Source organism: Lacerta agilis, chromosome 16 (genome assembly GCF_009819535.1).
Source record: "Lacerta agilis isolate rLacAgi1 chromosome 16, rLacAgi1.pri, whole genome shotgun sequence".
NCBI lineage: Eukaryota > Metazoa > Chordata > Lepidosauria > Squamata > Lacertidae > Lacerta > Lacerta agilis.
In genome coordinates, this window is record NC_046327.1 from 5,953,100 (window position 1) to 6,008,853 (window position 55,754).

Consider the following 55,754-nt stretch of genomic DNA (forward strand, 5'->3'; position numbering starts at 1 on the left):
TCTAAAGTAACAGAATGATTTTCAATCTGGAAAAAAAAGTGCTAATGTAGCATTTTTTCAATTTTTCCCAAAAATTTCTGTTTTTAAAAAAAGAAAAAACTGGGGTTTTTTCCGAGCTTCAAAATTTCCAGAAATTTTACATCTGTACATCAAACTGCTTGCAGCAGCAACCTATTGCCCCGCAGATGTTGGGCTCCCAACTTCCCATCAGCCCCAGCTGGTATAGTTAATTGTCAGGTTGATGCGAGTTGTACTCAATATTTAGAGGGGACTGCATCGAGTACCTTGGGGTTAAAGGATTCTACAACTGAGGACAGCAACCAGTTTGACATTATTCTAAGATGGAAGCTGCTTAGGGTTATTACCTCCATTTTAAAGTTTATGTTGACGAAAGAGTTTAAACTCACCAGTTTTGACATAACAAGCCACAGCTGGTTGAAAGTAACAAATTCCTCTCTCCTTGTGGCTGTGCTGGTAGGCCATACATTTAGGTAAAGGTAAAGGTACCCCTGACGTCGGGTCCAGTCGCGGATGAGACTGGGGTTGCGGCGCTCATCTTGCTCTATAGGCTGAGGGAGCCAGCATTTGTCCGCAGACAGCTTCCGGGTCATGTGGCCAGCAGGACTAAGCCACTTCTGGTGAACCAGAGCAACACACGGAAACGCTGTTTACCTTCCCGCCAGAGCGGTACCTATTTATCTACTTGTATTTTTGACGTGCTTTCGAACTGCTAGGTGGGCAGGAGCTGGGATCAAGCAACGGGAGCTCACCCCGTCGTGGGGATTCGAACTGCCAACCTTCTGATCGGCAATACATTTAACAACCATTAAACCAGGACTTAAATGAGCTGCTTTGCATATAAACACTAACTGCAAGGTACCGTATTTTTCAGACTACAAGACACTCCATGTTTTTAAAGGAGAAAAACAAGGGAAAAAATATTCTTTTCTAGCAAGAGCCACGCAGAGTGAGCTGGGAGGAGGGGCGGAAGGGGCTCCCATCTGTCCCTCCTCTGGCCTCACTGTAAAGCAAGCAGACCTTGAGGAGGGAGGGAGGGAAGAGAGAAGGAAGGAAGGGGTGAGAGAGGGAAAGTGAGAGAGGAAGGGAGGGGAGAGAGAAGGAAGGAGTGGGTGAGAGAGAGAAGGAAGCCTGCTCTTGCGAGAGGTGGCAGCAGAATGAGCGCCCCAAAAGGCACTCATCCCACTGCTGCCTCTCGCAGGGGCAACCACGGCTACCACCCTGCTCCGCGGCGGAGGGGGGAACAGCCCGATTTCGGGCTGCTAGCCCCTCCCCCGCCGCTGGATGCCATGGCTCTGGTGGCAGAGGCACCCCTGCGCTCAAAGGATCCAGCTGCCGCCCAGTGCCTTCGCTCCATAAGACGCACAGACACTTTCCCTTTGGGAAAAAGTGTGTCTTATGGAGTGAGAAATACGGTAATACTCAGATTTAACATTAGCAAGAGTTTTTTAAATTTATTTAAATCAACATATGAAGACTGGTTTTTAATGAAATCTGTTTTATATGCCTTTAAGCCTTACTTAAGTTTTTCTGTGTGAAGAAGCGAGAAATTTGGGGTACACTGCCTTCCATGGAACCAGAATGCAGTGTTAGTCACTGTCTCCTGTATTTTCAGTTAAATAAGAGACTTGGGTTCCCCCCACAAGTCTTACAGATTTATGCAGTACTTGACTTGTATTTCCATACCTTAATCAGCACTGAATATGTGACCATACAAGTTAACAGCCGTAGTAATTGAAGATGCAAGGCAACTCTTGCAAATTATTAAAAATAGTGTTTGATAATCTTTAATTTTGACAACTGAACTTGATAAATAACTGAATTAGCATGTGTGCTGTTATCTGAGTATCAGGATTCTACTTATCAAACCTTTATTAGGCATTTACATGTAAAATCGCGAGAGCAAGAATCACATACAGGAACTTTAAAATATATATACACAAAGAAACAACATTTATACTCATAGGCTGATTATATGTGTGTGTTAGTAAAATCTAGAATTTCCTCCTGTTAAAGTACTCCTTGAAGCACTGCTGCCAAAAACTCGGCTACCCCCGCAGTCACCCCTTGGTCAATGTAGAGAGACAGAATCCAACACTTCCACCATGCTGTGGTTTCAAGCCGTCCAAAAGGGGGGGAAACACACGTTCACGCAGTGTATTGTGTAGTGGACAATAAAAGAGAATATGCTCTACAGTGTCCGGGACATTCAGGGGACATCTGCAGTATCTCTTGTTTCTGGGAATATTCTGATATCTACCCCTGACAAATGCCGAGGGAAAGATATTCAGTCGGGCCAACATAAATGCCCTACGTTGGGCTGGTATTATTAGTTTAGTAACATAATTGACCCTGCTATCGAGGATATTTAAATCATAGAATATAGGAGAGCAAATTTTGTTTACTGCTGCCGCAATATTTTGTCTCTCAACATCCTTTAGTCTAATTAAGACATTGTGATAGATATGTTGCTCGCTTGAGTTGTACAAGGGCTCCAGCTCAATGCCTATCGATCTGATTTTATTTTCTAGGAGTTGGTACCATCTAGATTTATAGGAGTCCTTAAGCAGGTCAGAGAGCAAGCTTGATGGTGGACAGCGTATACAGAGTGGCTGGGGAGACCCGGCCAGATGGGCGGGGTATAAATAATAAATTATTATTATTATTATTATTATTATTATTATTTATTATTATTATACAGAGTATACTTTTTGACTGATGCTTATGTACAAGTTTGGTGAAAATAGTAATTTTGGGGTTTCCGTGTAGACCAAGAATAGACTTGAGGCAACTCCTTACTGGTCCCTGTGTTCCTGAAAACTCAATGGAAAATGAAACAGTAGTTTTGCATTTTTAGTCTGTTATACGTGGAATTTTCTTCGACGTGTCCATTTTACGGTGCTAAAAGATAAAGCAGTCATGAGTAAGCGACAAATTATTAAATATTAAACAATTTTAATAGGTTTTTTTGCACGTTAGGAATGCTAAATACCAGGCATAGTTTCACAAGGGGTTTAGGTACGGGATTGGGTAGCCACATAAGCACTTCAAAAGTTAAAAGTCAGCCTCACTTTAGGTCATCAAATAATTTGGCTTGTGCTTCATGGCTGGGCTAGCCCACGACTTTCGCTGCCCAAGGCAGATGGCAAGATGATGCCACTTGGGCTGGCAGCTAAATCTTACTTTGACACCAGTAGGGGAAAAAAGGACTTGTTGTGGCACATGCCCAAATGAGTCCCTGCTGCCGGTTTGCCACTGGAAATGGCAGGGACAATCCCTACAATTGTACTGGGCTTCTGTGACCACCTAATAAGAACTGCCTGTTTGCCCCTTCAGCTCTAAACATGGAACTGCAGTAAGCTGGAGTTGGTCTCCGACCACAATAATAGAAAAGGCACAGGATTAGGGACCAACAGCCTGAACCTGTGCATGCTTGCAGTGTTCAATGGACCTTAAAGGTAAAGGTAAAAGGACCCCTGACCATTAGGTCCAATCACAGATGACTCTGGGGTTGCAGCGCTCATCTCGCTCTATAGGCCAAGGGAGGCGGCGTTTGTCCGCAGGCAGCTTCTGGGTCATGTGGCCAGCATAACAAAGCCGCTTCTGGCAAACCAGAGTAGCGCACGGAAATGCCAGAAATTCCCGCCAGAGCGGTCTCTATTTATCTACTTGCACTTTGATGTGCTTTTGAACTGCTAGGTGGGCAGGAGCTGGGACCGAGCAACGGGAGCTCACCCCGCCGCAGGGATTCGAACCGCCGACCTTCTGATCGGCAAGCCCTAGACTCTGTGGTTTAACCCACAATGCCACCTGGGTCCCTTCAATGGACCTTACTCCCAGGTAAATTATTTTTGCTAGGCAAATTGCCCTGGTTGCTTTGTTATGGACAAGCCCATTAATACATTAAAATAGATAGATGTACCTAGGAAGAAGCATAATTGAAAATAGGATTGCCTCAAATGGACAAGGTGCTGGCGAGTACAGTGAATGATAGGGATAAGGCCCTCACAAACAAACTTCTGGCTTGGTTAGGAAAGCCAGGCCAAATCTGTAGAAGCCTGACTTTAGAACTGCACAGAGAAAGATGGAATTCTCTCAACAGCTGATCCAATGCATTTTTTTTTTAAAAAAAAAAAGCCTTGAAACTACCCAAAAATATGGTTTTGCCATGGAACAAAGAGTACACATGAACTAGATGTATGGCTCTTTGCATTCTGGCTGCTGTCCAAGCTAAATATATAAAACTCCATATTCAGGAAAAAAACCAATAAGGGATTCACTAAGAATGAACGAACTATAGCAAAGCTAGTATATATAGAAGTTCAGGTACTGATCGCATGGATGAGATAAAAACTCAATACACTGCTCTCAACACTAAGTTTTAAAGGCAGAAGAACTTGCCACATTTGTTCCCTACCTCTCTTCCAAGATGTGCACAGTAGTGTTATCCCCTTTTCTCCCCCCCCCCCGCCCGTCACACTGTGGCTCAATCTGAGGGAAGTGACTCGCCCAGCCCATCGATTTGAGTTTTTGCCTGAGTGGGCACTTGAAATCGGGTCCGGCCAGCCGAAATCAAACGAAAAAGGCATACAGTACCTCCCGGCCCCCCTCACGATCCGAAAGACGAAGCATCTCCCTGACCCAGTCTCGGTATTTTGTTAATACTTCACCTCCCCGGCCCCCCCCCTGCCCCACGTGTGCGCCTTTAAACGCCCCAACAGCTTCCAACCATCCCTCTTCTTCTTCTTCCTCCTCCTCCTCCTCCTCATTTCAGGCTCCCCGTTCCGTATCATCTGCCAGCGGCCACCCTTCCCAACCTCCCTCCCTCCCTCCCACAACTCGCACCTTCCTTCGCTGCTGCTTCCAGCGCAGAAACATGAAATGGCGCCGCTGCTTGTTTTTGATTTCCTAGATGCTGAAAGACGGCGGGAACAGGACCTGGCCCTGCTCGGGGGCGCTGCCTCGTCCCCCCCCCCTCAGGGCCAAGCCCTTCGCTCGTTCTCTCAGCATCGTTGCTGCTCCTTCTGCCGCTTCTTCCCTTTCCCCGGGATGCCGGCCATGCTGTCTCCCTCAGCCGCTGACCTTTCACCCCGCTCTTTCCACTTCCTCTTCCGGGCTCACCCAGCGACAGGGTCGCGTGAGTGCGCGTGCGCGAGCGGGCAACCGCCGCATCGATTTTCAAATTTTTAACGTACCTGAGTCACGGCGTTCTATGCGCGCGACTCCCCTCGTCTCTGCTATAACAGGAGGGTGAGGCGGGGGCGAATTCTGCGCCTGCGCATTACGCGAAGGCTGAGGCAAAGTTGTTTTTCGTGGGGGAGCGCGACTAAAATGGGAGATTATCAGGAGGACTGTGTGTGCTTTACCGCAACGTTCCGAAATCGTTACATTTAAAACTGTCAGGGGTGGGGGGAGGGAAAGTAAAAAAGTAGGGTCGAGGTCACTAGACGCATGCTCAGAGCAGTCAAGCCTCGCCCGTCAGCCGACGAGTTTGGCGTGGAAGACACTTTGCGCATGCGCAAAATGACGCCGAGGGGAATCCTTAGAGATAGAAAAAATGCAGAATGTGTCTTAAGCCAGTGTTTTTCAACCACTGTTCCGCGGCACACTAGTGTGCCGCGAGATGTTGCCTGGTGTGCCGTGGCAAAAATTGAAAAATTACTTTATATATCAGTGGTGGCGAACCTATGGCACGCGTGCCAGATTTGGCACGCAGAGCCCTCACTGCTAGCACGCGCACCATCGGCCCATCTGTGCTGCTGTTGTTGTTTTTTCCCCAGGCTTGCGTCCACTGTTGCCTGCCTGCAATCGCTGGGGCTGCTGGCCATGCAGAGCCGCCTCTCCCGGCGGAGCTGCTCCCAGGGTGCGAAGGCAGCGGCGGCTTGCCTCGCTGCCGGCGCGCTTGGCAAGGCGAGCAGCGCCAAATCAACCCTCTCGAGCAAGAAGGCAGCCCGGGCCCCGGATCAAGCAGGCGCCAAGGCCGGCGGGAGGCAGCCCGGTGGCGAGCCAAGCAAAGGCAGGAAGGGCAAGCGATGCGCCTCCTTGGCCCCGCCGGGTTCCCTGGCACCGGCCGCTGGGCTGGGCAGCGGATCCGGCGCCAGGATCAGCCACATGGACAGCAGCTCCGACCTGTCCGACTGCCCGTCTGAGCCGCTCTCCGACGAGCAGAGGCTGGCTCAGGCCGCCAGCAGCGATGCGGAATCCAGCACCGGCTCCAGCGATCGGGAACGCGAGCAGCCGCAGCCAGCGCCCGCTCTGCCCCCGGGGCCAGGCGTCGCCCCTCAGCCTGCCTCGCCTTCTTCGAGCGCCACCAGCAAAGGGCCGGCAGCGTACCGCCCCCCATAGCGACGCCCCTGTGGGTGGGCTCCCGCCTGCGGGGACTGCGGCTTGCTGGAGAGGCTGGGGAATTTGGGGGGCACCGGCGGGGGCTTGGCAGAAGCTGCCCGGGCGTGGAGGTCTTTGAGGAAAGGTTTGGCTGGGGAAGGAGCTCGGTGGAGCCCCTTCTTCTCGGCGAAGGAGTGGTGCAGGCTCTGCGGCGACTTCAGAGGCTCGCCGAGGCTGGTGCCATTCAAAGTCTCCATAGTCCCGGCTGCCTAAGAAGACGCCAGGGAGGGGCGGACACTTGAGGCTCCTCGAGCCCTTCCCGAGCGCAGGAGTGTGAGTCGCGAAGGCGACGGTCCTCCCGGCAGAGCCCCGCAGCAACAGCGCCTTCCTCTAGTTTTCGCCTTTGCTCTCTCATCACTCCTGCTTCCTCCTTGCCCGCCACAAAGCTCACACTTTTTCCTCGGTCTGATTCACAAGACGGGCTCTCCTCCACCCCTCGGTCAGAAAACACAAACACACACAAAGCACAATCGGTGGCAATCTTCTCCCCCCCCCCCAGATCTTTCCAATCCGCTCGATGCAGCTCACGGTAACGTTGCACCCTGCAACATCAACTCCCTTCCCCCCCAAAAAAAGCTCAGCAGCTTTGGGGCGCCCCCCCAAAAGCAAAGCAACTTTTGTGCACCCCCCAAAAAAACTCCAAAACTTTGGTCGGCAGCTCCCCCCCAAAAAGCTCAACAAGTTTGAGCACTTTGTGATAAATAAGTGGTTTTTGGTTTACAGTTTGGGCACTCGGTCTCTAAAAGGTTCGCCACCACTGTTATATATAGTCAATATAGGCACAGAGTTAAATTTTTTAACATTTTCTAATGGTGGTGTGCCTTGTGATTTTTTTCATGAAACAAGTGTGCCTTTGCCCAAAAAAGGTTGAAAAACATTGTCTTAAGCACATATGGTTTACAGCAGTGATGGCCAAACTTGACCCTCCAGCTGTTTTGGGACTACAATTCCCATCATCCCTGACCACTGGTCCTGTTAGCTAGGGATTATGGGAGTTGTAGTCCCAAAACAGCTGGAGGGCCACGTTTTTGCACATTTATACAACATGAGCTTCTGATGAGAGCCTCACACCATGAACACCCCAAGAAGGACTTGCTTCTCCCATAGGCACAGCAGAAATCGTGGATGCTTTAAGTTGAAATTTCTGCATTGTAGGGCGTTCGACTAGATGACCCTTGGTGTCCCTTCCAACTCAACAATTCTATGATTCTATATCCATCAGAGGCTTCAGCCCTCTGCTCACATACACATCTCACTCTGATTATTGTCCTTCTAGCAACCAAGAAGCTGGCCTGGTTATTCCAATAATTCAGGCTTCCTCAACAGCAGCGCACTCCGTCGTCGGACCGCCACTTCCACGGCCCCCTTTTGAGCCGCAGAGCGAAAAGGCGGCTCGTGGGGCTGCCGTGTGCGAGTGGCAGGGAGCTGCCGATAGTGCTCGGCAGCCCCACGAGCCGCCTTTTTGCTCTGCGGCTTAAGAGGGGGCTGTGGAAGCAGCGGCGGCGGCCCGCCGATGGAGTGCACCTGCGCGGCAATGTGACATCATGATGCCCCGCCCCCTGGGGGCGTTTCCTTTCGCCGCCCTGGGTAGCGCAGAGCCTTCCTCCGCCACTGCCCCTGGGTCTAGAAACCCACCAACATTTCCTGAGCTGTGGAGACTCAGGTCTGAGAGAAGGAGAGACCTGAGTACTCGCAGGAGGAGTGCTCGCCTTTGGGCCAGACAGGGTGGTGAACCGTCGGGGGATCGGGACCGGCCATTACCTCGTCAGAGATAAAAGGCTGTTGGGCCCCGCCCCAGGTTGCGGGAGCAACATTGCTGTTTGCCGCATCCTGCCCATGTTCCTGTACCTGACCTTGCCCTGTTTCCTGCCTTGACTCCTTTGGACTGACTTTTCGCAGACTCTTCGAACTCCGGACCGGACTTGGACCTCACTTCCCAGATACCCTCGGGCCAGCACAAGTCCAGAGCAATGCATTATTTTGTAATATGAGCTACACAGCAACTACACAATTTCCTATGTGTTGCCAACCTGGATAATGTCAGGCAGATGCTGAGGAAATTTGTGCTGCTGCATAAATGTAGCAAAATTTACACTATCTAGTGAGCACTGATCCTTAGCATGAATCTTACTTACATATTGTGTTGAAAAATAGCAGCTGATGAAGACAAACAGTAGTAATCCTTTTGAGGCTTTTGAGACATCTTCCATTGAAACTTTTGAAAGACTATTGAGAGACTGTCCTTAGACATCTGTTCTGAACACACAGCTTGACGGTCCTCGCTACCACTCTGTTATATTGTATATATGAACTTTGATTGGCTTACTCCAATAATTTGAATGATATCATTATTCTGTTATATATTTTCTACTAACTATTAGCTTATGTGCTGTGTTTGTATTGTTGTAAATGTAGCAAGAGAGATCCCCTTGCCACAGATGCCTAGAACTGGCAGTGACTTGCAGTAGATGTGTTTGGTTCACACAATTGCAGAGATGATAAAAGCTGATAGAGTGTCATGTGTATAAACATAAGTAAGTGCCACATGGGAAAAGTTTATTAGGAATTTCACACTGTAGGCTCCCTTATGTTTCTGCACATATAAAAGTTGATAAACCAACAGAGATCACATGTATGAAAAGTTGTTACTAATGATGACTAACAATAGCATATCTGCAACGTTTCCCAAACCTTTCGATTTCCAGACAATCAGTTCATATTATTGCTGTTAACATTTAGCCGTTGTGAAAGATCCAGCAAATGTGTTGTGTAGATGTTGCACTTTCCTAGCACTTAAAAACAGGAGTTTTGCTTCTAGGAAAAAGTGACTTTCTCCATTCAACTGAGCATTCCCATAGCAATACTGAGCATTGTGTGGAAGACAGCTGTGACCATCAGGGGTACCCAGTGCATAATAATTTCTAATGTAATAAGCAACACAGTTCTAACATAATAAGCAACACATTTCACATCAACCCTGCATTAAATTATTACAGCAATAAAAATAAAACATCAGTGTTCCCACGTCACTCACACCTTTCCCATCAGATTCAGTCAACGTGGCCAATAGCTAGAGATCATGGGGAAGTTAATCCAATAGCATTTGGAGGGCTACACTTTTCATTTATCTGTTGCCCTTTTCTTTACAGTCAAACCTCCAGCCCAATCGCCTTCTCAATCCGGCCTGTGGACAGTCCGGGAATCAGTGTGCTTTTACATGATTAGAATGTGTCCTTTTATTTAAAATGCATCTCTGGGTTATTTGTGGGGCATAGGAATTAGTTCATTTTCTCTCTCTCTCTCTCTCTCTTCAAAATATAGTCCAGCCCCCCCCCCCCACAAGGTCTGAGGGACAGTGGACCGGCCCCCTGCTGAAAAAGTTTGCTGGCCCCTGCCTCAGAGCTTTGTGGTCTATTAGGGAGAGGATCGTTTTAAAGCGCTTCAGTGCTCTTGGCAATTGTATCTCCTTGTAATAAAACGTTCTTATATTCAAACAGGTAAAACGGTGCAGACTGGAACATTTTGGGATGTTGTTGTAGTAACAGCAGTTGACAAGAAACAAGAAATTGTGATCTTTAAACGCATTGGTATTTTTGTTTTAAATGTTGGTGCTTTGATTTTTTAAAAATTGGGAAGTTGTACAAGAAAAAAGAAATGAGCTGCATTCCCCTTTCTGCCACAGTTCTTTTGTCAGGAAGCAAGTTGCACTTCCTGAAACAGACGGCATTCCTGCTCTTGTTGCCAGTAAAAGGGATTTGCTTCAGTGATGTCTTTGAAACCATTTTCTTTTGCTGGCAACAAAAGACTAGGAATGCCGTGTCTGTTTCAGGAAGCGCAACTTGCTTCCTAACAAGATTTACATCCAATAGAAAGAATTTGTATTACCTAAGTATTGCATACAGACTGTGTGTTGGTTGAATGCAATGTGTGGACACCCCTGTTGCATTGTGTTAATTATGAACCCATTACAAATTGGTTTTTAGAAAAGGCAGAGAAGAAAACGAACAGTTCAGGGCAATCTTCTCGAGCCAAGTAGAGTGGAGAACTTCAGCTTCGCAGCTTCTGCAGAATTTGGCAGTACTGACTTGCAGTGTTGCAGAGGAACAGCAGGCGGCAACCCAGAGTATATAAATGCTTGCATACACACAAATACCTCTCCAAACTCAGTAGTGTACCAGAAGCAAAGCTGCTTTTCTTGGCTGCAAGGCAGACTTGTCAAACGGTCACACAGGTTAGTACTGTAATTGATAGCAGGGATCGAAGAGGGGGCGGAATGAGCAGTTGGAACCGAGGTGTCGCAGTATGCAGAACATTTAAATCTTACACTTTCTTACACCATCACCCAGTGTTAGTCCAAAGTTCAGGTTTTGTAATGCGAAAAGCAGGCTTGGTTTGACGGCTTTCTGGGATGACGAATTGCTGACATTCTCAAAGTTATCCGTTTCTGTTTGGTGTTTTGGAACTGTTAGTATGTTGTTGTTTTTTTCTGGGCCTTCTCTGTAAAGCAGAAAGAGAGAATCTTTTTGACCCATTCATCCAATTTTATTTTTATTTTTGTAGGGGGGGGGGAGGAGTGTTAATGACATCTGTCAGTCAAGCACAGTCCTTCCTTAACTATTGACAACTATTGGGTTAATTGATCCATCGCTATAACGCTTTCCTGGTTTCTTTTGCAGCTTATCTTTCCCCCGTCTTTGATTCGGTGATCCATTCAGGCAGAACATAAAAAGTACTGGGCACTAGTTCACATTTTAAAATGTTGGTCTTAAGTAATTCTTGAGCAGATCAAAATGAATGTGCATTTTTCTTTTAAGTCTAAAACTGAACTATTGTGTCTCCCTTTGAAGGGACTAGGGGGAATCGGATGCCTGTCTTGTTAATTTTTTAACTGGCCAGGCAATTTAAAATCCAGAGCATGGAAGGGGGTCTGATACTTTGCAAGGACAGTACAAAACCTGGTAAAACTACTTTGCAGCACTCGTGCTTGCAAATAGATGGCTGTTATTTTTAGGGTTCCTTGCTATTCCTTGCTAACTTAACCCAAACACACAGACATACCAATCCTATATTTGTTTACTCAGAAGTAACTTCTGCTGAGGTTAGTAAGATTTCTCTTTATTACATAACTATGCATAAACTTTTTCTATATAGTCATACCTTGGTTTCCGAACAGCTTAGTTCTTGAATGTTTTGGCTCCCGAACACTGCAAACTCAGAAGTGAATGTTCTGGTTTGTGAATGATTTTCGGAACCTAAAAGCCTGGCAAACTTGGCAAAGGAGGAAGAGGAAGGAGCAGCCCAAAGAGCTGCTTTCGGGCTGCTCGTTCGTCCTCCTCCTCCACAGCAGCAAAGGTGAATCGGCTTATACTTGAGTCAATAAGCTTTCCCAGGTTTTTGTAGGAAAATTAGGTGCCTCGGTTTATATTTGGGTCGGCTTATACTCGGGTATATACGGTATATAAAAATCTCTCAACAGTTATTGCTATGGCACTAGTCTAATCCAGAGGCAGGGAACCTGTTGCCCTCCAGTTGTTGGGCTTTCAACATCCCTGACTATTGGCCATGCTGGCTAGGCTTTAAGGGAGTCCTAACAATATCCTGAGGGATGTGGGTGGCGCTGTGGGTTAAACCACAGAGCCTAGGGCTTGCTGATCAGAAGGTCGGCGGTTCGAATCCCCGTGACAGGGCAAGCTCCCATTGCTCGGTCCCAGCTCCTGCCCACCTAGCAGTTCAAAAGCATATCAAAGCACATGTAGATAAATAGGTACCGCTCTGGCGGGAAGGTAAAGAGCGTTTCCTTGCGCTGCTCTGGTTCGCCAGAAGCTGCTTAGTCATGCTGGCCACATGACCTGGAAGCTGTACGCTGGCTCCCTTGGCCAGTAATGCGAGATGTGCGCCACAACCCCAGAGTCAGGGGTCCCTTTACCTTTACCAATATCCTAAAGGGCTCTGGTTCCCGATCCCTGGCCAAATCTATCACATCTTCTTAAGTTTTCCCTGTAAGATGCATCTAATACATTAACGTCTAGGATGTCAGTAGCTTTGACATAATGCAAGAGAAAACTTGCAAAACGTAACGTTCCGTTTAGCAATGAATCACCAGGAGAATGTATGATTGATCTTTCGTTGCTCATGTTCTTTCACCCCGAGGGAGTGGTGGTTTCATAATTCTTCTGATTACAAAGCAAAGCAACCTCTTGGCAGTACGACAGAAGATAACCTAGAGAGATTAACAAATTGCAGTGGGCAACACCTGCCTTTGTCCAGGGTTTAAGGCACGCCCTCATTGAGGATTCTGGGAGATGAACTTGGGACCTTTTTCATACAAAACAGATGCCAAGCTGCAGCCCTTTGCCCATATCCTGTGCATTCATACCTTTTATCTAACAAGGAAATTAGCTTTCATACCTGGCCATTTGCTGGCTGAGGCTTATTAGTTGAGGGAGAATATATATATATATATATATATATATATATATATATATATAACCCGAGCAAACCAAGCTCAGTTGGTTAGAACGTGCTGCTGATAAAGCCAAGGTTGCAGGTTTGAGCTCTGTAATGGGAGAGCTGGATATTCCTGCATTAGACTAGTCACTAGAAGATCCCGAGGGTCGCTTCCCTTAGGGTTCCCCTACATCCAGGAAAACCTGGACATTGTCCTCTTTTGGGGAGCCCTAACATGCACATACGGGTAGATTTTTTTTTAACAATTTAAAGGAAATGTTGGGGGGCGCACACATGCTTGGGAGGGCGCTGTGCCGCAGATGCAGCGCAGCAGAGCAAGGCCGTTGCAGCGAACATCAGGAGCCGGAGTCCTATCTCTGCTCGGGCTGATCTGCATGCTGCTGCCAGCCCGAGCTGGGGAAAGAGGCACACGGGCATTGCTGTGGCAGCCCCACATGCCTCTTTTCCTGACTTGGGCTGACAGCGGCTTGGGCTGCCCTTTTTTCCTCTTCGATATATGGCAACCCTACTTCCATCTCTACAATTCTATGATTGTATGATAATTATTGCTATAGCACTAGTCTAGTCCAGAGATGGGGAACTTGTGGTCTTCCAGATGTTGGATTTTTCACCATCTGGGGGACCTGTGTTCCTCCAGATGTTGGATTTTCACCATCCCTGTCCGTTGGCCATGCTGGCTCTAGGACTCATGGGACTCCCAGCAACATCTGGAAGACCAGATTCCCCATCTCTGTCCGAAATTAATCTACCACATCTTGTTGCAGTTTCCCGCAAGTTTCAATATGCTAACGTTCAGGGTGTGTCAGCAGCCTTGGCAATAATACAAAAGAAAACGTGCAAAGGGTAATGTTCCCGTTTAGGAGCGAATGGCCAGGAGAAGGCACGAAGCTTGTGTTGATCGTTCACAGTGAAACGCCCTTTCACACCGAGAGAGTGGTGGTTTCGTAACCGTTCCGATTACAGAGCAATCTCCTTGCAGTATGACAGAAGAAAAGGGCAGAAAGATTGGCAAATCATTGTGTGCAAAGCTACCCTTTAGTTACACATTTCAGTGCCTTGAAAAGAGGACGTGTTTAAATCTTTAAAAGGGAGTGACTTGGATGGAGAAGAGGGGCTGACTAAGGAGACTTTAAGCAGATAATATGGAACAAAATCCAGTGGCAGCGATTTGAAACCAAGGTTGTATTCGCATGGCAATTTGTTGCAATTTCCGGATTGAGAAGGCAATTGGGCCGGATCCAGCCCACAGGCCTTAGGTTGCCTACCCCTGATCTAGAGCAAGGATTAGCGCTCGTTTCTGTGCTGTTGCTTCAAAAAACACCCATTTGCAACCGACACAGAAAGGTATGCTAACTTTGTTCCAGATTCTGCTATATTTCTGGAAGTGGAAAGCTCAAGTATAATGCGGAAATTAACCATTAGGGAAATGTTGGGGAAATTGACTAATCTGCCATGTGAATGCAGCTCTCTTCCACACTCCTTTGCCCAAAAGAGAGGAAGGGTGCAGTGGAAGGTGTGCTGTACAGCTGATAGGCATGATGAAATCTCAAAAAATGTAATGCTTTCATGAAAAGGAAAGAAGAGAGAAGGTTGCAGGAAGATGTTAATTGGGCTATCCTGGAATTGCAAGGAGGATACCCACCAGCCTGTTCAGGGAGCCGATTAAGAAAATAAATCACAGAAGTGTGTTCCCAGTTTTAATCTGGGGCTGGGGAGACACACAAACCTTTGCTTCAGCAATCAAAGAGTGTGGAGACCAGCGCGTTGGTAATTCCTCTAATGGTTTATAACTTTGTATAATCTTATTTGATCACTCAGGACGTGAAAGATGGTGCGTGCGAAGATTTGGATCTTGAAGAAGCACTTTGAGGGATTTCCTAAGCACAGTGATTTTGAACTGAAAGAGGTGGAACTACCGCCACTGAAGGATGGAGGTAAGAGGAATTTTTGCCTTCGTACTCAAAAGCTTTATGTGAATAAACTGAAGGGGCGAATCCAGTGACTCGTCGTTTTGGCCCACCATCAGAACATGAATCTCCATAGGATGCATGTGGAACATTTGCTAAGAAGAAATGATTTTCATTGCATTTGATTCCAAGGGAGATGGAGCAAGCTTGTATTCTGCTGCTCCAGAGAATAGGACAGGTAAAGAGCTGTTTGATAATGGAATGAACTGTCTCAGAAGGTGGTAGACTCTCATTCACTGGAGGTTTTTAAACAGAGGTTGGATAGGGACAGTGGTGTAGCTTGGGTTGACAGCGCCCGGGGCCACATGGATGGGATAGGAGGGAAGGAAGTGGATGGAGTACACATGCACATTCAACTGCCTAATGGCATCCACGTCCAGTGACAGAAGCGTGCAGCTGTATTCAGGCAGCACCGTGTGTTGAAATTTTGCACCCCTAACCATTTTGCAACCGGGGCGACTGCCCCTGTGGCCCCCTCATGCTACGCCACTGGATAGGGTTTCTTTCACTGTGATTCCTGCATTGCAGAGGGTTGGACTGGATGACCGCTTGGTCCCCTTCCAACTCTACGATTCGAACTTAGTAAGACTTACTACTGAGTAAACATGTCTTGGATTCCAGTCTGATGCCTTTCAAATGCCCCAACCCTATCTGGTTCTCCCTTCCCATGGTGACTATTTTTAAAAGAATTCAAGAGACTGAGTTTGTCTCGCAAGTCCCCAGTCTATGGTCAAGTTTGCTCTTAATCTACTTTATCATATTCTGTATTTCAGAAGTGCTGCTCGAAACTGTGTTCCTCAGTATTGACCCATATATGAGGTATTGTTCATTTTGTTGGACTTACCCATTGAAGTATAACCCTGAAAGTGCAGTACAGCCTGACTATACCTCTTGCCTAGATTTCCCTACTACAGTGGTACCTCGGGTTGCGTACGTAATTGGTTCCGGGTTACAGTTCGTAACCTGAAAAGTACGCAACCCAAACAAGCACGCGAAAAACCCGGAAGTAGCGGTTTACCGGAGTTTGTAACCCGAAAAGTACGTAACCCGGAGCGTACGTAACCCGAGGTACGACTGTAAATGTTAACTCTGGGCCAGTTTGGATGCAAGACAAAAACCATAGTTTAGCATTATGTGAATGAGCCCACAGCAAACCTTAGGCTCTCGCACGCTCCTTTGTCGCTGTGGCCACCAAGAAGAGTTCAGAATTGAAAACAAAGACCACCACAGCCAACCACAAATGAACAACTATACCTTAGGCCAACCCCAACCTCTCACAACCAAAGGAACACAAGCAAACAACAAAGAACCTGCACAAGCAACGCTGACACCAAACCCTACATACGGTATATTAAGTAAAATAGAATGATCGTCACCCTACCCCACTCCACCTATATTCCGCCCCATCCACCTCTTCCCCCCTTTTCTTCCTAATATCTCAACAAATAAAACTGATTTGTAAAAAAGTTACATGGAAAAAATACAAAAGAGAGACATTGCACATACTTTTGTAAATCAAGAAAATCTTTAATAAGAAACACAATTAAAAAAAAAAATCAGAATCTTTCACTTCGGTTTTGAAAGTTAGCAAAACTTGCTGTGTTTCCCCAAACCCAACAAGATGTAGCTACGTAGTCTTAGTTATAGTTAGCGGAACCGAGCCAACTCCAAACCATAGTTAACAAATCTGGCTCGTTTCCACTAACCATACATAACAAATAACTACCGGTGCAGACAAGGTTTCAGGCATCGCAGCAAACCACAGTTATTCGAAAGCAGAAGTTTCTAATTTCTTCACGGCCGTGAGGCAAGTGGAAACGGACAGCGTGAGCCCAAGAGTAGCTGAATCTGTGGTTGAGCATTGTGTCGAAGCCCAGCTTTCACCTTCCCTTGAGAGCTTATTCTGTAGTAGAGTTTTAACGGTAAATTGGTGTAAGCTTCCAGAGGATAAGTCTGCCAACAGAGCCTACGATTTCCTCTTTACATGGGGATATTCTTCCCCAAAGATTTGAAATCCCTGTACGGAATTCTCCTATGAGCAATTTATTATAAAAATATATATAAGATAAGATAAAAATATACTTTCAAATGCTGAGATAAGGCACCCCATGACCAGGAAGTAGCTGAACCTACTTCACTATATCATGACACATTTTTTAAGAACGTCAACAGGCAATTTTATGAAATTTCAAACACTGTAGAAAAAGTTCCTCGTGAAAAATTATAGACTGGCCGCCCATTGTTAACAACTTATTCTGTCCCCTGTGTGGTCTTGATCACGCATGCATTATATTGCCATTAGTATTTCATTTCTGTTGCTTTTGCCATAAGTAAATGCCATAAGTAGGGTTGTTAATTCTTACCAATCTCTACTCCTGTGCCTTTAATAGCACGTTCTCTCTGCAGATGCTGGTAGTTTAGAAAGCTTATATGCAGACTGTGTAAAATTCACCTATGAGTTGTTCTGTAGTTCTGCTCTCCAGGTGGTTGTTGACTGCACAGGAACAGGCCAGAACATTGCTCTGGTCAGTTTGAAAACTCCGAGCTATACACCATAACGATAAGATTGACTTGGATAGCACGCCTCTTGTTGCATGCTCTTGTGTTTTGAAGCGGTCATGGTTATCAAAAGTTTATAAAGGCAAAAAACAAGAAGCATAGTAAAAAGGCTGGTTCTGGGTTCGAATCCCAGTTGCCGGTGCAAATTGCTCCCATTCCTGCAAAGGCATGCTCTGACAAGCCTGTCTTGTTGGTGTGTTTTGTTTTGTTCTCTGCAGACCATACAGCAGGATTCATCTGAAGGAAGGGGATACAATGTTGGGATCCCAAGTTGCAAAGTAAGACCCTCCATCGATCTCTCTCTCTCTGTGTGTGTGTGTTTGTGAAAAGATTTTGCCAGCTGTGTTGTTGTTGTTGCTGCTGCTGCTATTATCATTGATTCTTAGTTAATATAAAGTAGTTTTAGCATATCTCTTGCACTTTGCAAATGTTTAAGGTGGAGTTCTTTAAACAAGCATACGTGCGTGTGAGAGAGGAGGAGAAGTAGACTGGAAACAGAATTAAGATTTCAGGGAACAGATTATATTTTAGCAGTGCTTTTTTCTGGGGGGGATGCATACCCCTAAACATTTTGTGAATCTTTGTACTTTTGTCCATTTGCTGTATTTATTTTCACAGATTTGAACTATGAAATGGTGATTTTCTCGAGTCAAAATGAGAGTACCCCTAAACGTTTTTAAATAGAAAAAAGCACTGTATTTTAGTAGATTTGTGGTGATCGATATTAGAAATGTAGGCAGCTTCCTGCCTGAAACCAATGATTCCTGGATCTGAGTACAGTCAACACCCATTAGTGGCAGCTTTCCAAAACCTTAGATAGCCCTGCCTTTCTCAGTCATAGCTGGAGATGGGAGGATTTGAACCTGGGCATAGGGCAACCAAACTATCTGCTCTCCTGTTGAGCTACAGCCAACTACTGGAGTGTCAGGCTCCCTTTCTGTATTGTATGTGACTTCCCCTAAAGATTTTTGGGAAGAGGAAGTGATGGTTAAACCTCTCTGGGAATTGTAGCTCTGCGGAGGGAAGAACTCTCAGCTAATAACCCTCAGCACTCTTAACTAACTACAGTTCCCATGATTCTTTGGCAGAAGCTGTTAACTATGGCAGTGTTTTTCAACCACTATTCCGCGGCACACTAGTGTGCCGCGAGATGTTGCCTGGTGTGCCGTGGGAAAAATTGAAAAATTACTTTATATATAGTCAATATAGGCACAGAGTTAATTTTTTTAACATTTTCTAATGGTGGTGTGCCTCGTGATTTTTTTCATGAAACAAGTGTGCCTTTGCCCAAAAAAGGTTGAAAAACACTGAACTATGGTACAGCACAGCATTAAGTCTGTAGAGCAGACGGGGGACCCTTATCAATCTAACCTGTGTCCCATCTTTGGAGAGCATGTTGACAATTCTATGCAAAAAAATAATCTCCGGTACCTCCCTCTGCACAGTAAATCTTGGAGGAAATCAAATCAAATCAAACTTTATTCACGTAGCCAACAGGCCATTGCGACTAAAAATGCAGATAAAACAGATAAAAATACTGGAGAAAGACCAGTCAAGTACACAAATATATAAATATACTGATAAATCATATGAAACCCCCAGGCTAAAAGGCCGTTCAAATAGTGACCTCGTTCTCAGAGAGTCAAACGATTTTCTCTGTTATCGTTTCTGTTCCTGCTAGAAATAAGGTAGGCAATGAGGCCCTAATTTGGCGGCCTGAAATAGTCAGTAGAGATGGTACGATACTCTCGTTCCTCAGAGCTATATAGATAAGCCGATCGAGACAAATATAGACCTCAGGTGCATGGGCTAGTCATATATGCCGAGTTGTCTTTCAAATTGTGGCCCTTAGTCTCATTGCCCTCTCAATGAATCTGGCGACCTTCTCTGTTGTCTGGATGTTCTGGTCCGCTAACAAGTAAAACATTGCGGCCGCTGATGAGCGACCTGGGGCGGAAAGTAGGAGGGGAGTAATAATCTCGCTCCTCAGGTCTTTTGCACAGTAAATCGTTGCAGCTGTTTGATACCTGTTTAGAAGTAAATGACAAAATCTGCATTTACTTTGCTGTACGCAGAGCAGTTTTGCTGACGCAAGTGTGCTTTTTAAAAAAAATATAAAAATATATCTAGAGTTCTGGAAAGCAAGTGTCCCGCGTACCCTGTGGGTTCCTTCGTCATAGCGAATTCAGGCTGGACCACTCACTTCATCTCCACAAGCAAAGGGATGTCGCTCATGCTGCCCGGATGGCCAGAAAAGCTGCCACGATCTCTGGCTCTCGGAGCTGTCGGCATGCCGGGGTGAGTGGCCTCGGAAGTGGCCCAGAAGCTTTGGGGATGAGCTTCAAGTGTGTGGCTTCCACTCACTTTTGGGCACACCGGCGCATCGTGGCGCTTGTGCCAAATGTGAGAGGGCATAGGCGTGGTTGCGTAGCCGGTGGGGGGGGCAGGTCTTCCCCCTCCAGATCCACAAAAGTTATTGAAAATCATTGGAAGTACTCAATTAACTGAGGTTCTGCCCACACAACCCAAGCCTGCCCCCCCTGTAATGTCCACTTTTTATGGATATATTTACCCGTGATTTCAAAATTAATAAATAATGCTCAGCGACTTCTGCTGCCCCCCCCCCCCACAAAAATCCTGGGCGTAGGCAGAATGCCTGTCCCGGGGGCACTGTCTCTGATTGGGGGGAGGCCTTCGAAGGACCCTTAAATGGGGGGCAGTGGTGGCTGGTGCCCATTGGTATTCGGAGGGAAGAAGGCAGGGAGGTCAACAGCTGGAACAGTCTGAGCCAATGAAAAGTAGAGCCCAGACCATGGTTGCAGGTGCACTGACTTGGGAGGGAGATGGGGGGGGGGGCTGATGTCATGTGACATCCAGGTGCTGCGGGTGGCGCTGTGACCTAAACCACTGAACCACTTGGGCTTGCCGATTGGAAGGTTGGCGGTTCGATTACCTGCAATACAGTGAGCTCCCATTGCTCTGTCCCAGCTCCTGTCAACCTAGCAGTTTGAAAGCACACCAGTGCAAGTAGATAAATAGGTACCAGTCCAGCGGGAAGGTAAAAATTGTTTCCATGCGCTCTGGCTTCCGTCACGGTGTCCCATTGCGCCAGAAGCGATTTTAGTCATGTTGGCCACATGACCCGAAAAGCTGTCTGCGGACAAACGCCGGCTCCCTTGGCCTGAAAGCGAGATGAGCGTCACAACCCCATGGTTGCCTTTGACTGGATTTAACCATCCATGGGTCCTTTACCTTTACCAGGTGCTGCATGGCAGCTCGCCCTCCATGGCCAGCTGCCTTCTTCCTCCTAGCGGCAGAACTTTTTTATGGCACCCGGGGTGTCCGTGTGCACTGGGGGTGGAGAAGGCAAACAGAGCCCACCGCATTGCAGCCCAACCCTTGCCACTGCCAGAGCAGCACCAGCTTTGCAACGCAGCTAGGGGAGGTTGGCGTGAGAAGGATGCCATGCCCCCTTCGATATGCTTGACAATATAACTTTCTCTCTCTCCCCTCTGCCCCTCCCAGGCTCACTGCCTACTTTGGCCTGCTTGAGGTCTGCCGGATGAAACCTGGAGATACCATCCTGATCAACGCTGCAGCTGGAGCTGTGGGGAGTGTGGCCGGGCAGATTGCGAAAATAAAGGTAAGCGGTCGTGGGAGAAAATGTTGGTATTATGGGCCCAGAGCATATGGTTACCAGACATCCCCGTTTCCTGGGGACAGTCCCTGGATTTACAAATCTGTCCCCGGACAAAATCCATCCCCAGAATGTCCCCCGATTTCATTTAATGTCCCCAGATTTATATTTCAAGTGTTGTGGATTTATTAGTAGGGAATGAATGTTGCCTGATTGGTTCAATGGCACAAGACGCATCATATGGGGACTTCCGGCGAGGCAAAATGGCAGGCGCCACGGCAGCGGGCAGCTCCTGAAGCCAGCCAGAGCCAACTGCGCTACCAGGCTGGCTCCAGGCTGCTGAGACTGCCGCCGCCGCTGCCGAGGGGGAATCGGGGATGGTCGGCACATCAACTGGGGGAACCACTGCCCCCCCGTGACCCAAATCGAGCCTGGAGCGAGAGCGCCCGGCCACCCATCCAACTGCCCAGTGGTGCTCCGGAGCCAGGAAAACCCTGGAGCCAATGCAGGGAGAAGGAGGAGAGGAGAAAGAGAAGGAAAACAGAGAAAGAGGAAGGAGAAAGAAGGGAGCCCCAACCTTGCCCTGCCGCTGCTGAGGAGAAGAGGTAGGAGAGCACCGGGAGGGCAAGGACACGTGGCCGAGCCCAGGCCCAACCCGAGCCTATTCCACAGCGGCTAGTGCTTCAAGAGAGCAGGCGTGGTTTTTGACGTCTGGGCATGCACAGAAGCAATTTCCGGTGTCACGCTGCGCCAGTCCGGCCCACAGATGATCTCTGTGGGAGTGATCTGGCCCATGGCCGGTAAACCTTGCCGACCCCTGATCTACAGGTTGCCCAACCTTGCGCCCCCTGTCCGTCCCATCCGGATAAACTCCAGTGGTACCAGGGTTGGGCTGGTGGCTTGGCATCTCTGCCCCACCATGCCAGCTGATACGGGAAAAGTGTATTGGCATGCAGTGTTCACTTTGATCCGATAATAATAATTTATTTGTACCCCACACATCTAGCTGGGTCTCCCCAGCCACTCTGGCCAGCTTCCAACAAATATCAAAATACAATACAAAGTCACAGATTAAAAACTTCCCTAAACAGGGCTGCCTTCAGGTATTTTCTAAATGACAGGTAGTTGTTTATCTCTCTGAGCCCTGATGGGAGGGCGTTCCACAGGGCGGGTGCCACTACCGAGAAGGCCCTCTGCTTGGTTCCCTGTAGCTTTGCTTCTCGCAGTGAGGGAACCTCCAGAAGGCCCTCGGCACTGGATCTCAGTGTCCGGGCGGAACGATGGGGGTGGAGATGCTCCTTCAGCTATACAGGACCGAGGCCATTTAGGTCAGCACCGATACTTTGAATTGTGCCGGGACCGTACTGGGAGCCAATGTAGATCTCTCAGGACCGGTGTTATGTGGTCCCGGCGGCAGGAGAGGGTATTTCTTTCCGCAGGTGTGGTTGTCTCAGAGAGACCAAAGTGCTGGCGCTTTGGCTTCTGTCCCGGTGCCTCAATATTCTTTACTTTTTGTTAAGCTCCGTTGGCCCTTTTGCTTGTTGTCACGACTTCCCTGCTTGATGCCTTGCATGTGACGATGACACAGAGTTCTTTATCGTGCATAGGCTCGTCGGCTTGCACAGTCAGGAGAATTAAGGACGCTACAGGCCTCCGAAGAGGAGCATGGATGAGAAATGGCAGGAAGCAAGCCGTCGATCCGGTTTCCTTTTGAGCGTGTAGCGTCGTGATGGTTTTCTGAACGGCGCGAAAAACAAACGGGTTTTGAAACGGTGCGAGCAGTGCGAGGAAGAGTTATATAACTTGTTCTCTTTATCCCGCAGGGTTGCAAAGTGGTTGGCTGTGCAGGTTCGGACAAGAAAGTGGCCTTCCTCAAAGAACTTGGCTTTGATGAAGCCTTCAACTATAAGACGGTGGGGTCTCTGGAAGAGGCCCTGAAGAAAGCTTCGCCCGACGGCTATGACTGCTACTTTGACAACGTAAGTTCAAACGGAGCGGCAGGTCCAGGTGGCGGTCTTGAAATGCGGAAGACGTTAGTGCCATTTGCTGGCACCGATGACATGCACACTGGGCATGGTGTGGAGGGTGAACAGAACCCACCGCCCCAGCCGTTTATGCCAATGTCGCCAGGCGGGCACGTGGGACACGGAGGGTTCATGGAGCCCATGGCCCAGCCCTTGGTGGTCGAGTCCCCCTGGTGCTGGCTGGGCGTCCGTTCAGCAAGGGGGCCGGGGATGTGGGTGCGAGGCCAGGCTCTGGGTCCCAGAGACCCCTAGCAAACAAGCAGGGCAGGATGGGGACACCTGGTTCACCCTCCCTAAAAATTGTGCCTCCTAGGCCCCCGCACGCTCTACCCCTGATTGAAGGCAAGCTTTTTGGACTGTGTGCTTGTTTGGGGTGTGAGGCTGTCAAAAGCTTTTGGTCTGACCTCGCTAGAGCAAGGCTATGCCAGTGCATAGACTTTGCTGTAGCAAAGGAGCTGGTAAACATCCTTGGTGTTGTGCAAGCAACAGCCTGAGGCTGTCCCAATGCAATGAATGGTAGAGATGGAAAGGGGTCCCCTAGGGTCATCTAGTCCAACCCCCTGCAATCCAGGAATCTCAGCTAGATCATACTTGTCAGACGGTATAGGTGCTGAGCGAGCCACGCCCACTTCCACACCTGTGAGCATTGTGTCAGAGGAAAGGTGAAGGCAAGATTTGTGTTCTGAACCAGAGGAGCCTACCTTGTAAAGACAAGCCTGCCCAGAATAATTTGAACACCTGCATGGACTTGCCAGTTTGATCTTGCCAACGCATAACCGCAGAGGCCTGGTTCCTCAACCTGCTCAAGTTCCTGGAAATAAGAGAGACTGCTTGCAGCAAATGTTTTTGGTTTGAAAACTTCAGAAACGGAGACCCCATCCACGGAATATGCTCAAAGCGGTATTGTGCCACTTGAAACAGCCATGGTGTCAGGGATCTTCCCCGGTGTTGCTCATGAGTAACTACTAAGCCTCCTTTGAAGAACTGAAGTTATTTATTAAGCGTAGCTATTTACAAGCGGAGCTAGTTTAAAACATGACCGTTCAGTCACTATCAGAACCCGGAAGAAGAAGAAGAAGAGTTTGGATTTGATATCCCGCTTTATCACTACCCGAAGGAGTCTCAAAGCGGCTAACATTCTCCTTTCCCTTCCTCCCCCACAACAAACACTCTGTGAGGTGAGTGGGGCTGAGAGACTTCAGAGAAGTGTGAGTAGCCCAAGGTCACCCAGCAGCTGCATGTGGAGGAGCGGAGACGCGAACCCAGTTCCCCAGATTACGAGTCTACCGCTCTTAACCGCTACACCACACTGGCTCATTCCTTCTGCTACCCCGCCAACACCAGATCTTCGGCACCCTGAAATGATGTCTCCTGGGTCCTCTAGCCCCCCTGCGCTGTGCCTGTGTCGGAAGCTGTGGGCTAGCCTGACTGGTGGTGCTGTGTCTTTCAGCAGTGTCCCGGAGCCCTTGCTCCTCTCCCTCGCTTGGAGACGATTCCTGTGATAGATTGGATGAGGAGGAAGAGGAGGATAGGAGTCCATCTGCAAAAGGGGACTGGGCTCCCTATAGCTTCGTGGGCTGTCTCCCCTTGAAGAGCAGCTTTCCCTGCCCTGCTCCTGAGCAGGGCTTTCTCTCCCCCTCTCCTCATGAGCAGCTGGGCTACTCCTGACACATGGCTTCCCTGCAAAGGATCCTGGATACTGTCATTTGTAAAGGGCACCGAGAGTTTTTACCAGTTTGGTGTAGGAGAGCCAGTTTGGTGTAGTGGTTAAGAGCGGCAGACTCGTAATCTGGGGAACCGGGTTCGTGTCTGCACTCCTCCACATGCAGCTGCTGGGTGACCTTGGGCTAGTCACACTTCTCTGAAGTCTCTCAGCCCCACTCATCTCACACAGTGTTTGTTGTGGGGGAGGAAGGGAAAGGAGAATGTTAGCCGCTTTGAGACTCCTTCGGGTAGTGAAAAGCGGGATATCAAATCCAAACTCTTCTTCTTCTTCTTCTTCTACCAGACCTCTAGAGGTACAATTCCTAAAACGGTTTAGCAGGCAGTTCCTGTTTCTAGGGAACTTTGGGAATTGTAGCTCCTTTTGCCCAGGTTGTAAACAGACCTAATTCCTTCAACTGTTCCTCATAAAGGACTCGGCTACATTAGTCGAAGAGGGCCGCGGCTGGCGCTGTGGGTTAAACCACAGAGCCTAGGTCTTGTCGATCAGAAGGTTGGTGGTTCGAATCTCTGCGATGGGGTGAGCTCCTGTTGCTCGGTCCCTGCTCCTGCCAACCTAGCAGTTCGAAAGCACGCCAAAAATGCAAGTAGATAAATGGGTACCGCTCCGGCGGGAAGGTAAACAGCGTTTCTGTGCACTGCTGTGGTTCGCCAGAAACGGCTTTGTCATGCTGGCCACATGACCCGGAAGCTGTACGCCGGCTCCCTCGGCCAGTAAAGCGAGATGAGCGCCACAACCCCAGAGTCGTCCGTGACTGGACCTAACGGTCAGGGGTCCCTTTACCTTTACATTAGTCAAACAACGTTTTGAATTCCTTACAAACATGCACCACTAGATGGCACCAGAGAGAAAACATTTTCTATAGGTTTTCTATAGGTTTTTATACATTGTGGTCCCCAACCCTTTGTTATAATAATTTAATTTCTGACTTATTTATAGAGTCTGCCCCCCCCCCGGGTGTGTAGATCCACCCAAAGCTTGGTTTCCAGTTCACAAAGCCACCTTCCTCCCCTTGTGGGAAGCTTTTCAATAGTAAAGAAAACTGTTGGAGTGTCCAAACTCCAAAGTTGATTTTATTTAAGCAGATACGCATGCAAAGTGCTTCAGGGGGCGACCTGTCTCCCCTCACCAAAAAAATTAAAAGTGGCGAGCCTGCCTGAATGGAGAGAGAAAAGAGAACAAGATTGTGGTCAAATCCACATGCACGCTATGCATTTGGTAACGCATGCTTGCACCAGTTTAGCAGTCATGCGTTTCCCACATTAAATATTGGGAAATGTCCAGTATGTGCTGGGAATTGCAGCAGAAATCCCTCAGTGTTTGTTTCAATGCCTTGCATCATGGCACATCGTAACGGTCTTTCTCTGAACAGGTCGGAGGCGAGTTTTCCACTGTTGCCCTGGGCCAGATGAAGAAATTTGGGAGGATTGCTGTGTGTGGCGCCATCTCCTTGTACAATGACACAGTGCCCCAGAAAGGTAAAACTTGTATTTACGGTATATTTTTTATTTTGTCTCTTGCTTTATAGCTTCTGGGGAGAAAGGGTCACTTGCTGATAAAGGGACAAGTTTATAATGCTCACAGGTGTCGCACTTTGCAATTTAATGGCGCTGTTCTTCAGGAATTCCATTGCCATGTTTAACAGGCAAAACAACTGGCAGAAGCTGCCAATGGAAGCTTTTGATTAAAAGTTCAATAGCTGAGCTGGTAGAGCCCGGGGCTCTTAATCTTAAGGTTGTGGATTCGAGTCCCGCATTGGGTAAAAGGATTCCTGCATTGCAGGAGGTTGGACTAAGTAATAATAATAATACTTATTATTTGTACCCCGCCCATCTGGCTGGGTTTTCCCAGCCACTCTGGGCGGCTTCCAACAAAAATCAAATACATTAAAATATCACACATTAAAAGCTTCCATAAACAGGGCTGCCTTCAGATGTCCTCTAAATGTCTGGTAGTTGTCTAGCTCTTTGACATCTGAAGGGAGGGAGTTCCACAAGGCAGGCGCCACTACCGAAAAGGCCCTCTGTCTGGTTCCCTGCAACCTTGCCTCTCGCAATGAGGGAACCACCAGAAGGCCCTCGGCGCTGGATCTTAGTGTCTGGGCTGAATGATGCGGGTGGAGACGCTCCTTCAGGTATACAGGACCTTCCAACTTATTATTATTATTATTATTATTATTATTATTATTATTATTAATACTATTATTATTATTATTAACAGCAGCAGCAGCAGCAGCAACAACAACAGTTAATTTAATTTATATACCACCCTATACCTGGGGGTCTCAGGGCGGTTCGCAGAATAAAATCAAAATATAAAATCACAAAATACATAATAAAAATAAAAACAACAATCCAGTTACACCCTCCCCATTATTATTTTTTTAAAAGGGCATAGGATGTCAAACAGATCAACCAAAATGAACCTTTTTGCCTGGCACCTAAAGGTGTATAATGAAGGTGTCAGGTGAACTTCCCTGGGGAGAGCATCCCATAGAGGGGGAGCCACTGCAGAGAAGGCCCCGCTCTCGTGTTGCCACCCTCCGGAGCTCTCGAGGAGGAGGCACACGAAGGAGGGCCTCAGAAGATGATCTCAGGGTCCGGGTAGGTAGGTTCATATGGAGAGAGCCGGTCCTTGAGGTATTGTGGTCCTGAGCTGTCAAAACCAGCACTTTGAATTGGGCTTTACAAGAAGACAACACGCAGAAAGCTCTGGGATGCAATGGTTCAATGTTATTGTCTGGGTTTGCCCTAAAACGTGAGTCGGCGAAGGAGGGCAATTCCGTTTTAAACGGTTAACATGTTGAAGCAACCTGCGTGTAGACGACAGAAGACCCTGTTCAAACAACAACAAAGGCTGTAACATTTGCTGGATCTTTTCAACGATCCTTTGTGTAGTAGCATTCAGTGTAGCTTGATTTCAGAAATACGTATTTGAGGAGCAGAATAGTTTGACACCACAAGAGGTCCGTAGTGAGCTAGAAACCACTTGCTGCTGCTTTGAAAATAATTTCAGCGTTCCCCCTTATCGTAGCACCACAGTTGAGCTGTTGAAACTCGGGCTTCTAGTTGGCGAGACTTGAGTTAACTGGCTCCACCCACTCACCCACCCACCGCAGTTTCCAAATGCTCCTAGTCTTCTGAAGTCAGTGGGACTGTTGGTACAAATCAGCTCACCATTCCTCTGGCAAAGCACTTGGAAGTGGTAGCGAAATTTGCTAATGGCTGGTTTGCGATTGGCATCAAATGGTTACTCCTTTCAAGCTGTTGGGATGTAATGAAAAGGAGTATCGGGCCTGGAAACCTCGGTTAAAAATGGCTCTCTAGCTGTACAGTTTGGGCAGAATTAAGCAAGAGGCAGGGCTTCAATGTATCCTACCTGTTGGTATTTTAATATTTGATGGAAGCCGCCCAGAGTGGCTGGGGAGACCCGGCCAGATGGGCGAGGTATAAATAATAAAGTATTATTATTATTATTATTATTATTATTATTATTATTATTATTATGAAAAAGCAAAGAGGGCAGTTTTGGGTGGTCATTTATTTATTTATTAAATTAAAAACAACAACAACAACACTTCTGCTATGAGCTTATTTTGACTGTTAGCTATGCAACAGGATTATATGAAAGCTCTGTGATCTCTGCCGGAATGGGAAGTTGGGGAACAATGGTTAACTGGGCTTTGCTCAAAGATGGCGTATTTCCTCTTGGCAGTTCCAAGGTGGCTGAAAGAGGGCATGCGGCTGCTCAGTTGCCCGGCCTTCTGATCCAACAGGTTCCTTTCCCCCAACTTTCCCTCCATCAGACAGGAAGAAGCACAGGGAAAACAGGTTTGGTGATGAAAAAAGCAAGAAGTGATAGGGACCAAGCATGGCTATTGTAGCTTAAACCCCTAGTGCAGAAGCACCTCTGAATTATGAAGGAAAAGAAGAACAGTGGGTGGGGACAAGTTACCAGCTAGGAAAGGTAAAGGTAAAGGGACCCCTGACCGTTAGGTCCAGTCGTGTCCGACTCTGGGGTTGCGGCGCTCATCTCGCGTTAATGGCCAAGGGAGCTGGCGTACAGCTTCCGGGTCATGTGGCCAGCCTGACAAAGCCACTTCTGGCGAACCAGAGCAGCGCACGGAAACGCGGTTTACCTTCCTGCCGGAGCGGTACCTATTTATCTACTTGCACTTTGACGTGCTTTCAAACTGCTAGTTGGGCAGAAGCTGGGACCAGAACAATGGGAGCTCACCCCATGGTGGGGATTCGAACCACCGATCTTCTGATCGGCAAGCCCTAGGCTCTGTGGTTTAGACCACAGCGCCACCCGCGTCCCTTATATCAGCTAGGATATTAACTGTGCAGCTGAAATACTTCTTTGCTCAATTGGATTTGCAAATAGATGGGATATATTTATTTTTTTGGGGGGAGACGCTTGATCGTATTGAAAAATACACTTAATTCCCCCCCCCCTTTTAAGAGGAATGAGCTTGCACTGTTTCCCAGACAGTGATAGAAGCTTCACATGAAGACTACAGGAACGTAGGAAGCCTCCTTGGACTAAGTCAAACCATTAGCCCGTCTTGCTCAGTATTGTCAACACTGACCGGTTGTGGCTCTGAAGTTTCAGGCAGGGGAAATTGCCAGTCCTACCTAGAGATGCCAGGCATTGACCCCCGCAAGATAATAGAATCATAGAATTGGAAGAGACCACAAGGGCCATCCAGTCCAACCCCCTGCCAAGCAGGAAACACCATCAAAGCATTCCTGACAGATGGTTGCCAAGCCTCCGCTTAAAGACCTCCAAAGAAGGAGACTCCACCACACTCCTTGGCAGCAAATTCCACTGCCAAACAGCTCTTACTGTGAGGAAGTTCTTCCTAATGTTTAGGTGGAATCTTCTTTCTTGTAGTTTGAATCCATTGCTCCGTGTCCGCTTCCCTGGAGCAGCAGAAAACAACCTTTCTCCCTCCTCTAGATGACATCCTTTTATATATTTGACCATGGCTATCATACCACCCCTTAACCTTCTCTTCTCCAGGCTAAACATACCCAGCTCCCTAAGCCATTCCTCATAAGGCATCGTTTCCAGGCCTTTGACCATTTTGGTTGCCCTCCTCTGGATAACTGCCACTGAGCCATGACTAGTATTTGCACCCTGCGCCGAGTTCGGAGGGTTGGAGTAAACGATGCCTGAGGTCCCTTCCAACTCTGCGATTCTAACACGGAGCTCAAGCTGGTGCTCAAACTGCCTGTAGCGTGCAAATTTCACGAACCCTTTCCCTCTTGTCTATCTTCCAGGACCTTATATGCAGCTTGTTATGATCCTAAACCAGTTGTGCATGGAAGGGTTTGTAGTCTCGCGCTGGGCGGACAGGAAAGAGGAAGGTCTGAGAGCACTGTTGAAATGGGTTGAAGAGGTAAGTTGGCTGGTGTTCTGTGATGTCCTTGGACCCGCGAGTGGTGAAACTTGATCCAAGTCCATATCGTGATACTGGTCTCATAATTTATGACCTGCCAATATATCATGATGCGTGTTAGGGCTCGGCGATACATCACCCGAAACCGGTTTGAAGTCCATATTTTGATAGCGGTTTCGTAATTTTTGAAACTATTGGGACAGCGGATGCCCAGAGAAGGCGCCAGCAAAATTCAAGATGCGGGGGAAACCCGTGAAGCCAGCCACGGCCTCTACATAGCTCCATCCTTATTTCAGACATCGTGATCTATCAGTATACAGTTGTACCTCTACTTAGTATCTCTCTGGAAAGGGAATCTTCGGGTTATGGCCATGGCAAACCCAGAAGTGTGTACTTCCAGGTTTCGCCCCTCGCGCATGCACAGAAGCGCGCCTCTATTTACGTTATTTTCAGGGTGCAAACGAACCCCCGGAACGAATTAAGTTCGTATCTGGAGGGTCCACTGTATTGCAATGTTTAGCTGGTGAATATACGTATGTCGGAGTGGCTAGAAAGGTCTAATCTGATGATGGGGTTTAAAATTTGGGGGCTAGGGCACTTTTATTAGCTTAATCCCCCCGCTCTGTTTTTTTACGTCCCATTTTGCCAAGGTCACATGAGCTGTGTTTCAGATCACGTGGCCTACAAATCTCCCTACCCACCGAGCAGCCGTCTTTTACAAAAGTGTAAAAGAAATGCTTGTGGGCATTCATTGTGAGCGATCAACACAGTTCCTTTCGCCACCTACCCAATAATAATAATAATAATAATAATTTATTTATACCCCGCCCATCTGGCCGGGTCTCCCCAGCCACTCCAAATCCCTTGGCCTTAGCAGAAGCATGAGCGTTTGACCCAAAAACACCGAAACAAGATTTTCTGACGGGACCAAAAAGTACAACAAATGCTTGGAAAGTTGTCTCCTCCTCTGTTGGGCTTTTTTTGTACTTGAGACTGTGGTGAAGAGTCCCAGGATGACAGCGGAGGCAGCGGTGGGAACTTCCCTGCTGTAAAACAACTTAAAAGGCAAACTGGGAAAACTTGGCAGGTGAACCCCAAAGAGGGGGTTCCCTCTTGGCTTCAGCCCAATTCAGGGGTTGCCACGACAGCCCAAGTGCCATCTCCCCATACCCGTTATTTTTTGGTGGGGGGTGGGAAAGGAATTTTTTTGGCTGCCATGAGGGATAAGAGCCTACAGTAGCTGGGGATATAAGGACCCCCCCCCGATTGAGAGCGAGGGTTGGGAGTGTCTGTGCTACCCCAGTTGAAAAGTGGGGCACCTAGGCATTTTGTGTACCTGAAGGAGCGTCTCCACCCCCATCGTTCAGCCCGGACACTGAGGTCCAGCTCCAAGGGCCTTCTGGCAGTTCCCTCCCTGCGAGAAGTGAGGTTACAGGGAACCAGGCAGAGGGCCTTCTCGGTGGTGGCGCCCGCCCTGTGGAACGCCCTCCCATCAGACGTTAAGGAAATAAACAACTACCTGACTTATAGAAGAAAAACTTTTTTGAAGTTTTATTCTGTTTTTAGTGTTCTGTTGGGAGCCGCCCAGAGTGGCTGGGAAAACCCAGCCAGATGGATGGGGTATAAATAAATTATTATCATTATTAATTATTATTATTAATTATTAGAGACCTGGCTCAGTGCCCCCACCCTGATACAGTAAATTAAAGCGGAAACTTTTCCATGGATTGTTTAGTAACAAACCGAAATCTAAAACCCATTTTTTTGTTTCGTGCAGGGGAAAATTAAGTGCCAAGAACATATCACCCAGGGCTTTGAAAACATGCCGGCAGCATTCATGGGAATGCTCAAAGGAGAAAACACTGGGAAGGCGGTCCTAAAAGTTTGACGGGCACGTGGCCTACGCTGGCAAGAAATCCGGCACAATAAATGACTACCCCCCCCTTTTATTTGTAGACTCGTCTGTCTTAACTGCCGAAAGCTCATTCATAAACATGCCAGCTTGCTCCTGTTTCTTGCGTAACTGGATTATGCTGAAAGCCTGGGCCTCTGTACTCCAAAGGTTAGGTGTTGGAAAGATTTGTAGCAAGTAGGATGTCCAATTTTAAGGAGTGGTAGAGGCACGTGCAGAATCCTCTGTCCTCTTTTGTTACCTTACCAGCCTGCAACCATTTTTTTCCTAGAAAACAGCTGGTATGAGCAGATGGGAAGACTTTATTGCATTTATCCCATAGGGATGCTCAAAGACACCCTCCTCCCAATCCATAGTGGAGGTTACAATATGAATGCTGGATTTCTACCCCTCACCGCATAAATATAAAAATGCTATTCTTTTAATCTGTATTTTATTTTGAAATAAAAAATGGTTTAGGTAAAACCAGCTTGTTGATTACATTGTCCCTACTCTAAGGAAAAAGGGTTCTTGGTTGAGGGAAGCTCACAATTGTTTTGAGCCCTTAAAAAAAACCCAGTTGCTACCACCCGTTAAACATACCCATAAGTATTTTTGCTCAATGTAAAACTAACCCGCAACAAGGTTGTTTCCCTTAAGTTTTAAACTCTGCTTTCTCCTAAATTTGCTTACTTTGTCACTGATAGGCACATAGCTGCAATAAAGCAATGCACAGCCGACACTTGTTGTACTGTGATTTTTAACAGCGAAGCCACAAAATTCACGCCGCGACACCCGTTTTATACATTTTTATTCTTCTCATTTACAGGCCAACGAGTCAAAAGTGTATTTGGATACATGAGCTAACTTGATCAGTTCATTAATGTAGAAAAGGCTATAATTTAACAGTCAGCACTTTTTTTTTTTTAATGACGCAGGAATCTGTGGTTAGTTTACTTTAGATTCTTGATGGTTTCTTCCAGCTTTTCTTTGTTCGCTCCGGAGAACTCATGCACCTGAAATACAGGAATTCCGAGTTCAGGCCTTCCTTTCAAACCATCACTTTTGAAGTAACGAAGCAGACAAATTGAGAACATTCAAAGTCACACAGCAATGCACGCTTGCTAACACTTATAATCCGTGCTTTTCGTGTCAAGAGGATTGTAATTTTCTCCCGTTCCAGACGGAAGTCACCAGACACAGGTTTCTAGCAGTATCAATCTCAGATTCCAGCCTCTCTCTGTGTGTCATTTATCCTAACCTCAGAATTCCACTTTGGTTATCATTACTTGTGCTCTTGGCAGAGGCAATGAGAAAACTACCTCTATATACAGGTGAAACTTGAAAAATTAGAATATCGTGGAAAGGTTCATTTCTTTCAGTAATTCAACTTAAAAGGTGAAACTAATATATGAGATCGACTCATGACATGCAAAGCGAGGTGTGTCAAGCCTTTATTTGTTATAATTGTGATGATTATGGCGTACAGCTGATGAGAACCCCAAATTAACAATCTCAGCTTTGGGGTTTTCATCAGCTGTGCGCCATAATCATCACAATTATAACAAGCAAAGGCTTGACATATCTCGCTTTGCATGTCAGGAGTCTGTCTCATATATTAAACTCCAGTAGCTAATGAAAAAATTTGGTTACATAAATGGACTTTCCCACGATATTCTAATTTTTCAACTTTCACCTGTAACTACACCCGTCCAGGGCACGACACACAAGTTATTGCTCCAGCCTTGCACTTCCAGGAATCTGCTGGCGGAACTTACCCCAGAATGACCCAGTAGCCTAGAGATGGGGAAACCTTTTGCCACCCAGACGTGGTTGGACTCCCATCAGCCCCAGTCAGCATGGATGACGGAACATGGATGAACTCAAACATTTAAGCTAATTGTTGGGTGTTATATTGGAGTGGAAGAAGTGAATACTGTTTACATATAGCAGACGAAGAATCCAAAGTCCCTTCTGAATTTTATTTTCCCCCTCTTTTTAAATTTTTAATATTTTTCTTTATTCCTTTCTTCTCCTCCTCTTCGATTTTGTTGGATTTAGATAAGTTTTAGTTTGGACAAAAAGAGAGAGGAAGTTTTGTACTTTTATCTATAAACCCTAATAACATCGCACACATACAAATATATATGGCACCTTAAACCAAGGTTACCGTCGCTACAAATAAATGTTCCTTTTTATCAGCAAGATTTTATTACTATTCCTCATTTCTACGCTGCTTTATATTTTAATGCAGGCACATCCAACTCCCAACAGACCGTGATCTACTCCCAGTATAAAAAACCCGGCAGCGATCCACCCATTGACATTGGAGGGAGGAGGAGCGTGCGTGGGGGGGTGTGTGGATTGCCCAGAATTGTTGAGCTTTCTTTAGGAGGGAAGTGCCCAGATTTGTTGAGCTTTTTTGGGGAGGAGTTTTTTAACCTTTCCCCCATAACTTTTTGTACATGATAAGGATCCCGTGATCTACCAGGATCAGCTAGGGATCTACCGGTAGATCACGATCTACTGGTTGGACACCCCTGTTTTAAAGGAAAAGTCTCTAAAACATCAAATAAAACAATCTGGAATAAAACGAATTCAAGCTTCAAGAAAAACATTTCAGATCGTTCTCTAAGGGACATTTTGCTTTCCCCCTATTTATTTACCTACTTAATTTATAGAGCTGCCCCAGAGCGCAGAAGTACTCTAGGAAGCCAGTGTGGTTTAGTGGTTAGAGTGTCGGAACCAGGATCTGGGGGAGCTAGGTTCAAATCTCCATTCCGTCCTGAAGCTCACTGGGTGACCTTGGGGCTAGTCGCAGCCCCCTGACCTACTTCACAGGGTCGTTGTAGGGATTAACTGAGGAGCGGGCTATAAATGCAATAAATGAGCTCTTCTACTTGCTTGTTCAAGAAAGATGGAGGGACCAGCCAGGTGGATATGTCTGTTCCCAACCTGGCACCCAGAGATCTCCACGTGGCAGAAATGGGACCCCCCGCCAGTCGCAAAACGGTGCCTGGCTAATTTTGAATACTGCCAGAGAACTGCAGGCTCCACCCCCTCGCAACAGCAAGTGCTAAAGCAGGGGTCTCCAAACTAAGGCCCGGGGGCCGGATGTGGCCCAATCACCTTCTAAATCCGGCCCGTGAATCAGCTTGTTTTTACATGAGTAGAATGTGTCCTTTTATTTAAAATGCATCTCGGGGTTATTTGTGGGGCATAGGAATTCGTTCATATATTTTTTTTCAAAATATAGTCCGGCCCCCCACAAGGTCTGAGGGACAGTGGACCGGCCCCCTGCTGAAAAATTTTGCTGACCCCTGTGCTAAAGGGAACCCTAACCATTAGGTCCAGTTGCGGATGACTCTGGGGTTGCGGTGCTCATCTTGCTTTATTGGCCGAGGGAGCCGGTGTACAGCTTCCAGGTAATGTGGCCAGCATGACTAAGCCGCTTCTGGCGAACCAGAGCAGCGCACGGAAATGCCGTTTATCTTCCCGCCAGAGTGGTACCTATTTATCTACTTGCACTTTGTGCTTTCGAACTGCTAGGTTGGCAGGAGCAGGGACCGAGCAACGGGAGCTCACCCCGTCACGGGGATTCGAACCACCGACCTTCTGATCAGCAAGCCCTAGGCTCAGTGGTTTAACCCACAGCGCCACCATAACCTAACAAACAATGTACATGATGCAATCTGGCGCCAGAAGCCTCAGAGGTAGACTCAACAGGCATCCCTTTGCTACCAGGTGTGTCTCACTGTATACATTGGTACCTTGGTTCCCAAACAATTTGGCTCCCGAACAAATCTGCTCCCAAACGCCGCAAACCTGGGAGTGTGTATTCTGGTTTGCGAACGCTTTTCAGAAGCCAAACGTCCGACACAGCTTCCACCTGAGTGCAGGGAGCTCCTGCAGCCAATCGGAAGCCACGCCTTGGTTTTCGAAACGGTTCGGGAGTCGAATGGACTCCTGGAACGGATTAAGTTTGAGAAGCAAGGTACCGCTGTATATACAACCTTGTACGGAGTGTTGGGTAGGAAGGGCAGAAATTCAGGTAGGTTGAGCCAAGATGGATGCCTCACAAGACCCCCTCACCCAACAACTGAATATCGTGCCTCCCTTCCCCCACCCAAAAAGAATAATTCTGGAGGTGGTGTTCCCCCTCCACCCCAAGATGTTCTGCTGGAAATGTGGGACCACACATACCTTTTGATTATTCTTGTAGAACTGGAATGTTGGCATGCACTTGACGTCACAGTGAGCGGCCACATCCTAGAGGAGATGAAAGAGGTTGTCTGTATTAGTCTCGGTTTGAGCACATGAGTTGGTGTCAGCGCACTAAAGGCTGATCCCTGTATTGTGCGCAACAGACCTCTTGAAAAGATGGGTGTCTGAAAGAGGACTCTTCCACAGATCGCAGTGATCCAGTCGGTCTAAGAGGGGTGAGACCATTCTGCATGTGGTCCTGGTCCCAAGCTAATTGCTTGGCAAGGAACCTGAGTGCCACTCTGTCCTCGAGGAGGACATTGTTCAGAACCCTCTGCAAAGTGCAAGAGTTTCCCCAAGAGACGAGTCCTTAAAACGCATAGCTCTCTTCAAGTTTGACAGCCGCACTCTAGAATTTACCTGAGCATCATCCACATCGATTTCAATAAACACTACATCTGGATACTTTTCGAGAAGACTCTGTTGGGTAAAGAAAATTATATTAGAAGAAGAAGAGTTTGGATTTGATATCCCGCTTTATCACTACCCGAAGGAGTCTCAAAGCGGCTAACGTTCTCCTTTCCCTTCCTCCCCCACAATAAACACTCTGTGAGGTGAGTGGGGCTGAGAGACTTCAGAGAAGTGTGACTGGCCCAAGGTCACCCAGCAGCTGCATGTGGAGGAGCGGAGACGCGAACCCGGTTCACCAGATTACGAGTCTACCGCTCTTAACCACTACACCATTGCTAATAATAATAATAGGGGTACAAAATTGTCCCAACCACACTGGGCAGCTTCCAGCACATATAAAAACATAAGATGTCAAACATTAAAAACCTTCCTGGAACAGGGCTGCCTTCAGATGTCTTCTAAAAGTTGTGTTCTTTATCTCCTTGACATCTGACAGTAGGGCGTTCCACAGGGAGGGTGCCACTACCGAGAAGACCCTCTGCCTGGTTTCCTGTAGCTTCCCTTCCAGCAGTGAGTTATCTACTCTCTCATACATGGAAGCCCCCATTAGCCATCCCCAAGCAAGTGGCAGAGATGATGGGGTCAATCTGAGCAAAGAGTTGACATGTTGGGCAGAGGATCCTTCAAGAGGCTGGGCAAGGTTCATCTTTGGGAGCCTTCCACTTTGGCCATGGGTCATTCTCGTTCCCTGGAAGCTAGGGCAAGCGGCTGAATCAGTGGGCACAACCTCCATTGCTCTGCTGTCTCCCCGGGGTTCATGGGCTACAGAAAAGCCAAAAGGAAGCTGAGGGGAAAATTCAAGGGTGCACCCCCTTGATGTTTGAGGCTGTTGACCAGGACCAATGTCAATTTGTAAGCATCCCCCATCCAAATCCTTATTTCCTGATGAATAGCCTTTGGACTATAATGTAACTTAAACAGAAAGCTATCTTTAGAAAGATTTTTCTTACAAAAGCATTTTATTTTAAAAGGCTGATTTAATATTTTTTTTTAAAAAAAAACATTGGTTTTTATCCACCCTGCGGCTTGCGGACGGTCCGGGAATCAGCGTGTTTTTATATGAGTAGAATGTGTCCTTTTATTTAAAATGCATCTCTGGGTTATTTGTGGGGCCTGCCTGGTGTTTTTACATGAGTAGAATGTGTGCTTTTATTTAAAATGCACCTCTAGGTTATTTGTGGGGCATAGGAATTTGTTCATATTTTTTTTTCAAAATATAGTCCGGCCCCCCACAAAGTCTGAGAGACAGTGGACTGGCCCCCTGCTAAAAAGGTTTGCTGACCCCTGGTCTACGAAATCAAAAGCACTCAGGAGTCCTGATCATGGCAAACGCTCAGAGGAAGAAATGGCTCAGAGCAGCTTACTTACGTGGAAGAACGGCTTGATCATTTTGCATGGTCCGCACCATGTGGCGGAGAAGTCGACGACTATGAGCTTCCCACCAGCATTTGTTAATTCTGTCTGAAATTCCATCTGGGCAGGGTGAGAGAAGAGAGAGAAACCGGTTTATAGAGGCCGTTTCCATTAATTCAGGCACCCCCTTCTACACAAAAAGATGCCACTCTGTTCCTGAAGTGCTTTTTAATAGGCCCAATCCAAAACTGAAACAGCCCGTTCCAAGAAGAAGAAGAGTTTGGATTTGATATCCTGCTTTATCACTACCCGAAGGAGTCTCAAAGCAGCTAACATTCTCCTTTCCCTTCCTCCCCCACAACAAATATTCAGTGAGGTGAGTGGGGCTGAGAGACTTCAGAGAAGTGTGACTAGCCCAAGGTCACCCAGCAGCTGCATGGGGAGGAGGGGAGACATGAACCCGGTTCACCAGATTACGAGTCCACCATTCTTAACCACTACACCACACTGGCTCTGAAGGTTCCAAGGTGCATACCTGCCTCCCCCCTACCCCCACGATGCAGGAAGAGATTTGGAAGTGCTGCGAAAAGCAAATAAACAAAGCAGTCTCCCAGAGGGGTGGTCTGCGCCAGATCCTCCCAGAGCCCGATAAAAAGTGCAACAGGATGGAATACCGGCTAAAAGCGAAGGAAAGCAGGAAACACATCTACCCAGAGCAGACAAGCACCGCAAACCCATGTCACCACACAGTTGCCGCTCGAGAACACTTTGTGCCAACCTTTAACCATGCCAATTTGTTCTGAGCTTTGCAACCCACGGAATTCACAAAGCCCAAAGGTGGCCTGGGAGGCCGTCCTTACAGGCCACAATCAAGCGGTTGTTTACATCCTATAGGAGCGGCCTTACACCAAGCTTACACTGCTCTATCCAGTATATTTCTCAGTGAACGGCAGTGGCTGTTCAGGTTTTCCAGGCGGAAGGTTTCAGAATGAATTTCTGGAACTGAAAAGCTGTTTCTGTGCAGGAGAAGTGAACGTTGTTATTTAATGGTTGTAGCTCGGCTTCACTTGACAATGCCCTGCTCACAGTTGTGAAGAATATTCTCACGTTATGTTACCATTAAGAAAGAGGTCGGAATAGGCCAATAGATGTGGGGACTGTCCCCAAATCAAGTGACTTTTCTTCAAGTTCTCAAAGTTCTTAACCTAGCTAGCTCAAGGTTGTCCTCTGAACTAGCCAGATGCTTAACTGATAGCTAGTCCGTCATTTGAAAAATAAGACTTTAGAGTCGCCTTGCCCCAAAATGGCGACTAGGCATTCCGTTTTGGCGACTGTAACCTGGGTTTAAGGAGCCATTTGGCGCCTAGGTTACAAATCTGAGTTTCTAACACTGGGTGCAAAGATCTATCTGCGGAACAAGCTGCAAGAAAAGACATTGAACGCAGTCTTTGAGTGCAGCCTTCCCCATCTCCCCAATCTTTGCCCAGAGAATGCAGCTTTCAAGTTAGATTTTGAGAACTCACTGGAAGGTTTTGGGTTGCATTCCCCAGGGCCGACTTAAGTGCATGCACTTTGTAGCTGGCATGCTTCTCTGAATGCATCTCATGTCAATATCCATTTCCATTACCTTGGCGGACAGCTCCAAAACCATTTCCCCGCAGTCAGCGAGGCCTGAATAATCTCATCTTCCTGGAATCGCTACTAGCCAGAAAGTAGCACAACTAATGGAAGGGAATGTGGCATGCCAGCGCAGCCCAGGCCTCCAGCCACGAGTCCGGCGGGGACAGAGACAACGGCCCCGGTGAACTCGGCTAGTAGCCAGGATCAGCATATTTAAACAAGGGAAGCTGACAGGTGAACCCCATGCTCTCTGGAACTCTCCCTTCACCTGGTGCAGGGCGTCAGGTGTATTTCGCGCCTAAAGATTCTCCATTTGCGAGCACCTCGGAAAGTCTGGGTGCCATTTTTGACGCCTGACTGACACTCCAGGACGACTGAAATGTATGTGCTTTGAAGCTCCCAAGTGTACGTTAAGGATAGGCAATATATGCTAAGGAGTTTAACAATAAAGAGTAGCGTGTTTTGAAAGCTGAAGTACGGAGCCCATATTTTTATTGTCAACACCCAATTAAACAATTTCTCTTAAAAATGTGATATTAACAATGTATCGCTTTATGTGAGTTGTGCATTACTTCATGCTTGCTGTAAGGTCCTAGCAGTGGTTACTCACGAGTAACGAGGCAGAAACTCCGGCATGTCTTTTATCAGTTTTATTGTGCAAACTATTTACAGTGCAGAACAAACAAGTTCATGTCCGTCTCAGTCACTCGCAGAATCCGAGAGTGGCCCCTTCCGGCTACGTCCCCAACTTAAGAATTTCGGAACCCCGAGTCTCCTCCTCCCCTCTCTGCGCAATTGGGGTGACGGAAATGCCGTACCTCCCTCCTGGTCACCCAGACGAGGTGAGGCGCTGGGGCTCTCCACAGCATCTCCAAGCCCTTTCCCCACCAGGCTGGCCATTTCCCCCTCCTCCCCACTAGAGGCGTTGCTGCTTCCTGCACTGGAAAAGGTATTGCTGTCCAGGAGACGTCGGGGCTCTCTGTACTCTTGACAGAGCCCCAGCCCCCTTCCCATCACCCGATGGCAGTTCCCTGACACTTAACAAAGTAATAAATAAAAGTGTTGCTGACCTCCCCAAATGGCGACTAGACATTCTGTTTTGGCGCCCACAACCCAGGTCTCAGGAGCCATTGGGCTCCTAGCTTTTCTATCCCAGTTTCTAACACTGGTTAGTAGTGCAGCACAACAGGAGGAGGAGGAGGAGGAGTGGGTGAGTGCAAGTCATGGAGTCTTCAGTCAAGACCCACGATAGGGTTGCAACCCAAATGAAGGCAGGCTGAAAACAACAACATATGCAGGGATGGATTTAAGAATGAAGTTCTTGCATTGACATGGGTTTATCTGTATAGCTTCATCTTAGTGCTGGCTATGTTTTATTCTAAAGTTCCTTTAGATGTTTTAATTCTGTATGGATAAATGTATCTTTTCTGACTGACGGTCGAATAAAGAATGATGATGATGAATGAACCAGTTACAGGTGGGTAGCCATGTTGGTCTGCCATAGTCGAAACAAAATAGAAAATTCTTTCCAGTAGCACCTTAGAGACCAACTGAGTTTGTTCTTGGTATGAGCTTTCGTGTGCACACGAAAGCTCATACCAAGAACAAACTCAGTTGGTCTCTAAGGTGCTACTGGAAAGAATTTTCTATTTTGTTTCGATGATGAATGAAGTTCTACAGGTGAAACTCGAAAAATTAGAGTATCGTGGAAAGGTTCATTTCTTTCAGTAATTCAACTTAAAAGGTGAAACTAATATATGAGATAGACTCATGACATGCAAAGCGAGATGTGTCAAGCCTTCATTTGTTATAATTGTGATGATTATGGCGTACAGCTGATGAGAACCCCAAATTAACAATTTCAGCTTCGAGGTTTTCATCAGCTGCACGCCATAATCATCACAATTATAACAAACAAAGGCTTGACATATCTCACTTTGCATGTCATGAGCCTATCTCATAAACTCCAGTAGCTAATGAAAACAATTGCTTACATAAATGGACTTTCCCACGATATTCTAATTTTTCAAGTTTCGCCTGTACTGACAGGGCCGAGTTACTCTGCTGCACAATGCGGTCCACAAGCCATGCACTGAGAGTTGGAATGTTTTCACCTGCATTCATCCATGGAAACTTTTCTACAGCCGGAACAAAAACCCGCACAACTGGAAGCGTGACCAAAATACAAACTAGCTATCAAACAGGGCCTTTTCAAAGTTGCAGATTCACTCTGCACCCTAGATGACTATCCCTTTGGAAGAGTATAAGGAATGTACAGCTCTTTGGATATACCAAAATTCAGTACATTTTAAAACTGTTTACAGTAACTTAAGCCCTTGCCCAACTTTACATCATTTAAAACAGAGAACATGCACACCATTCCTTTTTCATTCCTAGTGTGGTGTAGCGGTTAAGAGCGGTAGACTCGTAATCTGGGGAACCAGGTTCGCGTCTCCTCTCCTCCACATGCAGCTGCTGGGTGACCTTGGGCTAGTCACACTTCTCTGAAGTCTCTCAGCCCCACTCACCTCACAGAGTGTTTGTTGTGGGGGAGGAAGGGAAAGGAGAATGTTAGCCGCTTTGAGACTCCTTCGGGTAGTGATAAAGCGGGATATCAAATCCAAACTCCTCTTCTTCTTCTATAGCAAGTTTTAAGCAGCGTTCAAAATCTGCCAGGCGCATTTTGCACCCGGCTATCGGCCACTTGGGACCAAGTGAAGAAGTCCGGGGGCCCAACTGTTGCACTCAGTGAACTTTTGCAAAATAACCTTCCTGGAATTGTACTGTGTATGAATTTGGACCAAGATGTCGGAAGAAATACTGTGCTAGAATCAAAGATAGGTTCATGCCTACGGCGATGGCCTTGGCTTGCACTCAAGCCTTAAGAAATTCAGCAACTCCAACTGCAGTCAAGCAAATTGGACAGAAAAATTAGGGGTTGGGGAGGGAAGAGAGAGCCCAAGTCTGAGAAACTGCTGCATTCCCCTTTGGACATTATATTCAGAGTGTATTCAAGACAAAGAAAACAACATTCTCACTCCAGCCAACTTTGCCATTAAAGATTATGAAATCTCAGCTGCAATGCACCCCTGGCATGCGCCATTTTGTTGCTGGCTGAACATCGTGTCTCCACATTATAAAAAAAGAAATGCCTTATACTAAGAAGTTTTAAGAACACCCATTTCAAAATGGATTTTTTTTTTATTTAAAAAAATGGCATACACGCAGCTATCTTGGACGAAAACCTGTAAACCCAAGTCCTAGGACAAAACCAAAAAAAGGGAACTTGCACAAATATTTTGTAGCCATTTCCGAGATAGAACAATGTATCATGTGCTCAGAATAAGCCAAGTTGAAAGGTTTTGCTCATTAAGGAGGGGGTATCTCACAGTGTAGGGGACCCAGGTGGCGCTGTGGGTTAAACCACAGAGTCTAGGGCTTGCCGATCAGAAGGTCGGCGGTTCGAATCCCTGCGACGGAGTGAGCTCCTGTTGTTCGGTCCTAGCTCCTGCCCACCTAGCAGTTCGAAAGCACGTCAAAAGTGCAAGTAGATAAATAGGGACCGCTCCAGCGGGAAGGTAAACGGCGTTTCCGTGTGCTGCTCTGGTTAGCCAGAAGCAGCTTTGTCATGCTGGCCACATGACCCGGAAGCTGTCTGCGGACAAACGGCGGCTCCCTCGGCCTATAGAGCGAGATGAGCGCCGCAACCCCAGAGTCGGACACGACTGGACCTGATGGTCAGGGGTCCCTTTACCTTTTATCTCACAGTGTATTCAAAACACAAAAGGAGCCGGACTCCTATGGGCAAGGATATCGCCATCCAAGATGCTGAGACAGTTGGGAAAGGTCCTCAAGCTTAGAAGTGGAGCATTTGATGTGCAGGCAGAAGGTTCCACACACGCTCTGTAGCACCAGGAATGCCCCACCCAGTGTTAGAAACTAAGATATACAAGCTGGGCAGCAAATGGCTCCTTCAACCAGGGTTACAGTCGCCAAAACGGAATGCCTAGTTGCCATTTTTGTGCCGGACGGCTCAAAAGTCCTATTTTTCAATACGACCTTTTTGGTTCCAGAAATTCATTCTGATTCTGCAGATAGAATACAACAGATAGAATTCCGCCCCCCCCCCCCCAATCCCATGGAATTCTGTGTGAAAACAGTCAAGATCCAAGGATCCCCAGGCAGGCACCTCCAGACAGTGTTCGAAACTGGCCAGGCGCCAGGAACAATTTGCACCTGGCTGTCAGCCACTTGTGACCAAGCGAAGATGCCTGGGCACCAAGATGGCATCTCCACCATCTTGGAGGTGCATGCCTTGGAATAATTGGACCAAGACTGTTTTCCACACATCCTGTAGAATTCCATCTGTTATATTTTAACTGCACAATCGGAATGAATTTCAGGAATCAATCCCAGTCAGTCCATCCTTTGAAAAGAAAGACATTGGAGCTGTCTTGCCCGCAAATGGCAACTAGAGATTCCGTTTTGGTGACTGTAACCTTGGTTTAAGGCAGGGGTCAGCAACCTTTTTCAGCCATGGGCCGGTCCACTGTCCCTCAGATCATGTGGTGGGCCGGACTATATTTTTTTTTGGGGGGGGGAAATGAACAAATTCCTATGCCCCACAAATAACCCAGAGATGCATTTTAAATACAGTGGTGCCCCGCTAGACGAAAAACTCGCTAGACGAACGGCATTCGCTAGCGGAAGGCTGCCCCGCAAGACGGAAAAGTCAATGGGGCTGAATCGCAAGACGAAAAAAAAAAAAATTCGGCGCGAAAACCTCCACGCTGCATTGCCACTTCGCTAGACGAAAAATCCGCTCTACGAAGACACTCGTAGAACGAATTATTTTCGTCTAGCGGGGCACCACTGTAAAAGGACACATTCTACTCATGTAAAAACACGTTGATTCCCAGACTGTCTGTTGGCCAGAATGAGAAGGTGATTGGGCCACATCTGGCCCACGGGCCTTAGGTTGCCTACCCCTGGTTTAAGGAGCCATAGCTTATCTATCCGAGCTTCTAACACTGCCTCCAGATGGTGGAGACGTCAGGTGCCATGCTGGCACCCGGGCATCTTCATTTGGTCACCAGTGGCTGATAGCCAGGTGCAAAATGTGACAAATTTCGAGCACTGGTCCCATCTGAAATCCTGGAGGGCTGCTGCTAATTAATAGAGTAGACAATACATTAGAGGGACCAGCAATCCAACTCTATAGCTCCCTGGAGACCTACTGTTCAGAAGAAGAATTTCCTGTGGGCTCCATGCACCAGCCACAATAGCTGAATGAACCTTCAGACAAGTCCATTAAACCACACTGACTTAGGAATTCAAGAAGGCCCTCACCCAATTGTTAAAGCTAGAGAGCCCTTTCCTCTCACAAACACTGAAGAGATGCTAATCGGAAACTTAAAAGACGGCCGTCTATGACTCAACCCTCGTTACAGATCACATCATTTGTTTGTTTTACTGTAGCATTTTAAAATTGTAAGCTGCCTTGGCAGAAAAAGGTCACAAATGAATGGGCCAAGCAGTCGCAACCATCTCTCTCAAATTTCCTTTCTGCCATACAAGGCAGCAAGCAGTCTGTTCCTAATGACAAGGCAACAGTCTACTCCTAATAAGCTAATGTGCCACATTTCCATGTTAAGTTGCTGTTCAGAGAAAGCTGCTTCTGAAGTCTAAACTAATAGATGCTTGCCCACAAATTACAGGCCATTTTAATCAAGAGGTAGTCGGGCTGCAGCATTAATAACATGGTACTTGCTCAGCAGATCTTCCTATTAGCCAAGGTATAAATATATATCTACAAAGCTCACAATGGTAATCATATAGGAAGGGGACATATGGGCATTGTGGAATAACCCAGGTTTTAACTAAAGTGATGCTTAACCTAAGTGGCATTTAAAGAGGATGGTGCTCATCAAATAGAGCTATTGTTTTGTTGTTGTTGTTGTTTAGTCGTTTAGTCGTGTCCGACTCTTCGTGACCCCATGGACCAGAGCACGCCAGGCACGCCTATCCTTCACTGCCTCCCGCAGTTTGGCCAAACTCATATTGGTAGCTTTGAGAACACTGTCCATCTCATCCTCTGTCGTCCTCTTCTCCTTGTGCCCTCCATCTTTCCCCACATCAGGGTCTTTTCTAGGGAGACTTCTCTTCTCATGAGGTGGCCAAAATACTGGAGCCTCAGCTTCAGGATCTGTCCTTCCAGTGAGCACTCAGGCCTGATTTCCTTAAGAATGGATAGGTTTGATCTTCTTGCAGTCCATGGGACTCTCAAGAGTCTCCTCCAGCACTATAATTCAAAAGCATCAATTCTTCGGCGATCAGCCTTCTTTATGGTCCAGCTCTCACTTCCATACATCACTACTGGGAAAACCATAGCTTTAACTAAGAGCTCTTGTTTACTATTTATTAAATAAACAGTATTCCCCTAAATTTAGATGAAGACAGTACAAGTCCATAAGTGGGGAGGAGCTGAAAGGGACTCAGGACAAGCTAAAGATTCAAATCACTCTTAAACAGATGGCAGAAAGTGTGGCACATAGGGATGCTTCCATTTCGGGTTACCAGTATTCGAAATTAGCCTGGTGCATTTTGTAGCTGGCCATCAGCCACTTCTGACCAAGTGAAGATGCCTGGGTGCCAGGATGGCACCTGAGGTCTCCATCACCTGGAGTTGCATGCCTCGGGATCATTGGCCCTGGACTGTCTTCACACACTAACACACCATCCCATAGAATTTTACCTGCAGAATCGGAATGAATTTCAGGAACCAAAACACTTTTTCTGTGCAGCCTGAGCAGGAGCAGTGAATGATGTTACAGTGAATGGTTGTAGCTTGGCTTCGCTTGCCCTGTCCCACTGCCCTCCTCACCGTTATCAAGAATATTCCTACGTTATGAATGGTCCATGTCACCATTAAGAAAAAGAGGTCAGAATAGGTCAATAGATATGTGGCCTGTCTCTGGATCAAGGGACTTTTCTTCTTGAAGTTCTCAAAGTTCTTAACCTAGCTCAAGGTTGTCCTCTGGACTAGTCAGATGCTTAACTGATAGTCAGTCCATCATTTGAAAAATAAGACTTTAGTGCCAGCTTGCCCCAAAATGGCGACTAGGCATTCCGATTTGGTGCCTAGCTTAGATTCCTGAGTTTCTAGCACTGCTCTCATGGGATCTCAGTATCCAAGGTATTATTCTCATGGTGCAACTGGATGGTACCATGTAGATTATTTTTTAGAATACTTGTGGCTTTTGCTGCACGCTGTGAAACTGGGACCGATTTGCCAGATCTCAATTTGCCGCCCGGCATTTCATTCAAAACTGGCATTCTGGACTTGCCAGAGTTGCACTATTTTGTGTTACAGCTTGCAAAACAGAAACCGTGCGGCTTCTGTTTTTTTACAAAGCACAAGTTCACCCGAGGGAGCTGAAGTCTTTTCACACATCTCACCAATGAGACCTCGGGGCTTCTCCGCACAGGTGTGAATGCGGTCCAATGTGGCCGGGAGACATGAACCTTTTTGGGATTCTTGCAAACTTTTTGTTTTAACGGGGACGGGGTTTCAACTTGGATGGGTACTGTTTATTCCTACGTTATGAATGGTCCGTGTCACCATTAAGAAAAAGGTCGGAACGGGCCAGTAGATTTGCAGACTGTTCCTGAATCAAGTGGCTTAAGGAAAGAAAGTTTTCAAAGCTCTTAACCTAGCTCAAGGTTGTCATCTGAACTAGGCAGAAATCTAACTGAGAATCAATTCCAAAATCAATCATTTGGAAAATAAAACTTTAGAGTTGTCTTGCCCCAAAACAGCAACTGGACATTCTGTTTTGGCAACTGTAACCTTGGTTTAAGGAGCCATTTGGCGCCTACCTTAGATACCTGAGTTTCTGCAGGTCAAATAAAGGAATAAAGTAGCAGCAATGCTTCACTGGATAGGAAGAAGGATAGATCAAAGCACGGCACCAAATTTAAGGGATACTGAAAAATCAATCCAGTGGAGAGTTAGAAGGCAAGGCAAACAGCCTGAGAAAGGATACCCTGTACGGCAGAACAAGCTAGACATGTTTTCTCAGAAGCGAGTCCTACTGTGATCAGTTGTGCTAACTTCCTAGTGAGTGCTTACGATTACAGCCTCCCTGTAGAAGAAGAAGAGGAGTTTGGATTTGATACCCCGCTTTATCACTACCTAAAGGAGTCTCAAAGCGGCTCACATTCTCCTTTCCCTTCCTCCCCCACAACAAACACTCTGTGAGGTGAGTGGGGCTGAGAGACTTCAGAGAAGTGTGACTAGCCCAAGGTCACCCAGCAGCTGCATGTGGAGGAGCGGAGATGCGAACCCGGTTCACCAGATTACGAGTCTACCGCTCTTAACCACTACACCACACTGGCTCTCTGTACAGTCTAACCCCGGTCGTCTAACGCAGGGGTCAGCAAACTTTTTCAGCAGGGGGGCCAGTCCACTGTCCCTCAGACCTTGTGGGAGGCCGGACTATATTTTGGAAAAAAATAATAATGAACGAATTCCTATGCCCCACAAATAATCCAGAGATGCATTTTAAATAAAAGGACACAGTCTACTCATGTAAAAACACGCTGATTCCCGGGCCGTCCGCAGGCCGCATTTAGAAGGGGATTGGGCCGCATCCAGCCCCCGGGCCTTAGCTTGGGGACCCCTGGTCTAACGTAATCTGTTTCAGAAAACAATTTGGCTTCCGAAATGTTCTACAACCGAGGCGTGGCTTCCGACTGGTTGCAGGAGTTTTCTGCACTCAAGCAGATGCCGCGTCGGACATTCGACTTCCGATAAACATTTCAAAACCAGAGGATTTACTTCTGGGTTTTCGGTGTTCGGGAGCCGAAATGATCCAAAACAGAACCGTTCAGCAACCAAGGTTTGACTGTATTTACACATAGGGGACGAGAACAGAGAAGGAATACCCTTATGTTTCAACTACTGTATATTAAAAGGCCAGGAAAAACAAATCAACATGACTGAGAAGAGCTCAAGCGGCAATAACCTAAAGATCACAGTAGAGAGAAAGTGTCAGGCTAAAGGTTAGGAGATAGAACTTAGTAAGTTACAGAGCTTCCTCCCTTGAAGCTCTCATGGGAAGAGCTGGGACAAACATCTTCCAGGGACTCTCTATGAAGAGGCAGAAAATTCAGATCTGCAGCTGGATTCCTGCTAAATTCCAATGAACGCAGCCACAGAGTCTGGGGGACTTCCATAAATTTAGCCTGTGCTCCTAGTCAATGTCTGTTACGACTTGTTAAAGGGGAAGTCAGGAAGTTCATCTGTCATCTGACAGCAAAAAGCTCACTGGCTGCATCTTGGTAATCGATCCCACCCTGAAAGGACTGGGCACTGTGGGTTAAACCACAGAGCCTAGGGCTTACCGATCAGAAGGTCGGAGGTTCGAATCCCCGTGACGCGGTGAGCTCCCGTTGCTCGGTCCCTGCTCCTGCCCACCTAGCAGTTCGAAAGCACATCCAAGTGCAAGTAGATAAATAGGTACCGCTCCGGCGGGAAGGTAAACGGCGTTTCCGTGCGCTGCTCTGGTTCGCCAGAAGCGGCTCAGTCATCCTGGCCACATGACCCGGAAGCTGTATGCCGGCTCCCTCGGCCAGTAAAGCAAGATGAGCGCTGCAACCCCAGAGTCGGACATGACTGGACCTAATGGTCAGGGGTCCCTTTACCTTACAAAGTCATAATAGGCTTAACATTGGGAAGAGGGAGGGGAGGGAGAGAAAGATCTGTACAAAATGCAAGTTTTGTTGTTGTTTTAGGATGCAGATTTTTCTGCCTTCTGGCACTTCCCTTTAACACCCCACCCCTCTTCTGCTAAAGTAGTGTTTAAGCACTGCTAACCCAAGACAACCCTTTATGTCTCAACGTTAGCAGATGAAATCAGCCCGAGAAAAACTTTCCCGTGCCACTGTGAGTCATTTCTCAAACACTGGGGTGGCTACTGGAAATCTCTGCAGAGGGTGGAGGAATCAAAAGCAGGTCATCCTTTCAGTTTCATGCCTAAGGCACGTCAGGGTTAGAAAGCTACACACATTTCAACTTTTCCGCTTAGGGGGAAGGGATGCTAGAAAGAGGAATACAAGAGAAAAGTGCAGCATGAATTGTGGGGATGGAAAAGGAGAAGGAGAAGCTGTGAAGGCTTAAAAAAGAAAAGAAAAAACACGGGTTAGGCTCACACCAGCTAATTTTTTCCAAGCAGTAGTTTTCCTTCCCAAATGAACAAAGCTGCACAACCGTATTCAGCAAATGTCAAGAAGCAAACAGCTGGTCACCGATATGATTGAAGAATAAACCAAGGAAGTTTTGTCTCCTCCCAAATCACAGGAGACAATGCATTTGAACAGTCGTTTATAACTATGTTCCAGTACATAACACCCACCCACCCCTCTAAATCAGAAGACACTTGTATCCTAACGGCAACTCACCAACTTCCTAACATTAAAGGTAAAGGTAAAGGGACCCCTGACTGTTAAGTCCAGTCGCGGACAACTCTGGGGTTGCGGTGCTCATCTCACTCTATAGGCCGAGGGAGCCGGCGTTTGTCCGCAGACAGCTTCCGGGTCACGTGGCCAGAGCAGCACACGGAAACTCCATTTACCTTCCTGCTGGAGCTGAACATTACGTTGTCATTAAAGAGAAAACCTATTTCCTTTCCTTACTCATAAGTTTAAGGAAAACTTATTTCCTAGTTCTCACAAAGTAAATAAAAAATTCCTTCCAGCAGCACCTTAGAGACCAACTTTGAACAAACTTAGTTGGTCTCTAAGGTGCTACCGGAAGGAATTTTTAATTTTTTTTATTTTGTTTTGACAATGGCAGACCAACACGGCTCCCTACCTGTAACTGTTCCTAGTTCTCAGTACAGTACAGACATCTTTGAGTGTGCAGCAGTGCCCTGCTAGATAATGGCGTTGGATATTTCTGCTCTCCAGTCCCTGTGCTGCTTCTGTAGTCCAGGAAAATTTAAGCCTTCCTGGGGCCGAGCACAGCTGGTCAAAGGGGTACGGGGAGGAGGGGGGCTGGAAGCAGCCCCCTCCCCAGGGCATAGGACACTAGCACATGAGCAGTTTATGTAAACAGATGAGTATACTATGCTACAATAATCATAGAATTATAGAGTTGTGAAGTAGTAAGCATCTCTCCCTGTGCAATTAACACAAGCTTCCTTTCAGGTAAAGGAAACGAGGGATGGAATCCTTTTTTTTTTTAAAGGGACAGCGAGGAATCTCTTAAAATGCAGGAGCTTGTCAGAGAGAGAATCTGCAGCAGGTTATTACAGCAATTGTCGTTTTTTTGGCTGCAACCGCTGTCCCTCCTCCAGCCATTTGCCTCCTCCCTCTGTGCCCACGCTGCTGCTGCAACCGTTCCCAGCAGCCATTAAAGTCTGCCGCAGGAAAATCCAGAACAGCAAGAACACAAGAGGCCCTTCGCCGGGGTGGGGTGGGGTGGGGTGGGCAGTGGGGCACAACTCTCCAAACAACAAGGCCTCGGCTAGGCAAAGAGGCGGCTGCGGCTCAGAGAAGAGCCTGGCAAAAACTCCGGTGCTCCAAAGCGGGAGTCGGAAATGGGGAGCTGCCTTCTCAAGAGGCACACATTGGTTGTTGTCGTCGTCGGACTTTACACATGGGCAGAGTTGTGCCGCAAGATCCTTACTCTCCGCGGCAAGGAGACAATTGTAGCTGCCGCCACTCCTTCCACTGGGGGGCAAAGTGTCCTTTCTAGGTAGGGCCGTCCCTGCGAAAGAGTTTTAATCGGGCGAATCCAGGCAAAAGTCGAAGGAGGAAAGTGCACGGCCGTCTTCTCAACAAGGCTTCTTCGCACAGGGCTAGGAAGGGGCTCCGAGATGATGCAGGCAAAGAGGAGAGAAGCAGACAAAAGCCCTCCCTCCCGTGCAAGGCAGCTCCAATGCTCCTTTTAACTGGCACATGCGGAAGCAGATGCTGATGCAACCCAACGAGCCTCTGGGGCAGGTTTTCCGGGTGGCAGAGGCAGCCGCAATGCCAGGCAGGGAGAGGAGGCGGCCGGGTGGAAGGAGGAGGAAGAGGAGGAGGAGGAGGAAGGGCGCTTCAGGAAGTTCCAAGCGCCCCTTCCTGACCCCTGCAAAGCCACCATCCTGCGTGCATTTATTTTTTTGTTAAGCGCAAGGAACTGAGAATGCAACAGGCACCCAAAGGATCTTTCCCCACACTAGACAGACAGAGGCAAGGAGACAACTCCTAGGGGCAAAGGTCCCTTCGGCCCCTCCCCAATAAAATATCGTAGGGGGCTGGTGCTCAAACCCCCCCCCCCGCCCAAAGTTAACGGGCATCGCCATTCAAATGGTGCGCGTCTTGTGGCCCGGTTATGCCGGACAACAGGGCTTACCTGGGCCCATGGGCGTTGCCGGGTGGTGTGGGGGCAGCTGTCCCCCCCAAATAAATAAAAATACTTAACTCACCACCCAATGGCACTTCGAATAGCTCGGTTATCCACCCCCCCAACATAAATCCTAGCTACTCCCATGCTTGCGGGGGGGGGGAGGAGGGGTTGCCATGGGCGCAGCCAGGATTTTTTTTTTGGGGGGGGGGAGAGCAGACTGTGGAGCAGAACCACAGTTGGTTAAGTATGTTTTATTGGATTGTGGGGGGGGGGGTCAGCTGCCCCCTGCCTCTTTGGCTACGCCCATGGGGAAGCCCCCCCCCCTAATTCCATTCAAGTAGGCACCTCTGCACCCCCCCCGGGGTTTGGGGGTCAGATCAGGTCCCTTAAGGAGAGGGCGGAGGAGGAGTTAGGGGTCGGCAGCTGCAAGCAACCCCTGGATTTTTGCACGCGCGCTTCTCCACCGGCAATGCCCCCCCCCCGAAGGCCCTGGCGTGGGAAAGCCGCGCCCCCCCCCCCACTGCAAGGGGTGGAAAGACCCTTACCAGGTTTCCCACGGTCTTCACCATCTTTGCGCGTCCTTCCGGCGGTTCCTGCGGCTTCTCGGCGGCGGCTGCAGCAGCTCTTTCCGTAGCGCCGCCTCCCTGCATCGCCTTATGTATCGCGGGGAGGAAGAGGAGGAGGAGGAAGAGGAGGCTGTGCGCAGGCGCGCGGGGTTCCGCGGGAGGAGGGGGGCGCGAGAGGGGAGGGCTGGCCGGCTGGCTCGCTCGTGCGCAGGCGCGGGGTTTCCTGCGTTTCCCTATCTCCTCCTCCTCCTCCTCTTCCTGCGCCCCGCCCTTCAGGGAAGTCCCTGGGTTTCTGATGCGGGGGAGACGGGGGAGGGGGATTCCCCCCTCTTTCCCCTCCCCCCCCCCCGCTCTCCTTTTCCCAAAGGCGGGTTGGGGAAGAGCTGCGGGGGAAACAGAGAGGATGATGAATATAAGGGACACGCCTTTTATTTATTTATTTGAAGATTTTTGCAGCCCGTACATGTGCAAAAAAGGGGGGGGGGTGTAAAAACGAAGGCAGCCCTGTTTGGGGAAGCTTTTAATATTAGGGGAATTATTGCATTTTAATATTTTGCTGGAAGCCGCCCAGAGTGGCTGAAGAAAGAAAAGAAAGAAAGAAAGAAAGAAAGAAAGAAATTAAAATAAAATAAAATAAAATAAAATAAAATAAAATAAAATAAAATAAAATATTATTATTATTATTATTATTGCCTGAGCACCCACAAAATTCCCCAGGAAGGGGGTCAGGCACCCACAAATTTCGGTGCCAGGATCGTGGCACCCCCAGTCCCCGGGTCCAAGCCGACAGTCCTGTGTTGCTTAGAAGTGAGTCCCTAGTTTTAACCCCCCTGCAATGCCGGGATCTTCGGAATCAGCGGCAAGTAAGTTCCAAAACGTGCCCAAGGCGTAGCTTAGGGGGAAAGCGCGGAATGGGGGCAACTGCCCCCCCCAATAAAAGTAAATCAATAAAAAAATACTTAACTAGCTGAGGTTCTGCTCGCCCCTAACGTAAGTCCTGGTTTTATGCCTAAAGAGCAAACGTGGAACGAGATGTTGCTCTCGAGGAGGTGGGAACGCACGATCCGCGTCTGCTCAGCGTTGCTCGGTGCAAAACAACAACAAAGAGAGTCTAGTGGCATCTTTAAAGACGTGCGAATATATTGCAGCAACAAGCTTCAGTGGTAAAAAAATAAATTTAAAAAATGCTTAACTAAAAGTAGAAAGATTTTGACCTATTTTTCTGAGCGCTTGGAGTCAAAAGAAAGTACAACTGCGGTTGAGATCTTTACTTCCAAATCTGACAGAGGATGATGACAGGTGGGTGTCCTGCCCCCCCCCATAAATCCTGGCTATGCCCAGGGCTGCTGCAGACCCCTTCATCTAATGCACCTTGCAGAAGCAGGTATACAAAGTTGTAGTGCACCTGTAAACTGAGATCTCGATGGAATTAAATGCAGAAAAGTACAGACAGGGGTAATTACACAGGCCCACATGCAAAGCGAACGACAGCACAGACTTCTTGGCATGTGAACAAGTTGAAATTAGTATTATTATTATTTTGTAGTTTTGTTAGAGGTGGGGTATGATGAGCAGGTGCCGCTTGTCCACCTGCTGAAATCCCCTCTCCTGTTAAAGGTGCAGGAGAAGCTGTCCTTCCCTGCATCTGAACCTCCTAATACCATGGTGTGCTTTTGCTTCTTAATTAAAATGAAGCGGAGGCTGCAGAGCTGCAAATATACATGTATATTGGGAAGGAGAATACAGTTTCCCCCATACAATTATTTTCATTATGAAAAGGAAAGCAGCCTCAGGCAAGGTTGGTCTCGCTGCCAAAAACCCGAAGGCTACGTTTGCAGTCTTAAGAACATGCGCTAAGCAATAAATTCCATTGAACTCAGATGAATTCTGAGTAGACATGCATAGGAATGTATGATCTAAGGATGTTGATTTTTTTTAAGGGGTTTGGGTGAGATTGCATTTCATGCATCCATAATATAAAGGTTTAAAAGCTTCATTGTCTGCAATGGGGATGCTCATTTTTAAAAATGGTGGCTGAGTTTCCTGCATTGCAGGGGGTTGGTCTAGATGACCCTTGGGGCCCATCTCACTCTTAAGATTCTATAGCTTTGGTGTCCCGGGGCAGAAAATCCAATCCAAACCACTCGTGGCAGTGAAAAGATAATGAAGTAAACAAATGACATTGTTCTGCCAACTTGTTGTGGGGTCCCAAAACTGATGCACGAAGCAGCTTGCCTGCCATTTCCTAATAGCAGGGCTGCATTACGAAGGCCGTCTCCAAAGGCCTGCAGAGACAGAGTTGTTCAGAAGTTCAGAAAAAACACACAAATGCACACACACCATACACGAAAAACCCTGCTTCATTTATCAGTTTATTTAAATTATTTGTAGATGTATTTATCTTTATTGTTCGCACATACCCAGAACGAGGAGCATTGCAAACAGCAGAAGCAATATTCCAGTTCAATGCAACTTATTAGAAAATCAAACAGTATGCTAACATCTACGTACTTCAGCCGAGTCCCACTTCAGCCAAATGCTTGAGGGAAAAGCTACATTCTTACCTGGCATCAAAACTCCATTCCTGTTGGTCTCTAAGGTGCTACTAGAAAGAATTTTCGATTTTGTTTTGTCCATTCCTGTTGGTTCAGATCACACCTGAAGTGAGAGCATTCCAGAATTAGGGAGCTGCTATCGAGAACTTGATAGATATTATTATTATTATTATTATTATTATTATTATTATTTACATCTATATACCATTTTGTTTTCCAAATGATGGACTGACAGGGGTTGATTCTCGTTTAATTTCACTGCACACAGGTGGTGTAGTGACAATAAAGGTTTATTATTATTATTCTATACCAGTAGGTCTCAGAGCAGTTCACACAATTTTTGTTGTTGTTCAGTTGTTCAGTCGTGTCCGACTCTTCGTGACCCCATGGACCAGAGCACGCCAGGCACGCCTATCCTTCACTGCCTCTCGCAGTTTGGCCAAACTCATGCTACTCGCTTCGAGAACACTGTCCAACCATTTCACCCTCTGTCGTCCCCTTCTCCTTGTGCCCTCCA

General features: G+C 47.3%; 2 protein-coding genes across 2 annotated transcripts; one reads left to right on the forward strand and one right to left on the reverse strand.

Annotated features, from left to right (window-relative positions):
• Positions 1–10,535: 10,535 nt before the first annotated feature.
• Positions 10,536–32,133, forward strand: PTGR1 (prostaglandin reductase 1). The gene is made up of 10 exons (XM_033173478.1): positions 10,536–10,633; positions 14,689–14,804; positions 15,611–15,656; positions 17,615–17,674; positions 19,527–19,694; positions 20,922–21,039; positions 22,857–23,012; positions 26,153–26,258; positions 30,066–30,184; positions 31,962–32,133. Exons 2-10 carry the CDS (start codon positions 14,699–14,701, stop codon positions 32,070–32,072), a joined length of 990 nt encoding a protein of 329 aa, XP_033029369.1. The 5' UTR covers positions 10,536–10,633; positions 14,689–14,698; the 3' UTR covers positions 32,073–32,133.
• Positions 32,134–32,832: 699 nt separating this feature from the next.
• On the reverse strand, positions 32,833–52,783 carry LOC117060890 (thioredoxin-like). The gene is made up of 5 exons (XM_033173479.1): positions 52,662–52,783; positions 38,118–38,222; positions 36,699–36,758; positions 36,279–36,344; positions 32,833–33,091 (listed from the first exon to the last, which is right to left on the reverse strand). Exons 1-5 carry the CDS (start codon positions 52,764–52,766, stop codon positions 33,029–33,031), a joined length of 399 nt encoding a protein of 132 aa, XP_033029370.1. The 5' UTR covers positions 52,767–52,783; the 3' UTR covers positions 32,833–33,028.
• Between the last annotated feature and the right edge of the window lie 2,971 nt (positions 52,784–55,754).

Coding starts and splice junctions, on each gene's coding strand:
- PTGR1 (XM_033173478.1), top strand. CDS start 14,699: ATGGTGCGTGCGAAGATTTGGATCTTGAAGAAGCACTTTGAGGGATTT. Junction 17,675..19,526: donor TTGGGATCCCAAGTTGCAAA/GTAAGACCCTCC, acceptor AAATATATCTAG/AGTTCTGGAAAGCAAGTGTC. Junction 26,259..30,065: donor TGACACAGTGCCCCAGAAAG/GTAAAACTTGTA, acceptor TCTATCTTCCAG/GACCTTATATGCAGCTTGTT.
- LOC117060890 (XM_033173479.1), bottom strand. CDS start 52,766: ATGCAGGGAGGCGGCGCTACGGAAAGAGCTGCTGCAGCCGCCGCCGAG. Junction 38,223..52,661: donor TGAAGACCGTGGGAAACCTG/GTAAGGGTCTTT, acceptor CACCCTGCCCAG/ATGGAATTTCAGACAGAATT. Junction 36,345..36,698: donor TCGATGTGGATGATGCTCAG/GTAAATTCTAGA, acceptor CATCTCCTCTAG/GATGTGGCCGCTCACTGTGA.